At 40.1% G+C, this 72,089-nt stretch overlaps 1 pseudogene; it reads left to right on the plus strand.

Moving 5' to 3' along the window:
• The first annotated feature begins 11,554 nt into the window (after positions 1 to 11,554).
• On the plus strand, positions 11,555 to 50,265 carry LOC120881673 (annotated as a pseudogene).
• Positions 50,266 to 72,089: the final 21,824 nt, after the last annotated feature.

The raw sequence follows: 72,089 nt of genomic DNA on the forward strand, positions 1-72,089 counted from the left end.
AGCAAGAGTTACAACTGGACATGGAACAACAGACTGTTTCCAAATAGGAAATGGAGTACGTCAAGGCTGCATATTGTCCCCCTGCTTATTTAACTTCTATGCAGAGTACATCATGAGAAACACTGGGCTGGAAGAAACACAAGCTGGAATCAAGATTGCCAGGAAAAATGTCAATAACCTCAGATATGCAGATGACACCACCCTTATGGCAGAAGGTGAAGAGGAACTAAAGAGCCTCTTGATGAAAGTGAAAGTGGAGAGTGAAAAAGTTGGCTTAAAGCTCAACATTCAGAAAATGAAGATCATGGCATCCAGTCCCATCACTTCATGGGAAATAGATGGGGAAACAGTGGAAACAGTGTCAGACTTTATTTTTTTGGGCTCCAAAATCACTGCAGATGGTGACTGCAGCCATGAAATTAAGACGCTTACTCCTTGGAAGAAAAGTTATGACCAACCTAGACAGCATATTCAAAAGGAGAGATATTACTTTGCCGACTAAGGTCCGTCTAGTCAAGGCTATGGTTTTACCTGTGGTCATGGTTGGATGTGAGAGTTGGACTGTGAAGAAGGCTGAGCACCGAAGAATTGATGCTTTTGAACTGTGGTGTTGGAGAAGACTCTTGAGAGTCCCTTGGATTGTAAGGAGATCCAACCAGTCCATTCTGAAGGAGATCAACCCTGGGATTTCTTTGGAAGGAATGATGCTAAAGCTGAAACTCCAGTACTTTGGCCACCTCATGCGAAGAGTTGACTCATTGGAAAAGACTCTGATGCTGGGAGGGATTGGGGGCAGGAGGAGAAGGGGATGACAGAGGATGAGATGGCTGGATGGCATCACTGACTCGATGGACGTGAGTCTGAGTGAACTCCGGGAGTTGGTGATGGACAGGGAGGCCTGGCGTGCTGCGATTCATGGAGTCGCAAAGAGTCGGACACGACTGAACAACTGAACTGAACTGAACTAACACCTAAAGCAACTAGAAAAGGAAGAAATGAAGAAACCCAGGGTTAGTAGAAGGAAAGAAATCATAAAACTTAAGGCAGAAATAAACGCAAAAGAAACAAAAGAGACACAGATGTACAGAACAGTCTTTTGGACTCTGGGAGAAGGCAAGGGTCAGACGATCTGAGAGAATAGCATTGCAACATGTATATTATCATATGTGAAACAGATCCCCAGTCCAGGTTCCATGCATGAGACAGGGTGCTCAGGCCTGGTGCACTGGGATGACGCAGAGGGATGGGATGGGGAGGGACGTGGGAGCGGGGTTTAGGATGGGGAAGACATGTACACCCATGGCTGATTCATGTCAATGTATGCCTAAAACTATTAGGGGAAGCACACTGATTGAAACCACTCACCCTGGACAGGCACCATAATAACTATTTGCATGAGTTGTTTTATGACAGGGGATCTTGATAAGGAATATGGAACTAATAAGCCACCACCAACCAGAAGAGTTCAGGAAAGGTCCAAAGCAGACACCGCATGTCCGTCCACTTCCCAGAATCCCTCTCGCTAGCATCCATCTTGGCTGAGCGATGCGTGCCCCACCAGGAAAGACTCTGAATTAGAATGATTGGCCAAAGACCACCCGGAAACTGATGCCATCACCATAAATCCCGAGACTGTGAGCCACGTGGCAGAGTAGTTCTCCTGGGTTCCCTTACCCTACTGGTCTCCACCCGGACGCCCTTTCCTAATAAAATCTCTTGCTTTGTCAGCACATGTGTCTCCTCAGACAATTCATTTCCGAGTGTTAGACAAGAGCCCAGTTTCGGGCCCTGGAAGGGGCCCCCCTTCCTGCAACAGTTGGACCATAATGAAGCCTGAGCACCAAAGAATTGATGCTTTCGGAATGTTTTGTTGGAGAAGACTCTTGAGAGTCCCTTGGACAGCAGAGATCCAACCAGTCCATCCTAAAGGAAATCAGTCCTGAATCTTCACTGGAAGGACTGTTGCTGAAGCTGAAATTCTGATACTTTGGCCACCTAATGCAAAGAGCTGACTCACTGGTAAAGACCCCAATGCTGGGAAAGATTGAAGGCAGGAGGAGAAGGGGCAACAGAGGATGAGAAGGGCGGATGGCATCATCAACTCAAGGGGCATGAATTTGAGCCAACTCGTTTTTTTTCCCAATTTGACAGAACCTGTTTATTTCTGTATCTCTTACATATGTTCCTTGGGAATCATTTGATTCCCAAGACGGTTGACTGAAATTGCCCCCTCTTGGTCAGGCAAAATAATAACCACTTAACTGAGTTGTCTCACAACAGTGGGTCCTGATAATGCATGTAGAAAACTAACAAGGAGAATGTGTGAGGAGCCAAAAGGAGGGAGGAGACACCAGTCCACAATTTGTCTTGTAACACTAACCTGGAAGAATTTTAGAGGGGCCAAAAGGAAGAATGAGGATATGCTATGTCTTGCCAACCTCCCAGAAATCCTCACACTAGAATCCAGCAAGATGACTGGCCAGAGACAACCCAGAAAGCTAACATCATTACTGTAAAACCTGAGACTGTGGGCCACATGGCAGAGCAGTTCTGGGTTCCCTTACCCTGCTGCTCTCAGCCTGGGCACCCTTTGCCAGTAGACTTTTGCTTTGTTAGCACTGGTGTTGTTTATACCCGGTGTTAAGACAACAGCCCACTTATGGGGTCTAAAAGGTGTAATTCATTTTGCCCCAAATAAAACTTAACTCTCAAGTTGTACATCGTTTCTTAGTTGACACTGTCTCCCAGGTGATAGACCTCAGTTCAGTTCAGTTCAGTCGCTCAGTCATGTCCTACACTTTGCAACCCCATGGACTGCAGCATGCCAGGCCTCCCTGACCCTCTCCAACTCCCGGAGTTTACTCAAACTCATGTCCATTGAGTCGATGATGCCATCCAACCCTCTCATCCTCTGTTGTCTCCTTCTCCTCCTGCGTTCATAGACTTTGTTAGGCCCCAAATAAAACTTAACTCACAACTCTCACATTCTGCTTTTTTTTTCACTTGACAGTATTGACAGGAATATTGATGAAGACTATCTTCCATTGGGCCAGAGAAGTTAGAGCACAGGCCCTGACAAAATTTCCATAAGATATTCTATGTATATAAAAATTTTTTGTATTATCTTCAAAATCACAGATATTAGTGATACTAAGGTTGTAAAATGAAAGGAAGAATAAAAAATGATTATCAGCAAAAGCAACACCTCTTAAAATGTATTTTGCTATGTCTCAATACTTTACAAACCAAATACAAATGAATTCTAGAAATCAGGGAAGTCTGAGAAGATAAGTATCAGACAAATCTCAAGTGTGTTTCACACTCATTTTGTTGCAAGCATAAGAGCTTAATGTCCAGAGCAGCAAATGCTACATTAATTCATCTCCTTCCTGAAATTTTCCATTCTCCCTTCTTCACATGTCAAAGGCAGCCATAATGTCTGCATATTTCTTAGACTAATTTTATTGGCATTTTCTAACCTTTACCATTGCATCTTTATCTTCCTTTTGGGCCTGTTTCCATTTTATAGAGACATCATGCTATCAAAATCTCGAGGTAGGAAAGATGGGGGCTGGCCAGTTCTCAGGCAATGCTAATAGGATTTCCATACCTTTTGTTAACCCTTTGGAAATGCCAAGCAGTGATTTACAATTCCTCACCCCTGCAGGGCCTTTGTAAAGAAATCACCCAGATGGTGTGAAACACCTGGAACCATGCAGGATACAAGGCTCTGGGCAGTAGGAATGTTTTGCAGGCTCTGGGCCCTTAGGTGAAGATGTGGACCATCCATGAAGAAAGGGATAAAGGGAAAAATAGTGGAGCTTTAACAGGAAGCCTGTATCCTAGACTCACTGAGGGTGAAACTATGCAAAAGAATGGTATCTTGTGTTTATGGCAAGTCATGTTTTATTGGAACTGAATAAATACCACAACATGTAGATGTATGACAGAAACTAGAAATAGGCCTATAGATATACACAGACAAATAAATACATATATTGCACATATTAAATAGAATACATGAATGTGTTGTTTTATCTTGTGTTGTTTTATCTTAGGTTGTTTTCAAAAATCCAAAATATTTTAGAACATATGCATACCAAAAAATGTCTAGTCATTAAGTCATGTGTCAGACTGTTTGGGACCCTACAGACTGTAGCGCACCAGGCCCCTCTGTTCATGGGATTCTCCAGGTAAGAATACTGGAGTGGGTTTCCATTTTCTCCTCCAAGGGATATTCCTGACCTAGGGATCTAACCAGTGTGTCTGGCATCTCCCACATTGGTAGGTGGATTCTTTACTACTAAGCCACCAGAGAAGCCCATTATTTTAGAGCAAGGGGTCAACAAATTTTTTTTTTTCTGTAAAGAGCCAAATAATAAATATTTTAGGCTTTGTGTACTACATATAGCTTTGACTACTCAGCTCTTTTGTCACAGCTCTAAAGCAATCACACACAACATATAAACAAACAGGCATGGTCGTGTTTCCATGAAACTTTATCTGTGGACATCAAAATTTTCATGTCACAAAATATTTTTTTTTCCAACTAAGCAAACATGTAAAAACCACTGTTAACTCATATGCTGTACAAAAATTGATGGCAAGCAGAATTTGGCCCATAGGCCATGGTTTACTGACCTTTGTTTTAGAGGATCAAGAGCCATAGGATGAAATAAAATTTGATGTTATTTGAAAACTGGAACTATTTTAGATTTATGGAACATCTAAGAAAAACTGACCCTTCCTACTGGATATGTCTGCTTTGAAGTGTACAATAATCACTAGGTGGCTCTGCATTCTGTTTCCTCTGTATTTCCAACAGCATTTCACCCATGCTCTGACAGGCATTCAGCACTAGATGGCGGCAACAACTGACAATGTGCTTTTTCTTTTTTAAAAAATCTTCTTGGGCTCAATATGTGAGTGTCTCTTTAATCTGTGTCAGATAAAAAAAAAAAATCTTTCCAAGTTAATACACTAAATATAGAAATCATTTACTTTCTGGGTATAGCAAGAAATATCTAATCAATCTCTGTTTTTATTCCCAGAATGTTAAAAATTAGTTTAATGTCAGCTTACAAAATAAAGTGAAAGTGTAGTCACTCAGTGGAGTCTGACTCTTTGCAACTGTCCATGGAATTCTCTCGGCAAGAGAACTGGAGTGGATTGCCATTCTCTTTTCCAGGGGATCTTTCTGACTCAGGGATTGGACCTGGGTCTCCTACATTGAAGGCAGATCCTTTACCATTTGAGCCACAAGGGAAGGCTCAGCTTACAAAGTGGTTCTCATTTAAATATCCTATCAAAAGGAACACTTTTGAATGATGATTGATTAAAAAAATGCATTTGGTCACATGAACTTAGTTAGGACCTACAGAGAATTAACCTAACACATTTAAGTAGTTCCCAAGTATCTATTTGTAAATATTACTTTGTAAATTACTTTGTATTTACTTTGTAAAATATGTAGACATGAAATAATTTAGCAATTCAAAACAAAAGTTGACTTCACTACTTTTATGTTTATAGTGAAATAAAGCTATTATTTCTGAAATCTCAAGAAATGATGTATTTATGTATCCTCACTGATGCATTAATCCTCAAAATTCTCCAAGCCAGGCTTCAACAGTACATGAACCATGAACTTTCAGATGCTCAAGCTGGATTTAGGAAAGGCAGAGGAACCAAAGATCTAATTGCCAACATCCTCTGGATCATTAAAAAAGCAAGAGAGTTCCAGAAAAATCTCTACTTCTGCTTTACTAACTACACCAAAGCTTTTGACTGTGTGGATCACAACAAACTGGAAAATTCTGAAAGAGATGGGAATACCAGACCCCTTGACCTGCCTCCTGAGAAATCTGTATGGAGGTCAAGAAGCAACAGTTAGAACTGGATATGAAACAACAGACAGGTTCCAAATTGGGAAAGGAGTACGTCAAGGCTGTATATTGTCACCCTGCTTATTTAATGTTTATGCAGAGTATATCATGCAAAATGCCGGGCTGGATGAAGCACAAGCTGGAATCAAGATTGCCAGAAGAAATATCAATAACCTCAGATATGCAGATGACTGATATGCCTCCCTGATAAAGAGTTGGTAAAGAATCTGCCCGCAATGCAGGAGACCTGGGTTTGATCCCTGGGTTGGGCAAATCCCCTGGAGGAGGGAAAGGCTACCCACTCCAGGATTCTGGCCTGCAGAATTCCATGGACTGTATAGTCCCTGGGGTCGCAAAGAGTCTGACAGGACTGAGCAACTTTCATTTTCACTTTTCATGCAGATGACACCACCCTTATGGTAGAAAGTGAAGAACTAAAGAGCCTCTTGATGAAAGTGAAAGAGGAGAGTGAAAAAGTTGGCTTAAAACTTAACATTCAGAAAACTAAGATCATGGCATCTGGTCCCATCACTTCATGGGAAATAAATAGATGAGGAAACAATGAAAACAGTGACAGATTTTATTCTTTTGGGCTCCAAAATCACTGCAGATGGTGACTGCAGCCATGAAATTAAAACACGCTTGCTCCTTGGAAGAAAAGCTATGACCAATCTAGACAGCATATTAAAAAAGCAGAGACGTTACTTTGCCAACAAAGGTCCATCTAGTCAAAGCTATGGTTTTTCCAGTAGTCATGTATGGATGTGAGAATTGGACTATAAAGAAAGTTAAGTGCCGAAGAGTTGATGCCAAAGAGTTTTGAAATGTGGTGTTGGAGAAGACTCTTGAGAATCCCTTGGGCTGCAAGGAGATCCAACAAGTCAAACCTAAAGGAAATCAGTCCTGAATATTCATTGGAAGGACCACTGCTGAAGCTGAAACTCTGATACTCTGGCAACCTGATGCGAAAAAATGACTCATTGGAAAAGACACTGATGCTGGGAAAGATTGAAGGCGGGAGGAGAAGGGGATGACAGAGGATGAGATGGTTGGATGGCTTCACTGACGTGATGGACATGAGTTTGAGTAAGCTCCGGGAGTTGGCGATGGACAGGAAAGTCTGGTGTGCTGCAGTCCATGGGGTCGCAAAGAGTCAGACACAACTGAGCGACTGAACTGAATCAACAATCTACATAAAATACAAGAAACAGGGAAGCATGTTAAACTAAACTACAGGGATTCAATTAGCAAAATCCAGATTGTGTGAAACAGTATAGAAGAACCATTCCATTTGTGGTTTTTTTTTTTTTTTTTGGTTTTTCCAAAAAATAAAGAAAAGAGAAGCATTTTACCAATAAAAAGAATCAAGGGACATAATCTATTGCAACATACAGGCTTTATTTGGAAGATAATTCAAACAAATGGTAACAAAATATGTACAAACTGTGGAAATGTAAACACTAACCAGCTATTAGATGATATTAAGCTGTATTTACTACATAGCGGTGATACTGATATTTCTATTTTTTAAAGTTTCTTTTCCATTTAGAGATACATTCAGAAATATCTACAAATGGAGTAATATGATGACTGGGAACTACTTCAAAATAATCAAAAGGGTATGGTGGAGAATGGTTTGGATGTTTGTTAAGAAAGTGGGTAGGTTTATCAATGAAACAATATTGACGTCTATTATTTTTTTCTCTATCTTATTTTTATGATTTCTAATAATAAAACATTAAGATATTTCTAGATTTGCCAATAAAAGGAATGCTCCTGAATGACATTTTTGAGAAATTTTCTTAAGATTAAGGAAATTCCCTTACCGTCTATGTTTTTATCAAAAAATTGTGCTGAGCTTTGTAAAAAAATCTTCTGCTTCTGTAGAGATGTTATTGTTTTCCTCTTTTAAGCCACTGATGTGATTTTTGTAGATGTCTTTTATGTATTTTCCAAAGTAGAGATTCCTGAAACTCTATTTGAATCCAATGCAAAAAAAAAAACCTCGAACAAAATTATAAAAAATCATTCAGACAAAAGTTTGAAAAAAATGCACATAATTTGACTCCTCGAAAAAGCTCAAAGGAAGCCAACAAAACAAATATTCAAATCTATTATTTCAGAAAATTCTCCTGAAATAAAGGAAGATTTGAGTCTACATTTGAATGCCAACACTGTGTACCTGATGAAAATGATCCAGGATAGTAAATCTCAAGACATATTCTGGTAAAATCATTGGATTTTTAAGAGGAAGAAAGAATTCTATGGCCATCCAGGTAAAAGTGAAAAAGGTACAAGAAACTGAGTTGGTATTAGATCTTTTTCAATAGCACCATTAAATGACAGAAGACACTGAAGTAGGACTGCAAGAAATTTCTTAAGAGGAAAAAAAACAGTTAGAGCCAATGATCTTGTATCCAAGCAAGCTGTCCTCCAAGAGTTTAAAACATTCAGTAAGCAGGCTGCTATCATTTCATGTGCCTTTCCTGAGGAATAACCTAGGGAAAAACCTAAATGTAGCTTTAGTCAACTAGTAATGATCAGGAAAACTTTTGGCAAAAAGACTGCTGATGAACATATGTAACTGTACATTTAAGATAGAATAATGGCTTGAAACAGCATGCCAGAGTTAAGATTTAAATACTCTATGTTCTTAAATTATATATAATACAAATAACAAAAAAAATGAGATAGAAAGGAGGAGAAAGACAGGAAGTAGAATAAGCTTACAGATGACCTCATGCATATGAACTATAAACCACATATGATGTTAGGCTTAAAAATCAAATGAGGTATCCATAACCTTAAGAGAATCATTGGATTCTACAGAATAACATCTGCAAGTAACTAATATATTAAAGGAATCAATTGCAGGCATTCACCAATGTCATTCCTGACATATATACATTTTAAGCAGTAATTTTTAAGTAAAAAAAGAAATCATAGGGAGAAATCTGGAAAATCATGTATTGGTATGGCTTTTCCACTAATTACGTGATTTTAATAAGGAACCAAATCTTCAGCTTTCAAGAAGTGATTCATTAGGTGAACAAAGGGGTGTATTTTTGCTCTTTTGGTCTGATTTGAAGAAAAAAAAACAAGTGTTTTCAACCCATCAGCCCTGTGTTAAAGTCTCATCTCTTCCACTTATTATCTGACTTTGGAAAGGAGCTTAAAATGGCAGAGGCTTATTCTTGGTATGCACAATGGAAAGACGGGCATTATCTGGTAGATGCCCACCTAGGGTCTATTTTCCTCTCTTCTTTATTAACATAACCATGATGTTGTCCAGGCAACATGCTCAGCTAAAGTACTTGCTTCTCTAGTACTTCAGCTAAAGTACTTTCTTTCAAGCCTCCCTTGCCATGAGAGGTACCCTTTCACACAGTTCTAGTCAATCTAATCTTTCATTATTACCTTAGTTTCATATCAAAGAAAAAGGAAAATTATTTTAAAGCAACATCTATTATCTTCTTTCTTGTTCTCTGGGCTTGGTCTGGAGCTTTATGGTTTGCAGACATATTCACTAAGGTTTCCAAGTTGTTTTCAAAAACTGCTGCAGCATCTGCGACATGATGGTCTACCTTGGAGTAATACGGATCTCCAGTTACTGCAGTGGAAATCAAAAGTGGCTTTTCACTCTTTCATGATTAGCCGTATCCAAATAAACCTCAAAAGAAAGGTCACTGAGCTTTCTAACTCATTGCCCAAAGAATCTCTCATCTCCCCTGTCATCAGCATTAAACTTTCCAATAGGTATGGAGATGGCAAGTTCCTTTAGAACACCACTTATTGTCCATACTATCATGTCTGTGCTCTGGAAGGCTAACCTCAAGTCAACATATTATTATCAGCTGGGTCCCTTTGAGCTCTCCTTCTGGTTGGGTTTAGGAAAAGGAAGACAGCAACAGGAGACCAGGATATACATCCTTTCACCCTCCTGTCTCTTGGGCCAGAATCTTGTACTGGCTGCTTTCTTTTCCCAAGGACTTGAGTTTCTACTGGATGACTCTTACTTGCACCTATCAGTTCTCTTGGGGTTCCAGTGGCTGACTTCCCATGTCCCTTCACACCTAGCTGCTATTTCTGATCCACAGTGCTAGCAATGGGATCCTTCAGAAAACCCGATCAGTTTCCCTTAACTCTGCCTTTCACTCAACCTCAATCACCCCTTTCTGAGTGTGGCATTCGCTTCATGCCACAAAACTGATGGATCCACCACTCTACCTGGCATGGTTCTTAGCCCATAAATAGTGCTTAACAGGTTCTTCTTGCTATTTTTGTTTTTATATGGACAAAGTGGTTAATACATCTAAATTTGGTTTTGTCCAATTTCAAGCTGGGTTTTTTTTTTTTTTCATCTCATGGTATTTCTGGCACTAGAGAATCTCGAGTTATTGTCAGCCTTTATAAAACTTCAGCTTAAGGAGTACAATGTGATGATTAGAGGGGTCAATGTATATGGATGTGTTTCTAAAAGTTCAAAGCCTGGAACTGAAAACAGTTTAAAATGGAAAAAAAAGTAGAGACAAATAAATAGCAATGAGTAAAAATGTGGGGCTACAGGAGAGAGAGTCGAGTAAGTGAAGGCTGTTATGGTTTCGAGAGTTCAGATGGCCTGGGTAGTTTGGGCTGTGCCTAAGTGACTTGCACCCACTGTGAGTGGGAGGTACGGGGCAGCTGGGGTGCAGCTGTCTTGCCCCTTGATGGAAGGGCTGAAGGGTGGGGAGGCCAGAGAGGGCATAATAAATGTCAGATAACATAGGCTGCTTGGGCTCTTTCCATTGAGTGTAAATGAATCAAAAACAAGTTCTAAGCCGGCCTTCTCATTATGGGCCCTGGGGCATAAACCAAACTGTAGGCCCAGTTTGGAGTCCAGAAGCTCGGCAGATAAGTGGAGACAGTTTGAACTGGCCTGTGGGCTCTACTTCCATGGAAACCCCTGTCTTCTTCTCAGCCCCCAAATCCACAACTCTGTGGCAGAGACTTTCACGGGCAATTATTTTGTAACAACAACAACAACACGCTATTATTTTGAGAGAGGCACATGCGACTGTCTTTGCCCAAATATTTACTTTAATCAAATGAATGAAATGTGGTGAGACAGCTGCACAGAGTGAAGTGAAAGTGGTAAAATCATGGTATTTTTTTCCCTCCATCAAACATCTTATGAGTCATGTGAGCCCAACTAAATGACAAACACGTTCTCTTGCTTGAGAAGACCATAAGAATCACACATTTTGAACAGGAGCTCAAGCTGTAGAGGAAGATATGCCACAGTGAGGGTGGTGACATTACGGAAATAGAAAGTAGCAGTTACATGAGTGGGCCTGTCGCCCTAGTGAGACGGGATGGCCCTTCTCTTTGTCCTGCCCACTCCCAGATTTTCCTTCACTTTCCGCTGCTCTTATCAAGCTCAGCTCCTCAGTCAGGGCCGAGATGTTCTATTACTGATGTGTTTTCAGAACGGCAGCCTAACTGTCTACATGCTAACACGCTGCCTGAGTGTGTGGCCGATGGAAACCGATCAACACCCCACGCACCTGTGTTTCCAGAGTCTCAGGCGAGGTGGGAGAAGGACGCTATTTCCTCGGGGAGGATAAAGGTGGACGTGTCACCAAGTCCCGCTCTGAGCAAGGTGAAGTCCAGGGAAGAAGCCTTCTAGGGCCATGCCGAGACCCATCTCTGAGGAGCCCCGGGTCAGGAAGTCCTCTCATCCTACGAGCAGTGATATCTGGTGACGAGTTTCTCACCTTAGGCAATTGAGGGAACAGTCGGCCAGACTGTACAGGAAAGCTCGCTATGAGACGCCTGCTGCCAACATAACGCCTGCTGCTGCTGCTAAGTTGCTTCAGTCGTGTCTGACTCTGTGCGACCCCATAAACAGTGCCGTGCTGTCTTAGCAGCAGCAGCAGCAGCAGCAGCAGCAGCAGCAGGCATTATGTTGGCAGCAGGCGTCTCATGGCGAGCTAGCTGTGGTTTTATTTCTCTCTGTTTGGTAACACGACTCGTTCTTACTGCCTTCACTGAATTAGACTGCCAAAGAAATGGCCAGTTTGGAAGAACACACACTGAAAAATCAACATTTCCGACTCATCTTGAGATCACAGCAGCAACAGGGACGTATTTCTGAAGATCCAGAAAGAACAGCGGCAAGTGGAGGAGAGATGTGGTCTTGCCAGACTGTGGCATCACCTCACATGAACACAGAGGTGTGAGGAAGCGAGCAGACGTGAGACGCCACTGCAACATGATGGATCTCTTGGAAATATCAAATGCCCAGCACAGAATGGGCCCCACCACAGCCACCGATCTTTCAGTAACTTCCATTTATTCCTATTTACCTCCTCTGTTCACTTTCCACTTGCGCAAAATAAAAAGACGTCAACTTGGTTTTATTTTGAAATCCTAAAATTAGTCAGTAGATATGCCCCTCAGGAAATGGGTTTGGCTCATCAATGAAGAGCCTTGCTCATGTTTCCTCTTGAAACGGATGTGATTACTCAAAATGCAGTGTTCTAATTGTCATATTTGTGGCAGAGCTGTTAGTAATTATTATATAGTTCACTTAAGCAACATAGTTTCCTTCTTTTTAATATTTTATTTCTGGCAAGCCAAAGTTTTTAGTAGGCTGGATTCTGTGTAGAATTGAGACAGAGAAAAGGGTGTAGAATTGGATTTGCAGTGATAATTCACCTCATGAATTTCATCTACTTCAAAAGCATATCCAATAGCAATAATGCAGGGGATTTCATCACAAAAACCTGGCTACTTACATCTTATCTTTAATATGAGCAAAATGATAGAGGAGCCTTAGCTTAGGACATCCTTTATCATTTTTTTTGCATGAACCTCCCCAACTCTATCCCACCATTCAAGTTTCAGACATTTTTCTAGGTTTGAAATAACTTCTATTGTTCAAGATATGGCAACAACATCATACTTTCCACCATGGAAAGCCTTTCTCCCTGACTTTTCCTATGGGGAAAAACATGGAAGAGAAAAAATAAAATGTTAAAAATTAGCAGAAGTACCTAAAATCTTCCTGTTGCAATTCAAATATTTTCTCACATACTCTTAAGCAAACTCTGTATTTCAGGTTATCTGCAGGAAAGTTGTAAATTTCCTACATAAACAGTCAGAAAAATGTTTAGAATGGTAGTGGTATAAAAATAGATGTACAGATCAATGAAACAGTATAGAAAGCCCAGAAATAAATGCAGGCATTTATAGTCAAGAGCCTCTAAATGAAAGTGAAAGAGGAGAGTGAAAAAGTTGGCTTAAAATTCAACATTCAGAAAACTAAGATCATGGCATCTGGTACCATCACTTCATGGGAAATAGATGGGGAAACAATGGAAACAGTGACAGAATTTATTTTCTTGGGCTCCAAAATCACTGCAGATGGTGACTGCAGCCATGAAATTAAAACACACTTGCTCCTTGGAAGAAAAGCTATGACCAACCTAGATGGCATATTAAAAAGCATAGACATTACTCTGCTAACAGAAGTCTGTGTAGTCAAAGCTATGGTTTTTCCAGTAGTCATGTATGCATGTGAAAGTTGGACCATAAAGAAAGCTGAGTGCTGAAGAATTGATGCTTTTGAACTGTGGTGTTGGAGAAGACTCTTGAGAGTCTCTTGGACTGCAAGGAGATCAAACTAGTCAATCCTAAAGGAAATCAGTCCTGAATATTCATTGGAAGGACTGGTGCTGAAGCTGAAACTCCAATACTTTGGCCATCTGATGCGAAGAACTGACTCATTGGAAAATATCCTGATGCTTGGAAAGACTGAAGACGGGAGGAGAAGGGGATGACAAAGGATGAAATAGTTGGATGGTGTCACTGACTCGATGGACACGAGTTTGGGTAAGCTCCGGGAGTTGGTAATGAACAGGGAAGCCTGGCATGCTGTAGTCCATGGGGTCACAAAGAGTCATACATGACTGAGCGACTGAACTGAACTGACTTATGGTCAATTAAAACTACTGCAAAGGAGGCAAAAATATACAATGGAGAAAAGATAGTCTCTTCCACAAGTTGTGCTGGGAAAATTGGACAGGTACATATAAAAGAATGAAGTTAGAACACTCTAACACCATATACAAAATAAACTCAAGATGTATTAAAGACCTAAATGTGAGACTGGATACTATAAAACTCTTAGAGGAAAGCATAGGTAAACGCTCTTTGACTTAAGTTGCAGCAATGTTTTTTTTGAATCTGTCTTCTTGAGTAACAGAACTCAAAAAAAATAAACAAATGGTACCTAATTAAACTTAAAAGCTTTTGCACAGCAAAGGAAACCATAAACAAAAGAAGACAACCCACAAAGTGGGAGAAAATATTTGCAAATGATGCAGCCAACAAGGGATTAATCTCCAAAATATGCAACGAGTTCATATAGCTCAATATTAAAAACACAAAACAAAGAACAATGCAATCAAAAAACTAGCAGGTCTAAGTAGACATTTCTTCAAAAAAGACATACAAATGGCTAACAGGCACATGAAAAGATGTCCACCATCACTAATTATTAGAGAAATACAAATCAAAACTACAATGAGGTATCCTCGCACAGATCAGAATGGCCAACGTCAAAAAGCCTACAAATGAATGCTGGAGAGGGCACAAGTAAAGGGAACCCTTCTACACTGTGGGGATGTAAACTGGCACAGCCACTATGGAGAACAGTATGGATGTTCATTAAAAAACTAAAAATAGAGCTACCGCATCATCCTGCAATCCCACTCATGGACATATCTCTGGAGAAAACTAATTTGAAAAGATACATGTACCCCAATGTTCGCAGAAGCACTATTTACAAAAACCAAGATGTGGAAGCAACCTAAGATTCCATCAACAGATGAACAGATAAACAAAATGTGGTATATATACCCAATGGGATATTACTGAGCCACAAAGAAGAATGAAATAATTCCATTTGCAGCAACATGGATAGACCTAGAGATTATACTAAGTGAAGTCAAACAAAGAGAAATATATGATATCACTTATATGTGGAATCTAAAAAAAGACATAAATGAATTTATTTACAAAATAGAAATAGATTCACATTGAAAACAAACTTATAATTACCAAAGGAGAAAGGCAGTGAGGGGAGGGATAAATTAGGAGTTTGGGACTGAAATATACACACTACTATATATGGAGTAGATAGCCAACAAAGACCTACTGCATAGCACAGGGAACTATACTTAGTATCTTGTAATACCCTGTAATAGAAAAGAATCTAAACAAGAAAAAATATATATATATAATCTTACTGATTAATAATCTGATCTGTATTGAGTAGCATAAAATGAGAACAATTTTTAGTTTTTGTATATTTACAGTGTTAGGGGTGGACTGAGCTCAGCTTGTTGGATTTCACTTGGAGTCTCTCATGATATTGCACTCCAACAATGGCTGGAGCTGGAACCACCTCAGAGCCTTTCTTGCTCACATGTCTGGTGGATGATGTTGGTTGGGACCTCAGCAGGAACTATCAACAGAAATACCTACACCAGGCCTCTCTATGTGGATCGGGCTTCCATGCACCGTATCAGCTTTGTTCCACAGGCAAGTGTCCTAACAGAGCCAGCCAGAAGCCATATTGTCTTTTCTAAATTAGCCTCAGAAGTTATACACCATCACTATAGCTGGATTCTCTTTATTAGACACTATTAACTAAGGCTAGTCCACATTCAAAAGGGGGTGAGGTGGGAAATGAGACTTCACCTCTTGGTGGGAAGAGTGTCAAATACTTTTCAGTATGTTTTAAAACCAGACACTCATCTTGCCTCTAAGATACTGAAACTTGTGACAAGTTTGGGATGACTACCTTTCTCTTGCTTAAGGATCCTCTATTTCTTACTAGGCTTCTGGCATGCTTCTTCAGAGCCTATATCCTTCCTAACTACATCGCCACACAGCACACAGCATAATGACCTACAGCTTTCTATCTGCTGTCATTGTGCTTCATCCTAAGACAACACTACTGAGTTCTATCTTGACTTTCTTGTGCTTCAGGGGACAATAGGCATAGCACAGGGAACTAGGATTGTTACTAATGGCGGGGCTTTGGTAGGGCTAAAAGGTTCTGGATATGTTGGTTTCTGGAATAAATGCAAATTTCTGGAAGTTTTTCCATTATTCTATTGCTTTTAGTCCATAAGGTGCTACTCTCAACTGACACCTAAAGACAAGAAGACTCATGGAAGACCATGTATGGCTATACTAAGTGAACTAAGTCGATTTTAAATTTGATCTAATTGTCAATCTGTCTGGTTGAAGAGGTTCTGAAAAAAGATCAATGTATTCATAGCATGGTTCCAAGAATCAAAAGGTTTGAGTGCCTATAGTCATGAGAGATCACAGGAGAGTCAACAGAGTTACCTTTCTAACTACTGTCCTTTTATGACCAGGCTTCCAAGAAGTTGCTGTCTGGAACAGTACTCTCTGCTCTTTGAAATTTGAAACCTTGAAAACTTTTTTTTTTAATTTTGGATCTAGTTCCTAGTTCCTAGGGATCGAACCTGGGCCCCCTGCATTGAGTGCAGAATCTTAGCCAGTGGACCAGCAGGGAAGTCCCAAAACTTTGAAAACTTTCAATAATACAAATTTGTCATTAGTAAATGTAAGACCCTAAATATTTCTACAGTTAGAGAAGTAATGAAGAATACAATACCAGGTGATTATCCTATTTGTTAACCTAATTTAATGTGTTATTTGAAACAAGAGTGTTTTAACCAGTAAACTACACATTTTAAATCAGGTTAACAGCCTACATGATTCATTTGGCTTTGTGGGATTTAATTTGCTTTAGTCAACATTAATAAAGAAAATTAAAAACACAGATAAGTGGAAAGACATCTCATGTTCAAAGACTTTAGAATTAATTTTTAAATATCTGTACTACCTGAAGTGATCTAAGATTCAACACAATCTATTAAAATCCCAGTGGAATTCTTAACAGAAGACAATCCTAAAATTCATATTGAATCACAAGAGATGACAAAGAGCTGAAACAGTCTTGAGTAAGAACAAAGCTGGAGACATCACACTCACTGATTTCAAAATACTTTACAAAGCTATATGGTACTAACAAAAAGACAGATACATGGACCAATAGATAATAAAAAGTCCAGAAATAAATCCATGCATCTATGGTCAACTGACCTTCAACAAGGGTGCTATGAACACAAATTGGGGAAAGATAGTCTCTTCAACAAATTGTGTTGGGAAAACTAGATAGTCACATACAGAAAAATGCAGGTAGACCTTTAACACATATCATATGCAAAAATCTATTTAAAATAAATTAAAGAATTAATTAAACATAAGGCTTGAAACCATACTACTACTAGAAGAAAACTCAGGGGAAAAGTTTCTTGACATTAACTGGAATGGGCAATGATTTTTTGGACATGACATCAAAGCACAGGCAACACACACACAAAGTAAACAAGTCAAATTGCACCAAACTAAAAAGCTTCTGCATAACCAAGGAAACAATCGAGTAAAACAGTAACTTCTAGAACAGGAGAAAATATTAGCAGATCATTTATCAAATAAAAGGTTAAGAACCAAAATATAAGAGTAACTCAAACAACTCAGTAACAATAAGTAAGTAAATAATCCCAGGAAAATCAGGGAAAGGCAAATCAAAACCACAATGAGCTATCACCTCACACCTATTAGAATGACAATTATTGAAAAGACAAAAGGTTAAGTGTTGGTCAGGATGTAGAGAACAGGGAAGGAACCCTTTTGCACAGTTGGTGGTAATGAACTTGGTTCAATCATTATAAAACATACTATGGGGGCTCCTCAAAAAATTAAAGGAAAAACTTCCCTCTAATCCAGCAATCCCACTTCTGGGTATATATTTAAAGGAAATGAAATCAGTATCTCAAAGAGATATCGGCAGACCAATGGTGACTGTAGCTCTATTCACAACACCAAGATACAGAAGAAACCTAAATGAAATCTAAATGAATCTAGAGGACATTTTACTAAGTTTAATAAACTAGACAGAGAAAGACACATAACTGCATGATCTCATTTATATGTAAAATAAACATAGTCAAACTTATAGAAACAGAATAAAATGGTGGATGACGGGCTGGAGGGAGGGAGAAATGGAGAGGTAATGGTCAGAGGGTAAAAATTTTCAGTCATGTAAGATGCTCAAGTTATGAAGTTCTATAATTTAATTTATAGATTTAATTAAATAACTTATTAAATTTATAAATTTAATTTATTTATAAATATATAAATTCATAAATTTATTTATTATTAATTAAATTTATAAATTAGATAATTTAATTTATAGCAATGTGACTAAAATTAACAATATGGTATTGACTATGTGGTGGCTCAAACGGTAAAGCATCTGTCTACAATGCGGGAGACCTGGGTTCAATCCCTGGGTTGGGAAGATCCCCTGGAGAAGGAAATGGCAATCCACTCCAGTACTATTGCCTGGAAAATCCCATGGACAGAGGAGCCTGGTAGGCTACAGGCCATGGGGTCTCAAAGAGTCAGACACCACTGAGCGACTTCACTTTCACTTTCTATTGCCTGTGTGAAATTTTCTAAATGGCTAGATCTTCACTGTTCTTACCACAAAGAAAATGGGAACTATGTAAGGTAATTGATATGATAATTAGCTTCACTGTAGTGGTTATTTCGCTGGATATGAACATCAAAATATCAGGTTGTGTATCTTTAATATATACAACTTTATTTGTCAATTATATCACAATAAAACTGGAGACATTAATGCATTCAATATGAAACAAAATTTGAATTCATTTGCCTAGCACAGCTATATATAATTATTAACAGAAGAAAAACTTCCCACTGTGTTAAACTTTGAAATAAATTTCAAAACAAATACTAGTGCTTTATAGTCATTTGTTGGTGAAAATTGCCTTTGAAATAATTTATGAAGTGGGAAAAATGAGATTTTAATAATATGGAATGTAAACCAGTTTCTGGTAACACTTGCACAACATCAGGGAATATTTAGTATGTAAATATGTTTAACAGTATACTTTGTGTTATGTTAGCATTTTTATTAAAGACCCTAGAGCATTTTAAGTAGGCTTATTAAAATTTTCATTTCTCTGCTCTGATTAGGGAAATGTTCACATCTTATATCTGGTATGTCCCTCATAGTTCTAGAATAGTTACAACAAAGAATTATAGAGCAAATAAATCAGATTGCTGACTGTGAAAATAGAATTATTCAATAGGATGACCACAGACCAGGAATTTGAATAAATCCAAAAATATACATATAAAACATATGTTATCATCATTTGTTTTGTTCTTTGACTGTAAAAGATAAATTAAGTCTCCAGGAATGCAAAGCCATTGTACACTGCTTTCTCTCTCAAAGTTAACAGTTAAATGTTCTTTTTTTTTTTTGACTGCATGGCTTGTGGGATCTTAGTTTCCTGACCAGGGATCCAACCTACATCCCCTGCATTGCAGGTGGGGAGTCTTAACCACTGGACTGCCAGGGAAGTCCCAAATGTTCTTCTAGCAATGAAAACAATCAGAAGACCCCCACCCTCAGCCCAAACACTCAGTTCCAATAGAACATGTTACAGCACACCATGTCAGAAACCAAAGTATTCTTACTGGTTGCGTTTTGCTATCACAAATTGATACCGTTATCACCATTTCTTTATCAATCACTTTTCCCTGAATTAACAAGCTAGTCTTTTTATGGCTTCCTCTGTAAACTATGATTAATTCAGTATTTCCCAGGATCTATAAAATCTGAGAAGTGAATGCAACTGGTTATGAAAGAAGTTGGTAATATTCATTCATTTTCTAAATTGGATTATGACAGTAGGTGGCAGCCTTACAAGACTGGTATTATCTTGGAGTATTCTCCAAATTGTACGCTATGAAGCATCAGCCGTACGAAGTCAATTTATAGTTACTCCTTTTCCCACTTTAGGTCCTTAAGCTTACTTCTCAATAGTCCAAGGAAACCAGAGCACAGGCAAAGTTTAGGGAAATGCTGCCCTGCTCTGGCTAAGAAATGATAGAAAGAGGAGGAAAAGAAGGAAGCAATTAATGAATTTCCCAGCTTCTGACTGCAAATTATGGAAAGGAGGTACTTTTTAAAAAATTAACTATAGTGGATTTACAATATTATGTTAATTTCAAGTGTGGAGCTTCAGATTCTTTTCCATTATATGCTATTACAAGACACTGATAGTTCTCTGTGCTATACAGTATGTCTTTGCTGTTTATTTTATACATAGCAGTGTGTATATGTTATTCCCATTCTCTTAATTTCCCCTCGCATTCTCTTTCCCCTTTGGAAACCATAAATTTGTTTTCTGTCTGTGAAACTGTTTCTGTTTTGTAAATAAATTGATTTGTATTATTTATTAAGATTCTACATATAAGTGATATGATATTATATTTGTCTTTATCTGGCTTATATCACTTATAATGATAATCTCTAGGTCCATCCATGTTGTCACTAACAGTGATATTTCATTCATTGTGAATGCTCATTCATTCATCTGTGCCCAACCCTTTGTGACCTCATGGACTTAAGCCCAAACCAGATTCCTCTGTCCATGGAATTTTCCAGGTAAGAATACTGAAGTTGGTTCCCATTTCCTTCTCCAGGGGATCTTCCCAAACCAGGGATTGAACCCGTGTCTCCTGCACATCCTGTGCATTGGCAGGTGGATTCTTTACCACTGTGCCACCTGGGAAGCACCTATATACACATAGAGACACATGTATACCATATCTTTTTAATCCAGTCGTCTGTTGGTGGGCACTCAAGTTGCTTCTATGCCTTGGCTGTTGTGAAGAGTGCTGCTATGAACACTGGGGTGAATATATCTTTTCAAATTAGAGTCTTCATATTTTCTGGATATATGTCCAGGACTGCTAATTCATATTGTAACTCTATTTTTAGTTTTCTAAGGAATCTCTATACTATTTGCTGAAGAATGTTCAAACTACTATATCAATTCAGTTACTCGGTCATGTCCAACTCTTTGCAACCCCATGAACCTCAGCACGCCAGGCCTTCCTGTCCATAACTAACTCCCAGAGTCCACCCAAACCTATGTCCATTGAGTCGTTAATGCCATCCAACCATCTCATCCTCTGTCGTCCCCTTCTCCTCCTGCCCTCAATCTTTCCCAGCATCAGGGTCTTTCCAAATGAGTCAGCTCTTTGCATCAGGTGGCCAAAGTATTGGAGTTTCAGCTTCAACATCAGTCCTTCCAATGAACACCCAGGACTGATCTCCTTTAGGATGGACTGGTTGGATCTCCTTGCAGTCCAAGGGACTCTCAGGAGTCTTCTCCAACACCACAGGTCAAAAGCATCAATTCTTCTGCACTCAGCTTTCTTTATAATCCAACTCTCACATCCATACATGACCACTGGAAAAACCATAGCCTTGACTAGACAGACCTTTGTTGACAAAGTAATGTCTCTGCTTTTCAATATGCTGTCTAGGTTGGTCATAACTTTCCTTCCAAGGATTAAGCATCTTTTAATTTCATAGCTGCAATCACCATCTGCAGTGATTTGGTTCTCATTTAATATGCTAACAAGGAAATGCTCAAAAACCTCAAACCAGACTTCAACAGTATGGAAACCAAGAACTTCCAGATGTACAAGTTGGATTTAGAAAAGGCATAGGAACCAGAGATCAAACTGCCAATATCTGTTGTTGGATCATAGAAAAAGTAAGAGAATTCAAAAAAAAAAAATCTACTTCTGCTTCACTGACTACACAAAAGCCTTTAACTGTGTCAATCATTTCAAACCATGGAAAATTCTTAACGAGATGGGAATACCAGACCGCCTTACCTGCCTCCTAAGAAATCTGTATGCAGGACAAGAAGCAACAGTTAGAACCAGACATGGAACAATGGACTGGTTCAAAACTGGGAAAAGAGTACGTTAAGACTGTATATTGCCACCATGCTTACTTAACTTCTATGCAGAGTATGCTTCTCTTCTGGCTCACCTGGTAAAGAATCCGCCTGCAATGCGGGAGACCTGGGTTCGATCCCAGGGTTGGGAAGATTCCCCTAGAGAAGGGAAGGCTACCCATTCCAGTATTCTGGTCTGGAGAATTCCATGGACTGTATAGATCATGGGGTCACAAAGAGTTGGACACGACTAAGCCACTTTCACTTCATTTCACATGCAGAGTACATCATGTGAAATGCTTAGCTGGATGACACACAAATGGGGATTCAGGACTGCTGGTAGAAATATCAACGACTTCAGATATGTGGATGATACCACTCTAGTGGTAGAAAGCAAAGAGCCTCTTGATGAGGGTGAAAGACGAAAGTGAAAAATCTGGCTTAAAACTCAACATTCAAAAAACTAAGATCATGGCATCTGATCCCATCACTTCATGGCAAATAGATGGGGAAAAAGTAGAAACAGTGACAGATTTTATTTTCTTGGGCCCCCAATCACTGCAGATGGTGACTGCAGCCAGAAAATTAAAAGACACTTGTTCTTTGGAAGAAAAGCTTTGAGAAATGTTGATAGCATATTAAAAAGCAGAGACATGACTTTACCTACAAAGGTCCATATAGTCAAAGCTATGGATTTTCTAGCAGTCATGTATGGATGTGAGAATTGAATCAAAAAGACTGAGAGTCCTTTGGACAGCAAGCAGATGAAACCAGTTCATCCTGAAGGAAATCAACCCTGAATATTCATTGGAAGGACTGATGCTGAAGCTCCAATACTTTGGCCACCTGATGTGAAGAGCCGACTCATTGGGAAAAGACCCTGATGCTGGGAAAGATGGAGGGCACGAACAGAAGGGGGTGATAAAGGATGAGATGGTTGGATGGCATCACAGACTCAATGAACATGAACTTGAGCAAACTCTAGGAGATGGTGAAGGACAGGGGACCTGGCATGCTGCAGTCCATGGGGTTGCAGAGTCAGACATGACCCAGTGACTGAACAGCATAGTATTTTCCATAGAGGCTGAAGAAATTTGCATTCCCACCAATATTATAAAAGGGTTCCTCTGCCAAGAAGGAGATACTTTTGATAAACAAGAATAACATTAATGGCTGAGAAGGAGGCTATTTCTTCTATTCTCCATTGAGAGATGTAGAAAGAGGTCAGTTCTTGGGCCACCCCTCTCCCAACAACCTTGAACAAAACTCTTAAGAACTTGGCCTTACAAAGGCAGCTGAAATTTTCCTTTGATAAGCCAACCCTTACTCCCATATGGCACAGAACTCTGACTGGCTTGATAAGGGTGGGGTGGGGGGTTCTCTGAAGCTCTCAAGCTAGCAGGTATGACAGGAGATGAGTTACAATCAGTAACCTGCCTCTGATGGAAACCAAGCTGATCTTTGATTATTCTGACCAAGTTAAAAGAGACCAGGTCATTAACTGAACCAATTAGAAATTTCAGCCACATGGTTAGCAAGGTTTTCCACACTCATGTTTTCAAGGAACTTTGTCCCAGAGACCACAGAAAGAGAGGGCATTGTATCTGAGATCCTTGGCTCTTTCTCAAGACTGGGAGATCCTTGAAACCCTTCGGTCCATCTACCCTGACACCACCTTAGAGAAGGGAAGGGAAGGCTCTCTGAAAGATTAAATATTTTCTTCAAACTCTGATCACCTACAGTTCTGAATGATTTTCAACATTTTTGAATCATATAAATTTATACCCAATTGCATATGTAGTGATATTTTTTCTCCATTGAGAAACTGGTGGGGAAGGGGGTTTTTGAATGACAAAATAAATATTCACATTTTATTGTGTGCTATTTTACTCTGCCACAAGAGTGGGTTTCCATCTATGGAAAGAGTTCCTATTTGCCTCCCTATCAAGTCAGTAAGAAAGAGAGAGAATATTGTAGGCTTCTTGTGCTTCTGACATACTTTGTGAATCTGAGTTGATGTGCAAATATCTACTCATCTTGAGACAGAAGAAGAGAAGGAGCTCTAAGCTCCACTTTTAAAATAAAAACTAGTTTTTAATCAGAGTACAGTCTACTGAGTATAAGAAGCTGTGCTTGGGGCTGTAAATACAAGTGTTTAGTACAGGTCATCTTCATCAGTGTGGAGTCTGTCCCCTCCTTTTGTTTCCTGTCCAGTCTCTCACACACTAAACCAATCCTCCACCATTGATGTGAGTACTCTGTCTCTGGGTACCACGGCCATCAGTCCGTTAGCTCCACTCTAGTCTCACTTGTGCCTTCCTAGCTTGGACCCCATGAGTAACTGTGTTAAAGACAGAGGCCACATTTTATGCCCTACATCGACACCCTCCAGACAGAGACCACCAGGGACCTTACTGTCAATGAAGTTAAGTTTATTGTTGCAACAAGGGAAGCTAAATCACGGCGAACAGTGGGGCATTCCGATAAGGAGTTGGGGGATCATTCGAGGATTTGGGTTTATGCTAACTGATTTTAGGAAGGCTCCAAGAAAGTATATGTCTGTTCTGGAGTCCATGTTGTCAGAAAGCAGGAGTAACTTGAGGATTGTATGTGTGTCAATCGCTCAGTCCTGTCTGACTCTTTCAGATCTTCTGTCATCATAATTATTGTCTAGGTGGCAGGACGAAAGGAGTGGGGCAAAGGTCGTCATTGGGAAAGAAGCAGCAATTACGGATATTAGCTGAAAGAGGGAGATATTTGGTTACTTGTGTTGTATGACTATGATTACAGAGTGGGTTTGTTCTTGTCCTATTCAATCATGGTCATGGGAAATCCTTATCTGATGATGATACTCTGTGATTTCATCTTCAACAGAAGAACACCATGGTTTAGGTAGAAAGAACTAGACCAACTATTAACACAAGCTATCATCTCTCAGGGCTCTTATTTTCTTTCACATGATGAAACATTTATGCTCTAAATCACTAGTTGGCCTTGCCAGTTACCATGGTTTTGCTGTCAAGAGTTGATCTGAAGAAAATTATGATCATTTGCTTTGACAATTCACTACAAATTAATGTTTTCTAACCCCAAGTACTCCTTCACTGCTCCCTGACAATTAAAAAATGCACTTCTTATTGAATTTCTATTATAATGACCATAGAAGCCACTTCAAATTCTTCATGCACTCCTTGGGGTATAATTTAATCACATCATCTTTTACTCTTGATAAATGAATACATTTACAAACTAGTTGAAAGAATAAAACCATGTAATTAGAAAACCCTCTCTCTAATTACCTCCCTTCCTCATTGCCTGTAAGAGTCTCTGTGTATTTTAGTTCTTCTTCCTCTCTATAAAAGAAGAATTCCCACATTCCTGTCAGATCTACTGGAGCTTCTAATTCTATGCCATCTAAGTGCTCATGCAACACTGTTTAATCAGTGATTTAATCTCTGTCCACTATCTTCTTTTTCTTCTTTTATTTTCGTATACTTGTTATATACTGAAAATTTTTGTCCCGCCAAAATTCTTCTGTTGAAGCCAAACCTCCAATATGACTATTTCGAGATAGGGCCTTTTGTGGAAGTAATTAAAATTAAAATAAAGTCATAAAGGTAAGGCCCTAATCTGATGGGATTTGTGTCCCTGCAAGAGGGAGAGGAGAAACCAGATAGCTTGCTCGCCATCATCTAAGATACAGTGACAAGGCAGGTGTCTGCAAACAAGGAAGAGAGATCTCACCAGAACCCAGCCATTATGGCACACTGATCTTGAACTTCCAACCTCTAAAACTTGAGAAAATAAATTTTGGCTGTTGAAGCCACCTAGTTTCTGATATTTTGTTATGGCAGCCAGAATTAATGCACACTCTACTGCAATTTCCCCTTATAGACATATAGTCTCATCAATCCCCTAACTTGAAATGAGCTAACCTATTCTTCCTTGTTCTCTAGTTTCTTAACAGACTCATGTACTATCCTTTCCTTTATTTATTTTCTTTCAAAAAATGAAGAAAAATCAGAAAATTACAGAGAGAAATAGAACACCTGTGTTTTTACTGTTGGGAATTAATAAGTCCCATGGACAGAGGAGCCTGGTACGCTGCAGTCCACGGGGTGGAAAAGAGTCGGACACGGCTGACTTTCATGCATTGGAGAAGGAAATGGCAACCCACTCCAGTGTTCTTGCCTGGAGAACCCCAAGGATGGGGGAGCCTGGTGGACTGCCATCTATGGGGTCGCACAGAGTCGAACACGACTGAAGTGACTTAGCAGCAACAGCAGCATGCTATGTTATAGATTTCTTAAATCAAAAAGTTTACTAAAAATTATCAAAGTTAATTGACATCTTTTGTCTCAGACACTCCAAGAATTACCCTGGCTGCAGGTCAATATAATGCTGTAAATACCAAAATAATAACAAAAAAGCAACTAAGTTCTTCACTAGAATTTCACTATTTTCTGTTATAATTATTAATACTTTGCTTCTAAATCACTATAGTATGAAATTCTCTTGCTTCCAGATCAGTTATTTAAATCCTAATGACTTTTTGCTTTCACAATGTCTCACAGTGGTACTATCTTTCTAAAGATCAATACCTAAGGCCAAGCCTTGTTATTCCATGCAAAAGCTAATCAATTATTTTTCTTATTAGCCTCCAAGGGCTAATTCAAAATAATCTCAATGGGAATTCACATAACTCAAGCTAGCCATTTTAAACCAAACAACTCAACATGAATACATGCTCAACATCACTAATTATCAGGCAAATGTAAATCAAAACGACAATGAGATGTCACATAACACCTTTTAGGATGACTGTACCTTTAAAAAGATACTAAGTGTTGGCAAGGTTGCAGAGAAACTGGAAGTGTTTTATCATGTTCAGTTCAGTTCAGTCGCTCAGTCGTGTCCGACTCTCTGCGACCCCATGAATCTCAGCATGCCAGGCCTCTCTGTCCGTCACCATCTCCTGGAGTTCACTCAAACTCACGTCCATCAAGTCAGTGATGCCATCCAGCCATCTCATCCTCGGTCATCCCCTTTTCCTCCTGCCCCCAATCCCTCCCAGCATCAGAGTCTTTTCCAATGAGTCAACTCTTTGCATGAGGTGGCCCAAGTATTGGAGTTTCAGCTTTAGCATCATTCCTTCCAAAGAACACCCAGGACTGATCTCCTTTAGAATGGACTGGTTGGATCTCCTTGCAGTCCAAGGGACTCTCAGGAGTCTTCTCCAACACCACAGGTCAAAAGCATCAATTCTTCTGCACTCAGCTTTCTTCACAGTCCAACTCTCACATCCATACATGACCACAGGAAAAACCATAGCCTTGACTAGATGGACCTTTGTTGGTAAAGTACTGTCTCTGCTTTTGAATATGCTATCTAGGTTGGTCATAACTTTTCTTCCAAGGAGGAAGCGTCTTTTAATTTCATGGCTGCAATCACCATCTGCAGTGATTTTGGAGCCCAAAAAAATAAAGCCTGACACTGTTTCCACTGTTTCCCCCATCTATTTCCCATGAAGTGATGGGACCAGATGACATGATCTTCGTTTTCTGAATGTTGAGCTTTAAGCCAACTTTTTCACTCTCCTCTTTCACTTTCATCAAGAGGCCTTTTAGTTCCTCTTCACTTTCTGCCATAAGGGTGGTGTCATTTGCATATCTGAGGTTATTGATATTTCTCTCGGCAATCTTGATTCCAGCTTGTGCTTCTTCCAGCCCAGCGTTTCTAAGCCTTCCTCAGCGATCAATGCAAAGAAATAGAGGAAAACAACAGAACAGGAAAGACTAGAGATCTCTTCAAGAAAACTAGAGATACCAAGGGAACATTTCATGCGAAGATGGGCTCGATAAAGGACAGAATAGGTTTGGACCTAACAGAAGCAGAAGATATTAAGAAGAGGTGGCAAGAACACACAGAAGAATTGTACAAAAAAGATCTTCACGACCAAGATAATCACGATGGTATGATCACTCACCTAGAGCCAGACATCCTGGAATGTGAAGTCAAGTGCGCCTTAGAAAGCATCAATACAAACAAAGCTAGTGGAGGTGATGGAATTCCAGTTGAGCTGTTTCAAATCCTGAAAGATGATGCTGTGAAAGTGCTACACTCAATATGCCAGCAAAGTTGGAAAACTCAGCACTGGCCACAGGACTGGAAAAGGTCCGTTTCCATTCCAATCCCAAAGAAAGGCAATGCCAAAGAATGCTCAAACTACCACACAATTGCACTCATCTCACACACTAATAAAGTAATGCTCAAAATTCTCCAAGCCAGGCTTCAGCAATACGTGAACCATGAACTCCCTGATGTTCAAGCTGCTTTTAGAAAAGGCAGAGGAACCAGAGATCAAATTGCCAACATCCTCTGGATCATGGAAAAAGCAAGAGAGTTCCAGAAAAACATCTATTTCTGCTTTATTGACTATGCCAAAGCCTTTGACTGTGTGGATCACAATAAACTGTGGAAAATTCTGAGAGAGATGGGAATACCAGACCACCTGACGTGCCTCTTGAGAAACCTATATGCAGGTCAGGAAGCAACTATTAGAATTGGACATGGAACAAAAGACCTGGTTCCAAATAGGAGCAGGAGTACATCAAGGCTGTATATTGTCTCCCTGCCTTATTTACCATGTTAGTAAGAATATAAAATGGTACAGCAGCAGAAATAGTAAGAATATTTCCCAAAAAATTAAAAACAGAATTAACGTATGGTCTAATAATCCCGCTTCTCAATATATATCTAAATTAATTGAAATTAGGACTTTGAAGATATATTGAGATTACCATTTTCATTGCAGCACTATTCACAATAGCCAAGAAATGGAAGAAACCTAAGTGTCTGTTGATGGATCAATGAGTGGATAAGGAAAATTTGGTATGTTCACAGAATGGAATATCATTCATCTATAAAAAGGAAGGAAAATCTGTGACATGTGACAAGATGGATGAACCTAGAGGACATTATGCTAAGTAAGTAAGCCAGTCATGGCAAGAAATTACTGCATGATTCAACTTCCATGAGGTATATAAAATAGTCAATCTCATATAAACAGTGAATACAATAGTGGTTTCCAAAGGACAGGAGGTGGGGGGAAAAGTCAGTTGTTATTAAATGGACATAAAGTTCTGTTATACAAAATGAATAAGTTTTAGGAACCTGCCGTACAACATAGCACCTACAGTTAACAACAAGATATTGTGCATTTCAAAATTTAAGAGTAGATTGCATGTCAAGTGTTCTTTTTTTTTTTCAAGTGTTCTTATACAAAAAAACAAGGAACATAAAATCTTGGAAGTACTGAATATGTCTACCACCTAGATTATGGTATTACCAGGGATATTTGAATATGTCTACCCTCATCTAAGTATATGCATTATATATGCTGTTTTTTGTGTATCAACTATACCTGAATAAAGCTGTTTTAAAAAAACAAAACTGTTTCTCTGGAATAGCTAAGGGTTTACATAGTTATAATAAAAAGGAAAGCAATGGCTGCTTAAATAACTAAGCTATACATTCATTAATAAAACTTAGTAAGGTACTTCTAATAAACATGTTCCATAACTACAATTTCTGCTAAGTGGTGATCTCCTTTGATGTTGAAATTCCATTTTGTGTTTCACAGTAAAGTCTCAAGAATATGAGGTATCATGCATGATTGGACCCTCATAACAAAGAATTGTTGTTAATTGTTCTGGCTACATACCAATTCCTTTAGTAATTTTCTCCACTGAACCATAATGAATAAGCATATTCTCTGTGTTCCTTGGCTCCCACCTATCTCCACCCACTCATTTCCTGTACAAAACCAAAATAATACATCTACACACACTTCTAAATATCTTATTGTGGATTCTATCTAGAATTCTATACTAAAATGCTAATACTTTTGCTATTTCTCACAGATATTTTTCAATGAGAAAACTGGCAGTTTCTCTGAAAACCAGACAGAAAATCACCTTTTGTTGTTGAATTATTAGAGTATGACTATAAACACTGTTAAACATACTACACAAACTCATTTGAAACACTATGGGTTTGTATTATTGAAGCTATTTTCAAAGCATTCAAAAACAACAGGGTATGTTCCCAAAAAGAAGACAGACCATAAAAAAGGGAAGCTATTTATGATGAGTTAGGGATTGTGACTCACCTATATATGCTGAAAATAGATAATTCTAGTCATCCAAAGATTTGAGTAGCCTATGAAGGATAACAATGAGGAAGAAGCATTAGGACTACTTGGTATTCAGATTACAGAGTGAAGTGCTAGGAAGGACATTAAGATCATTTTTGCAATATAAATAGCATGTAGGACCAATAGAGAACTTACAATTATCAGTGAACTGGATAAAGTTGATCTCTGGATGCTGAAGCTGAAACTCCAATACTTTGGTCACCTGATGCAAAGAGCTGACTGATTGGGAAAGACCCTGATGCTGGGAAAGATTGAAGGCAGGAGGAAAAGGGGACGACAGAGGATGAGATGGTAGGATGGTATCACTAATTCAATGGACATGAGTCTGAGCAAGCTCTGGAGTTGGTGATGGACAACAAGGAAGCCTAGCGTGCTGCAGTCCATGGGGTTGCAAAGAGTCGGACATGACTGAGTGAACTGAACTGAACTGGATAAAGTTGTAGAATATAAAATTAATATACAGAAATCTGCTGCATTTTTATACACTAACAATAATAATAATCTATGAGAAAGAGGGATTAAGGAAACAATCTCATTGACCACTGCATCAAAAAGAATGAAATACTGAGGAATAACCTATCTAAGAAAGGTAAAAGATCTATACTGATGAAAGAAATTAAAGATGACACAGATGGAAAGTTATATCATGTTCATGGATTGGAAGAATTAGTATTGTTAAAATAACCATACTATGCAAGACAATCAACAGACTCAATTTAATCTCTACCAAATACCAAGAGCAATTTTCACAGAACTAAAACAAAAGAAAATTAAATTTGTATAGAAACATTAAAGACCCCAAATAGCCAAACCATATCGAGAAAGAACAGAGCTGGAGGAATCATACTTCCTGACTTCAAACACTACGACAAAGCTATAGTCAACAAAACAGTATGGTACAGGCACAAAAAGAGATACACATAGCAGTGGAACAGAAAAGAAACCCCAGAAGTAAGTCAGTATAGTTAGGGTCCTTTTAATCTATGACAGAGGAGGCATGAATATACATTCATTCATAAAAGAGATTTATTAAAGGACTTAACACTTCTGAGGAAGCTAAGGACCTAACATTCTCTACTTAAAAATTATTAAATGCCTAAGGGGAACTGCACTAAACAGGTAGTGTTATCATAACCCTAACCATTGTATGGACATAGAATGGAAACTTCACTGTCTTGGTTAGAATAACTTGAAGATGCACATCTATCTTTAAAGGATCCCTTTTACGATTGTCCCCAAATCAGTATGATTGAATATTCTTGAAAATACTGAGGAGTACCAAATCTTTTATATATATACATTTTTTTTCAGTTAATTGGTAAAAGTGGGCATATTTTGACAAGAATTTACTTCAGGGTAAGTGCTGACAAACAGGGTGAGAAAAAAATTGAAGTTCAAAGTTTTAGTTACTATAATGAGGATGGCCATTCTACTGATTATTTCATCATTTATTTTCCTCTGCCAAATGTTTGATGTGTTATTTTGTAGAAAATGATTAAAGACATCATATAAGACAGTGAAAATCCATCTTTCAAGGATTTTAAGGTTAAACTATCCATGTTTAAGACCCTTAGAGGGAAATGCTCTGAAGTTTTTCTTCACCTTTAAGCAAAGAAGAAACCAGTAGGAAAAGTGAAAATAATTTGACTAAATGAAATTTTTATTGCCCCAGTGGGAGGGAAACACAAATGACTCAATGATTTTAAGGTTCATTTAAAGAACATTCATGATTCATTAAAATTTATTTTTTATTATCATAAAACCACTCAAAATCTGTTCTCCAAAGGAGAAAGAAATAACAGGGATGAATTTTTCCAGTGGTCATGTATGGATGTGAGAGTTGGACTGTGAAGAAAGCTGAGCGCCAAAGAATTGATGCTTTTGAATTGTGGTGCCGGAGAAGACTTGAGAGTTCCTTGGACTGCAAGGAGATCCAACCAGTCCATCCTAAAGGAGATCAGTCCTCGGTGTTCATTGGAAGGACTGATGCTAAAGCTGAAACTCCAACACTTTGGCCACCTCATGCAAAGAGCTGACTCATTGGAAAAGACTCTGATGCTGAGAGGGATTGGGGGCAGGGGGAGAAGGGTACGACAGAGGATGCGATGGCTAGATGGCATCACTGACTCAATGGACATGAGTTTGAGTGAACTCCAGCAGTTGGTGATGGACAGGGAGGCCTGGCGTGCTGCGATTCATGGGGTCGCAAAGAGTCGGACACGACTGAGCGACTGAACTGAACGGGGAAAATTATTGTTAAAAGTAAAGCAGGACACAGATTTACCCAGTAAATGGTATTAATAGTTGGGGTTTGAATTTTTGTACAGCTTTTCATTTTACAGCAATTGACACCAGGTCTGCAGCCAGAATTTTGCTCAGACATTGTCCCGTCCATCCCTGCAAAATGAACTAACCTATGCCTTTAGGTCACAGGGTTGGACACAAATGAAGGAAGCCAAGAGGGAGAGAAAACAAGAAATCAGAGGAAACCAGCTGAAAACAAGATACTGACAACCTCCAGCAGACCTTGAGTTTCACTATATGCTAATATTACCACATTAGCATGCTAAATGACACGTCCACTAGTGGCCATGATCTGAAGTTGCAGACCAAATAAGGACAGAGAAAGGGTGGCATGCCATTTCCAGGAAAAGACCCCCACCTTTTCCCAGAAAATTAATGCATATGCCCCTCCCCCCTTATTATTCTTATGCCTTAAAAATCAAGCTTCTTCCAGTATTAAGAAAGAAGTTGATTTGTGAACTAAGTTTGAGCTTCTCCATTCTCTAGCCATTGAATAAACCTTGTACTACATCCATCTCAGCTTCAGTTTCTGTTTTGTTTTTGGATGCACAAACCCAAAGGAAATAGAATGTTACCTGCTAAGACAGAGAGTCTCTGCTGGGTTAGGACCCAGGAAGGGGTCCTCATGACCAATCTGCTAACACAATCAAGTATGTTGCTTAAAGTCAAATTCATTTCTCAGCTTTCAAAATGCTAAGTGAACTGTGAAATAACCTGCAGTCTTTTATAAACAGAACCATTGTAAAATATTTTTAAAGATGAGAATAAAAGTATTCTTTTTTCTTTAATTCAGTTGTCCTGTGCTGAGTTGCTTCAGTCATGTTCAAGTCTTTGCGACCCTATGGACCATAGCCTGCCAGGCTCCTCTCTTCATGGGATTCTCCGGGCAAGAATACTGTGGTGGTTTGCCATGCCCTCCTCCAGGGGATCTTTCCAACCCAGGGATGGGACCCAAATCTCTTACATCTCCTGTACTGTCACGCAGGTTCTTTACCACTAGTGCCACCTGGGAAGCCCCCTAATTCAAGTTAGTAGACTAAAAATATATTATTTTTCATTTGGTTTCATTTTCTTTTGTTCAATGTGTCATGGGACCAGAAGAAACACTGATCCATTAGTACCTAATGATTGTGGCAGCTACAAAGTACCTCACTTACCAGTTTGTCTCAACCTACTTACTTATAACCAGGGAATACAGCATACAGGTGAGATGCTCTGACTTTCAATGTTGCCTGTATGAGACCTTGACAGAACAAAGACCAGCAGCAGAAACTTCTGCTCATGAGTGCTTCAGGTTTGCCTTAAGAATATAATTAAAATGACCAATCCTCACACTCTTGCCAAAATATCTGTATTAACTAAACAAACAGAACAAGCGGTAAGCAGCCTTTGAAAAAGAAAACATTGGAAATTATTCTAGCTCCAGTAAACCAAAATCCATTAAATATATTTCTGTGTAGGCTGGAATTTTTTATAGTTCTATTTTTTCCAGTGTATACAGTACTTTTACTATCAGTCTGAATACTCTCCAAAAGAAAACTTACCAATGTGGCATAGCAACAGGGAGTGTGGACACAAGCAGAAAAGAATTGGTATGTTGTGCTGAGACTGAATCCATGTTTTCCCAATTATCAGACTATCTTTTACATCCTCAAATTCTTTTTATAAGAAAATTTTTTGAGGACTTCACATTGCTCAGGAGCACAGAAAAGCTGGACTTTGGTGGTGTGTTCAGCCAGTGAAATACAGACCAGAAAAGCATGCTTATACTGGTCTGGTCTTTCTTCTTCCTCTTATTCTTCTCATTTGCTCTTCTGAACCATTCTTCTTTCATGCCTACTGCGCCTCACATCTCTAGTCAGGCTCCAGGCTCCTTAGAAATCGTCCTGTTCCTCCTCCAGTATCACTTTTCAATTTAACCAGAGCTCATATTCTTCCCAGCACTTAACCCAAGTTCTTTTTCCTCGTCTCCTTGCCTGAACAGCACAGGGACGAGTGATTGCACTCTGGTTGTTGTTCTGTTTTCAATTTTCCAGTTCAGAGAGTTCGCAATTCTGCTCCAATCCCTGAGACAGGGAGGCTGGCTGGGGCCCTGCTATGCCCACCACAGCCTGAGGACCAGTGGTCTTATACCTCACTTCAGGCTTGCCAAATCAGAATCAACATATCTCCGTTTCTAAAAGATTCCCAAGGCTATCTTCTCTGTACATTAAATATGAGGAGCTCTGGGCAGATTACTGGTTCACCAAATTATTTTTTTTTAAGCTTTATTGATATAATTAACATATAACATTGTGTAAGGTTAAGGCATGATAATATACAGGTGTATATTGCAAAATGGTCACTGTAATAAGGTTAGTGCATCCTTCTCCTTACAAAATACCATTTTGTTGCTGTTATACTGGTGAGAATGTGGAAGCTCTACTCTCAAGCACAGGTGGCTTTGCAGGCCAGTGACGTATGTCATAGCCAGATCTGAGTCCACGAGCATCTGTGGGGCCTTGGTTGTCAGCATGCACTCATGTGGCCGCAGGGCCTAGCAGAAGAGGAGCACACAGCAGGAGAGGCAAGCCATGGGAGCTGAGGTCAGTGCTGTGCAGTGGCTACTAGTAGGCGTGTGTGGCAGTATAGGCCAGTGAAGGAGTCAGGACCAGATCAGGGTCCACAAGCAGTGGGGGCCTGGGCTGTTAGCACTCACTCATGCAACTGTGGGATCTGGGACTATGGGTAGTTAAACAACAGAAACGTGTTTTCTCATCATTCTGGAGGCTGGAAGTCCAGGATCCAGGCGTCAGCAGGTTTGGTTTCTTCTGAGGCCTCTCTCCTTGCCTTGGAGATGGCTGCATTTTTGCTGTGTTCTCACACAGCATACACATCCCTGGTATCTTTCTCTTCTTATAAAAACCAGTTATTTTGTATCGGGGCCTACTCACATCAACTCGTTTAACCTTCATCACCCTCTGCAGAGGCTTGGTTTGGGTTGGGGAACACAATGCAGTCTGTAACAGCTAACAAATGAGTTTTAAATTTATTCATTACAGTAAAGGCCAACACAAAAACTTTTCAAATTCTGTATTATTTTAATATTCTGCTTATTTATCTTAGACTTTAATTCCTATACTCTGTTATGCAATTTGGCACATACACATTCATGACCATTATTTCTCCACTGTATTTTGTAATTTTTACCAAAGAAGTAATGCCACTTGATTCTTTATTGACTGAAATCTCAAGTTGATATTATCATATTTCATTTGTTTATAGTTTGCTGTTACTTCATTTTTCTTAAACTTTTAATTTTGAAATATTTATGTATTAACATTTAGTTGTAAGACATAATATAGAGAAATCCTATATACCTTTTACCAAGTATTCCCCAACCTTTTACCAAGTATTCCCCAACAATAATATCTTGCCAAAGTGTGGTACAGTATCACAGCCAGGATATTGACAATGATAAAGTTAAAATAAGGGACATTTCAGTCACCACACCAGTTTCGTCCCCTCATTCATCCATGGAAACCAGTAATTTGTTCCTTTAATTCTGTCATTTAAAGAATGTTAAATAAATGGGATTATAAAGTATGTAACCAATTCTGATTGGCTTTTTGCACCCAGTATAATTCTCTGGAGACTCAACTAGGTTGCTGCATCAATACTGTCCTCCTGGGACTTCCCTGGTGACTCACTGGTAAAGAATCTGCCTGCCAATGCAGGGGACATGGGTTTGGTCCCTGTTCCAGGAAGATGCCACAGAATAACTGAGCCCCTGGACACAACTACTGAGTCTGCATGCTGCATACTGAAGCCCAAGTGCCTAGAGCTTGTGCTCTGCAAGAAGAGAAGCCGTGGCAATGAGAAGCCTGTGGACCACAAGTAGAGTTGCCCCCGCTCCCCACTAGAGAAAACCCACGCAAAGCAACAAAGACCCAGCACAGACAAAAATAAATACTTTCCTCCTTTTGATTGCAGAGAAATATTTCATGGTATAGATATATTACAGTTTGTTTATTCATTAACCTATCAGAGGACATCTGGTTGTTTCCAGTTTTTGGCTATCATTAATGAAACTACTCCAAACATTCAATTACACATTTCTGTGTGAATGTAAGCCTGGCACAGGTTCGTGACCGTCTGTGCCATTGTGCTTCTCAGAAAGGAGACCAGCTGGCTGCACTTGGTCTGATCGCAGGACACATGCTAGGAAAGCAGAGGATGAGCCAGAGATGAGCAAGTTGCAGCAGGCCCACCAACACTGGGATGGAGGTTTCTCAGGTCCTCTGTTGCTGCCATGGATTAGCTTGCCATGTGCTGAGCCTCGGGTGCTTGGCTGTGTTCTGACATCATATCCTTTGAACTTTTCATCTTCCTTGGTAATTTCACATGGTTTTAAAGATGTGAGTTCCTGCAGATGAACTGAACAGTATGAAATGGGGAGAAAAGCTTCAAACAAGGCCAATGGTTTTCATATGCAGGCATCATGGTAAACGCAGATTGTTTCTTAGACGACTTCACCTCTCGCAGTCCTGCCAGAAGCAGACTGACGTAAGGACAGACTGAAGATCAGAACCCATGAAACTCACCCAAGGTCACACAGCTGGAGAGTTCAGGGTGGAATTGGAATCCAGGTGTGCCTCCAGAGGCTGCTCCAAACCTCCAGTGTGCAGTGACCACATGCGTTCAAATTACAGACTGTCACAGGTTTTGAATATGGGGGAACTCAACTATTTCGGAAGTGAATTCATTCTTTCTGTCAGGAGATGTCTATTTTGCTTACTCTGTGCCAGGCACTGCTCTGTGTTAGGTAAAAGACGACCAGGACACCAAAAGTGTGTCGAACAGGCTTTAATGGCGAAGCGCTCCCGGGCGGGGTTCCCGGACGTGGTTCCCGGACCCTAACGGGGCAGGTCAAGGAAGTCCGTGTGCCCCGACCATTTCAGAAGTTTGTTTATATATGCACGTTGCGAGGGACGGCTGGTGGGGCGGCTTTAGCCGGTGAAGTATGCTGTTATTGGTCCCCGGGATCCGGGAGGCTCCCTCCATTAGGGGGTAGGGACTTCCCCCCGCTGGCTGGGAGAGGAGGGGCGGCTCATCATGGCAACCGGCGAACTGTGCTGTCATTGGTCCCCGGGATCTGGGAGGATCCTTCCGTTAGGGACCTTCTCACCGGTGGGAGGTAGAGGAGGGGCGGCCCATCATGGCCCCCGGTGTCCGACCTTACACTCTGGGCACTGGAGTTACAGCCACAAACAAGACAGAAGTCTCGGAGATCATAGCCTTGTGGATGGATGAAAAAATGAGTCCCCATCGTTCACTTGATATATTTGTTGGCACATGAGTGAACTATTTTCATAAATCAGTGAGTGGTGTGAATACTGCAAATTTAAGCTGCAAGAGTCAGTGCTTTAATCATTAATTATCATCATCACCATGACAAGAACCACATCTTAGGAATGAGAGGCCCCTAGTTGATCACAGGGCCTTGATACCTGCATCTGGTGGTGCCTCAAAAATTCTTTGTGTAATGACAGTCTGTTGTAGACATAAACATTTATGTACATTGCTTTCCTTTTTTTTTTTAAGAAAACATGCAGTTTGTTCTTGTGAATATATAAAATCAGCCTGATTCTTAATAATGGACCAAGTTTTTTGAGTAGTTTTACACCATTCTTGATCACAAATGTGGAATTTCAAGGCAGTGTCATGTATAAACACGTTAGAATAACAGATGGGTTCAAATACTTTTTATTAATTAAAATGCTCCAATTTTATTTTTCAGTGAAAATATTAACAGCGAGTCCTCGTCTGCTGCTTTGGTATTTTTAGTTTTACCATTTATAGAGGTAAGTAGAGACTTTATCATCTAGAATCTCTGTATCTAAAACATTTATTCATCAATAGCTGTCACTCTTCTCTATATTCAGCATGAAATACTCCTACCAGAGGGAAATAATTTTTCCATTGTTTATTTCAGTGGTATATTTTAGATGTTTTGAAAGGTAATTGTACTGTTATTATTGTCTTGAATGAAAAATGACCAAATGAAACACATGATAAATTGCATGTCAGCCAGTGTGAGTGGGGGACACGATGTCAGAACTTGGTTGTCAAGGCAGGCCAGGAGGATGACACATGCTGGAGAAAGCAGGCTGCCTGCACTCTCCTCAGAGGAAGAGTCAGTGGCAGACAGTAAAGTGGACATGAGAACACAGCCTCTGTTTTTAGGGATGTAGACTTTCAGAGCTTGAAGAACCCTGGAGATGGGTATTCCCCTAATTCCACAGAGTACTGATCAAGATGATCAACCCCTAAGGAGTGTGGTTTTCCTTGCCTTCTTATAAACGTGGAGGTTGGAGTGAAGGCAAGACTAGAATCCAGACAGCCCGAAGCTTGTGGGTTGTTCCTTCAGTTGATGAATTCATCCTTTATGCACTGAGCAGAGCTGGGTGTGAGCAGACAGGCAGTCACAGTTCTCATCCTAAAGGAGCATGTTGTCCGGATCAGACGGCCCATTTACTCTGAGGTGAGGCCGACTCAGAGCAAATATCACAGAGCACTCTGAAGTGATGAGGACACAGCATCTAAGGACATGGGGTGGAGGTGGGGGATGTGGGGGTGTCTGGAGAGGAGGAAGCCCTGGAGCACAGGAGAAACTATCTTAACAACCGCACCAGCACCCTCAGTATTGAGTTCAGACTCCTCACTGAAAACCTATTCAGAACCAAACAAACATAAAGACACAATTAATTTACTGAAAACTGGATGAATATTACAATAATAGCCAGGAATCAGTGTGATCAGGAGCATGCAGGAGAAAATGAAACAGAACAAGCCTGCACTCAGAGGATCACAGCTGCAGAGTTTCTTGGAACCCTTGGAGCATGATGCCCAGAAAAATAAAATGTCTTTTCTTAGTGTCGGGGAAATTGAACAAAAAACATTTCTTACTTTCAGGAAATCTTGCATTTGTATCAAAGCACCAACCTAAGATGATAATGTAATGAGGCTCAGATACAAGGGCTTAAAACCCACAAAACGAATCAGAAGCCACTCTTGGCTTCTGCCAGGACTTCCTGACATCTCTAAGGTCGCATCTATGTTGAGTTTATCCCTCCAACACTCTATGCAATTTCAGCAGAAGTCACCAGATGGGCTTGGGTCCTGTTGGGCCATTAGATTTCTCAAAGATAGTGTATTAGCTGTTGATAATCACTTAGCTAACTAGATTCCCCCTCCTCCTTTAAGCTTATAATATATTAAATGTTATTTTAAATGCCACACATTTATTATTTAAAAGTGTATCATTTTTTCCAAACCATCTTATGGGCAAAGGAATTAAGTCTTTTCTAAAATTTAATATAGTTAGAAAATTTATAAAACTGGATCAAGGTGCCTAAATAAACATATTCTTAAAGTACTACTGGGCTTCCCTGGTGGCTCAGAGGTTAAAGCGTCTACCTGGAATGCAGGAGACTTGGGTTCGATCCCGGAGGAAGATCCCCTGGAAAAGGAAATGGCAACCCACTCCAGTACTCTTGCCTGGAGAATCCCTTGGAGGGAGGAGCCTGGTAGGCTACAGCCCATGGGGTCGCAAAGAGTAGGACAGGACTGAGCGACTTCACTTTCACTTTCAAAGTACTATTTACACCTGGCCTCTTAGCAAACCACTGAAATTTTAATTTTCAATGCTACTTAACTAATATAAATTTATCTCTATTTAATAGCATAGGTCCTGCTGTAATCAAAACCAGAGCCCTTTCCTTCCTTATGCTGAAACCATTAGGAGAAAAAGACAATTTCATAGAGAAATCCAGCAGAATGCAGCGATATCAGGAATCACTGAGGCCCCGCCCTCAGATCTTAACCTTCAGATCACAAGCACTGAGGAAGTGGAGTCTGTGAAAGGAACAGGGAAGCTCTGGGGTGCGCATGGAGAAATCCCTCCCCTCTTCCAAGCCCATGTGCTCAAGTCCAGCCCTGTGATAATCTCCTTTATGCCAAATTCTTCCTAAAAACCAGCCTTTTCTTTTTTTTTTTTTCAATCCAGATTGGAGCATCTATTGTTCCTCAGCAGAACCCACAATACAAACTACTTTTGTTTTAAGGCACTGAGATTTTGAGACTGTTTTATTCCTGGAACACAATCTGCTGCTGCTGCTAAGTCGCTTCAGTCGTGTCCGACTCTGTGCAACCCCATGGACTGCAGCCTACCAGGCTCCTCCGTTCATGGGATTTTCCAGGCAAGAGTACTGGAGTGGGTTGCCATGGCCTTCTACTGGAGCACAATCTAGAGTAACCTAATTCAGTCACTTTCCAGGTACAAAAGATGTATTAATGAAACTAGCATTCAAGATAAGGTAGGCTGTATTGGAAGTCTAATTGAGGCCATAGATCTCTTGAGTTGGTTCCTTCCTGGTTTGTTGCTTATTTGTTTCTCTCTCTTAAAGTATAATAGGTGTAATTATTACACATTCATTTGGCCCATCTTTAACAGGACATGTAAAGATTCTGATCTTCCCTCCCAAAGTGACTGCCTTGGATATAGACAGACTGCAAGTCTCTGTGATGACTCCCATACGGTCATTTCTCCAACAGATTGTCAACAGTCTATGAGAACCTTATCACTCAACTCATTCCAGTCATTCATGTCACAAAATTTTCTGATGAAAGTGACAGTGATTGGCAGACTTGTTTGCAGCTGGGAATAGGGGCCAGGACTAGAAGCAACAAGAGTTTAATGATTCTGCTGATATTGGCCTTTGTGAATAGAAAGATGTGACAAAAAAGTCCTTTCTACTTTAAAAGGAAAGGACTCCTGCCCTACTGCTTTCCTATTCAAAATTTTTTCCTCCAACTGAAAGTATACTCATCAGCAGTGGAAAGTTGTTATTTTTAAGAAAACATAACAGCCCTTGTTACAATAGCTTTCCAGAAATACATCATAGCAAGGTGCATGGGTTTGTAGAGAGGACTACCTCAACCCAAAGTTGTTTCATGCTCAGCAGTTTTGTGGATATCTATCAATGTGTGGTCTAAATTGGTTTCTGCTCCTGCATGTCTAAGCATTAGCTTTACACATTATCTTCTCAACAGTTACATTGTCTCTTTTTCACTATCTTATACTCTGTGCCCCACTATCTTATACTCTGTGCAACACAATACAGAAGAGGCTGCCTTCCTTCCAGTATAACATTAGTGATTCCTTATGCTGCATAGTGGGGGTAGTTGCAGAAATTAAGTTGGGAGATTCATGAGGCACAATTTGTTTGGTACTTGTGTTGTTATTTCTGCTTGTAATCCTCAAAAAGCAATAGGCTCAACATGATTAAACCATTATATTTCCTCTTAAACAAGCCCTCCTGGAGGGATGGGGTGGGAGGGAGACTGAAGAGGGAGGAGATATATATATATATATATATATATATATATATTTATCTCGTTCTGCTGATTTGAGTTGTTGTATGGCAGAAACCAACACAACAGTGTAAAGCAACTATCCTACAATTTAAAAAAAAAGCCCTTCTTTTGTATTCTGATATGAGTAGTCAATAATTCTTCCCTCCAAGCAAATGTCAGTTTCCAACCATAGCCAACTATGAATCCTTCTGCTCCTCTGGGTATATAGAAAGGTCCCTTCATAGAAGCTCTAAAATATTTTCCAGGATCATTCCTCCTTCTTTACAGGTCAGTCTCCCATGTCACACTGTGAGACTTAAAAGACTTATGTGCCTCAGTGTCTCCAGATCCCAGGGCAGGGACTGTGAACTAATAAATTATCCAGAAATGGTTGGTAAATGAAGAGTTTCTTAGTTCATCTGCAGCTCCCTGTGTCTCCTCCTAGGCATCTTTGCAAACCATGATGTTAATTATTAAAGTAGACCTCCATTCACAAAACTCTACTGGTTAAAAATGCTCACTGGAACTATATTTTTAACAAGTAAGATGAAGACTCCTTAGTCTAATATTCAAAAGCCTTCTTATTCTGCTTGACTTCCCAAATCTTTGTTCTAGAAAACCCACAACAGGGCTCAGCTGTACTCTTTGCTTTTTCCCCTATATCAGTGTCTCACCTGTGCTTTGCTCATGATATTTCATTTACCTCAAACAGTTACCCGCCTTTTCTTCCTCTTCACACTGCCTTAGTATTCTACAACATAGTTATTATACTCCTGTGATCCTCAGCCAGTCAGCAGGCCATTAGAGCATTCCCATTCCCAGCACATCCTAGACATTGTGTGGAGCAGAGGACTTACAGACATGGAAGATGCCACTGTACCCTGCTGCTGCTGCTAAGTCGCTTCAGTCGTGTCCGACTCTGTGTGACCCCATAGACGGCAGCCCACCAGGCTCCGTGGGGATTCACCAGGCAAGAACACTGGAGTGGGTTGCCATTTCCTTCTCCAATGCATGAAAGTGAAAAGTGAAAGTGAAGTCGCTCAGTCTTGTCCGACCCTCAGCGAGCCCATGGACTATAGCCTACCAGGCTCCTCCGTCCATGGGATTTTCTAGACAAGAGTACTGGAGTGGGTTGCCATTGCCTTCTCCAGCCACTGTACCATAAAGGAGCCTAATTCTCGGGGACAGACAAATGTGCAAACTCAGAATCCAGTGAAATCAGGTACTCTGGGAACTCAAGGGATAATGCACCTAACCCAGGCAAGGGAGAACAGTGTTGGGAAATGCACCTTGCAGAGGCTGTAATTTGAGCTGACGTTCAAAAACTAAGACTTAGCTAGAAAAAAGAATGAGGTAAGCAGAAGGAGGGGGCAGCGGCAAGCTTCGGAGATTCCAACGCAGATGGTATAATTTAAGCAGTGCATGAAACGCACAACTGCCTACCTAGAACCTCCCAAAGAATCATGACTCTATCTGTCATGAATATACTACTTATCGGCCTATCTTATAGTTATTTAAATATTATGAGTTCTTCATTATTAGACCAGAAAATGAGAACTGAGCACAATTCATCTTTTATACCCCTAACATATTCTTTAAAAATGCCTTCCATTTATACAGTAGATGACTGATAGATGTTTATTTATTTATTTATTTATTTATTTATTTTTAATTTTTACTTTACAATTCTGTATTGGTTTTGGCATAGATTGACATGAATCCACCACAGGTGTACATGCGTTCCCAAACATGAGCCCCCCTCCCACCCCCCTCCCCACAACATCTCTCTGGGTCATCCCCGCACGTCAGCCCCAAGCGTGTCATATCCTGCATCAGACATAGACTGGCATTTCGATTCTTACATGATATTATACATGTTTCAATGCCATTCTCCCAAATCATCACACCCTCTCCCTCTCCCTCTGAGTCCAAAAGTCTGCTATACACATCTGTGTCTTTTTTGCTGTCCTGCACACAAATGGACAAATAATTTTTAGATGGAACTGCCCTGAACTGTCACTTTAGGAGAGTCTGAATATTTAGTTCATGACTTTGCATAGGGACTTTGCAATGTGGTAGTTTTAGGGTATCTACCAGAGGAAATCTGGAAAGCTATTTCAATTTCAGGAGAAATAATCAAGGCTCTGATGGTCAGCACGGCATTCTCTGCTGACCTTAGGCTACTACATTTGATGTTGCTGGTGTATGCTAGCAAAGTAGATTCAAACTCCCTATCCGATAATGCAACCCTGGCTCAGGCCACCTGTAGCATTTGTGGGGCTTGTGACAAGAGAACAAATAAAGGCTCATGCATCATATATCTATGTGTTTAGAAGTAAAAAATAACATGCAGAAAAGAGTAAGTGAAAGTGCTCTGTGCTCCTAGCTTGACAAGGTACCTTGCTCACCTAGAAGGGTAGGTTCTGATTCTGAACTTTCAGACTGTGGACTTATAGGTTAGAAGGTAGCCACACAGACAAATTCTATCACTGGGTTAGAGAGGTCCTTTCTCCTTCATTTCTGCCTGCTCTGCATCTTCCCACCCTGAGAGGGACTGTGCATTCATGTGGACACCACCAAACACAGGTTAAAACCTCATTTACACCTCGCTACTGATATCTACCACTTGGTTACCCCTTGGGCCCAGGGCTGTACACAAATGAGGCAGGTCTGCACTCAGTATGATGCACCCAAGAAACCCACACAGCCCTGGAAGGGGACTGAGGGTCATTAGAGAAGGGAATCCCTGAGACATGAGTACCCAGAGTGGGGGCTGGAAGTGGATTGCTAGTGGTCACACCGGGAGCCTGGTCAGAGGCTAGGAAGGGGCCTGTGTTGTCTGGGCCTTAAGGTAGTATTTCTGCTTCCGAACCATCACCCCCTCAATACACACTCTCACTCCAATGAAGATATAGTCACCATCATAAACATTTAATAGCTTGATATACACTGTTAGGGAAATTAATGTTTCCTCCTCTGAGAAAGATATAGTTACTGAAATAAATACAATGAACATGCATAAGGAATCTCAAATCCTTAAAATATACAGTAGAATATTTTGTGAGCAGCTCGGGAATCAAACCATCAAAATAGTGACTGTAATCATGTGTGAAACTAATTTCGTATTAATGGTTCAACCAGGAAATAATGAAACAAAGGCTTTCATGCAAATTGATAAGAAACTATGAGAATTATCTATGAAAAGTTACAACAAAAATGGCTATAGAAAATTCATCTGGACAGCTGACAACCAGAAACAGTCTCAAGAATAGCTATGGTTTCCTGATGCGGGTGAAAGCAACAGAGTCTCCACCTGATAAGGTAAAATTCTTTGACATAAAGCCTAACTCAACCTTCATTACACTGGTTTCAAAATAGTCATAAAGTATAATTTGAGAGACTTTTCACTGAAATTGCCAATAGAGCTGTGAGTTGGTTGTACCCCTCTATTAGTTTATAATGGCAGAAAATTGGTCATCCTTTCCAAGGATAACTATGAAGTTATGATCGAGGTTTCAAAATACAAGTGCATTTGATGCATTCATTTTTAGAATAATATAATTTTGGAAAAACTTATCTGTGGGTGCCAGTGGAGGAACAAGGGGAAAAAACACTCAATTCAGAGATGAGCCTTGAGTCAGAACTTCAGTACTCATCAGGCAAATGACTTAGGGTAAGTCATTTCAATTGAATTACTTGAGAAACAGTGTCTCAACATAAAATAAGAATCATATTCAGTATAATTTTGTGGAGACAAAACTGGGCCACAAGTGGAATGCTCTGTAAACATCAATGTGAGGTAGAAGAGTTATCCAGTAAAATGAATATATTTGTTTCAACTATCTCCCTCTGTTATTTCTGACATATGTCATATATAAAAGCTATATCCTTCAGGGTTTCCCAGGTAGCTCAGTGGTAAAGAATCTGCCTGCCAATGAAGGAGACATGGTTTGATCCCTGATCTGGGAAGATCCCACATGCCACGGAGCAACTAAGCCCATGCGCCACAACTATTCAAGCCCACACACCCTAGAGCCTGTGCTCCACAACAAGAGAAGCCACCACAATGAGAAGCCTGTACAACACAACTAGAGAGTGGCCCTCACTCATCACAACTAGAGAAAGCCTGCCCAGCAAGGAAGACCTAGCACAGCTAAATATATATAAATAAATAAAACTATTTTAAAAAGCTATATCCTTCAATAGCAGGTACATTTCCTTTTCAGCCTCAGTAGCAGCTAATTCCTCAAATTTGAAACATGCAGGGCTCTGATTCAGTCATTAAAATGATTCTGAATCAAGGTACCATCTTGCCATTTGGTGCTTTCATTTTAATAAGCAATTATGATCAATTATGTTATCATCTATTTGATAGTTTGACAACTGAGACTTTCTGTAAGTAAAATAATGATCTCAACTGTGTTTCTGGTCAGTTCTGTAGTACTGTATAAACCTCAGTATCATTTTAATGATTTTTTTTCTGCAGAAAGTTAAAGTATACATGACTAAGATAAAATAACAAAAGTTAGGCAAAAGAGGCAAAAAGCCTCTTCATTGTGCATGTCCTGAGGGGGAAAAGAGCAATTTCATATTGGTAAACATATTCCAGAAGCATAAATAAAGCACTGAATGAAGCAGAGGTTGTTCAAAAGCAGGGAGAAATATAGTCAATACTCAACATCAAGAAAAGCCATAAACAAACCCTATGAGCTGATTATGGAGATAAACTGAGACAAAGATCTGAAGGAGTTAATGAAGAGTCAGAATTCAGAAAGAAACCTGTGATTTTGACATTAAACAACTACATTATTAACTGGTGTGACATTCATGATTACTGTGTGTTTATGAGCCTAGCTCCATGGACATTTGTGGCATAAATAAGGCCGTTCTTTGGAATCTACTGCTTCTCCTTAACAAACTTATATGTGTTTGTACCACTCTTCAAATTCCCTGTGCTCTTATCTATGATTCTGAATTCCGGGGTAGCCTAATGTCTTAAGCTATGACCTATAACTGTCTTTCTCCCATCTCCTTTTTTGAGAACCATGTAACTGTGTATAACAAAGTTTTGAAATACACAAACACATACAGTGACAGAGATCCATACCCTACAGCCCTAGAAACCTCCACTTCACGGACAATCCTGCCCCATATATACCCCGTTAACCTGCCCTCTAATCTGTGTATTCTTCAGTTTGCATCTCTAAAAGAAACTTTAAAAATCAACAGTTATGGCACTATTTCCAAACCTAAAATAAGTTTATGTCACCATATGTCCAACTGGTATTCAAAATTACTACTGTTTCAGATATCATCAGTTTGTACATTTTGTTTAATAAATATCTAAGTGTTACTCATGCTCTTTTAATCTAGGTGTTTCTTCTTCACCCTTTCACTCCACTTTCCAAACCATTTAATAATAAAAGTGCTGAGTACTTATTAAATGCCAAATCCTGTGGAAACCCCTACATGCATGGCTTCTAATTCTTACAAAGGCACTGGAGGTTGAACACTGATGCCCTCATTCTCTCTTGCCAAGCACCAAGCTTCAAACATAGGAGCTTCTGACTACAAATTTGGCATTCTTTCCACTCTACCATGATCCAATTTCACTTTAAAGGCATACAACTGTATCAGTGTTCCCATCGTTACTACTCAATGCCCCTGCCATGCAACTTCCTATGTGTCATGCTTTTCTGCAAAAAAGGGAGGAAGGGCAATCATTTCTTAAGATACAGTAATCCCTGAAATGGTCTTTAATGAGAATTTATACACAGAACAGTACTCACCAACAACCACTATGAATTACAAAATAAGTCAAGGCAAAATCACCTTTTTCATTTTGACAGGAATCTTTCTTACTAGACTGACAGAAGAAGAGAAGAACAAAGAAAGACAGTCTATCAAACTCTTTAAAGAGACTTTATAAAATCCCCCCAAAGTATCTTTGGGGAAGAGATGGAAGATGAGGGTCTCAAATGTAGGTAAAATCACCTACATTCAGAGAATCAAGACTGATTAAGATTTAAAAAATGTTCAAGAGATCAATACTGAATGTAAAGACAGTTCCAAATCCAAAACCCAAGTGAAATATGTTTGCATTTATCCATACCTCCTTTAATTTCTTTCATTAATGTCTTAGAGTTTAAATTGTTTAAATCTTTTACCTCCTTGGTTAAATTGATTACCCGGTATTTTATATTCTTTTGGATGCAATTATAAATGGAATTTTTTTTCTCTTTCAGATACTTCAATATTTGTGTGTAGAAACATATTTACATACCACATTACACTGGTCAGAATGGCCATCATCAAAATGTCCACAAATAATAAATGTTGAGAGGGTGTGGAGAAAAGGGAACCTTCCTACATTGTTGGTGGCAACGTGAATTGGTGCAGCCACGATGGAGAACAGTATGGAGGTTCCTTAAAAATAACTAGAACTAGAGCTACCATATGATCCAGCAATCCCAGTTCTGGGCATACATCCAGAGACTCTACAGGGCAAGAACAGAGACTCAGATGTAGAGAATGAACTTATGGACCCAGGGGGGGAAGGAGAGGGTGGGAAGAATCGAGAGAGTAGCACTGACACATATACACTATCACATGTAAAGAGAGCTAGGGGGAGCTGCTGTACAGCACAGAGAGCTCAGCTCGGGGCTCCGTGATGACCCAGAGGGGTGGGATGAGGAAAGGGTGGGAGGGAGGCTCAAGAGAGAGGGGATATATGTATACAAATAGCTGACTCATGTTGCTGTACAGCAGAAACTAACATAACATTGTAAAGCAATTATACTTCAATTAAAAAATTACTTTTAAATGTTTAAAGAAAGGATATATGCAACCTAATGTTCATAGCAGTAATATTTACAATAGCCAAGACATGGAATCAACTTAAATGTCCATCAACAGAGGAATGGATAAACAAGATATGGTACATATTAATATACACAGTGGAATATTACTCAGCGATTAAAAAGAATGAAATAATGCCATTTGCAGCAACATGGGTGGACCTAGATATTGTCATACCTAGTGCAGTCAAACAGAGTAAGACAAATATAATATGATATCATTTATATTTGGAAATAAAAGTTGATAAGATGAACTTATATACAAAACAGAAATAGATTCAGCAGGCATAGAAAGCAAACAGAGAAAGGGGACGGAGGGATAAATTGGGAATTTGAGATTACTAGATACACACTACTAAATATAAAATAGATAAACAAGAACCTATTGTATAGCACTGAGAACTATATTCAATACTTTGTAATAAACTAAAATGGAAAATAATTCAGTATAACTGAGTCACCTTCCTCCTCCAAAAACCTTATCCCCAGGCTGCAAACTATCCAGAAGAATTATCTGAACATGAACAAGTACAAAGTGATGTAGGGTCAAGTTCAGTGCAGAGGCCCTGCTTTGCCACCCCCAGGACCACGTGAAAATTTCGGTGATGGAGACCACAGATTTTCCTTTCAACACCTCTGATTTGGAGGGTTACCTGCCTCAGGAGGACATTACGACCAAGGCTGGACCATGGGGCATCTGTGCTGTTGTCTCTCCAGCAGGATCTCTGAAGTCCTCCCAGCTGGGTCGAGAAATAGATGATCACAATGCAGTCGAGAAGTTTAATGGGGCACCCACAGTCGAATTCCAACAAGACGTGGGCACAAAAACCACCATTCGTCTGGTAAACTCTCAGTTGGTCACCACAGAAGCGGGCTTCCTCAAAGACAGTTTGTACAATGAAGGAATCCTAAGTGTGTGGGACCCATCTGTTTACCATTCAGATATCCCAAAGTGGTACAGGAATCCCGACTACAGTTACTTCAATAACTTCAAGAGCTATTGTAAGCTGCATCTTAATCAGCCCTTTTACATCCTCAAGCCCCAGATGCCTTGGGAGCTGTGGGACATCATTCAAGAAATCTCCTCAGAGCAGATCCAGCCAAACTCCCCATCCTCTGGGATGCTCAGCATTATCATCCTCTGGGATGCTCAGCATTATCATTATGATGTCACTGTGTGACCTGGTGGTTATTTACGAGTTCCTCCCATCCAAGCGCAAGACTAATGTATGCAACTATTATCAGGTATTTCGACAGTGCCTGCACAATGGGCGCCTACCACCCACTCCTCTTTGAGAAGAACATGGTGAAGCACCTCAACCTCGGTACGAATGAGGACATCTACCTGCTTGGAAAAGCCATGCTGCCTGGCTTCCAGACAATTCGCTGTGGAGCATAAGCTCCCCAGCCAGGCCCCCTTACCCTTCCCCATCGGCATTTTACAGCCGGTCTTCTGGCCACCCCAGGCCTGGGAAGGAAGACTGTGTGCCTGAATAACCACAGCCCACACTCCAGGCAGCAAGAGCCCTGGGGCTTCAGAAACTCAAGGGCAGGGGCCCCAGCCCAGCCTGCCCTGTTGTCATGGGGGTGTGTGAACCCAGAGCCTCCTGTCTCACTCATGTATACCTGTTTAGCATTCCTTCCAGAGAGGGTCCTCCTACCCCCGACCCAGGTAAATACAAGATCCACCTTTCCCACCAGGGCTGCCAAAGCTGGTCTGCTTTCCCCACCAGAATGACATTGTTATTGCGAACCAGGGAAACAGGAAAAAAGGTACAGTCTCTATCCTCACGGAAAAGGTGATGTCACCCCACTCCAGTACTCTTGCCTGGAAAATCCCATGGACAGAGGAGCCTGGTGGGCTGCAGTCCATGGGGTCGCGAAGAGTTGGACATGACTGAGCGACTTCACTTTCACTTTTCACTATCATGCATTGGAGTGTTTTCATGCACTCCAGTGTTCTTGCCTGGAGAATCCCAGATACGGGGGAGCCTGGTGGGCTGCCATCTATAGGGTCGCACAGAGTTGGACACAACTGAAGCGACTTAGCAGCAGCAGCAGCAGCAGCAGAATCACCTTGCAGTACACCTGAAACACTGTTAATCTACTATACTTCAATTAAAAATGAAATGCATTTACAATTTTCTTTGAGTTCTCTATTTTTCTTGGTAAGTCTAGCTAAAAGTTTGTCAAATTTTATCTATATTTTTAAAAACTGTCTCTTAGTTTTCATAAACTTTTCTATTGCAATATTAGTCTCTATTTCATTTATTTCTACTCTGATCCTGATAATTCCCTTCCTGCTGTTAACTGCTATACAGCACAAATTTTGGTCTTTTGTTTTTCCATTTGTCTGATACTTTTGATTACTGAGTTCTTTATTGATTCATTGACTATTCAGAAGTCTGTTATTTAATTTCCCCATATTTGTGAATTTTCCAGTTAGTTTCTTGCAACTGATTGCTAGACTCACAGTACACACAGACTCACACATAATGGAATACTACTCTACCAAATAAAGAATGAAAGTTTGCCATTTGCAGCAATACAGATGGATTGCATTATGGAAAGCATTATGCTAAGTGAAATAACTCAGACAAAGACACATACTATATGATATCATGAACATGTGGCCTATAAAAAAATAAAACAAACTAGTAAATATAAAAAAAGGAAACAGGTTCACAGATACAGAGTACAAACTAGGGCTTACCAGTGGAGAGAGGGAAGGGAGGGAGGTACCATACAGGGGTAAGAGATTAAGAGGTACAAACTATTATGTCTAAAACAGATAAGCTGTAAGGATATACTATACAAGAAAAGGGATTACAGTAATATTTTATAATAATTATAAATGGAGTGTAACCTTCAAAAATTGTGAATCACTATGCTGTATACTTGTAACTTACATAATATTGTGCATCAACTATATATCAATTTTTTAAATCTATTTTTGTACATTTATTTGTTCTTTTGTATAGATGATCTATCCATTATTGAAAGTGGGATACTGAATTCCCTTTCTATTCCTGTATTACTGTCTATTTTTCCCTTCAGTTTAGTTCAGTCGCCTCAGTCCTGTCCGACTCTTTGCAACTCCATGAATCACAGCACACCAGGCCTCCCTTTCCATCACCAACTCCCAGAGTTTACCCAAACTCACGTCCATTGAGTCGGTGATGCCATCCAACCATCTCATCCTCTGTCGTCCCCTTCTCCTCCTGCCCTCAATCTTTCCCAGCATGAGGGTCTTTCCCAATGAGTCAGCTCTTCACATCAGGTGGTCAAAGTATTGGAGTTTCAGCTTCAACATCAGTCCTTCCAATGAACACGCAAGACTGATCTCCTTTAGGATGGACTGGTTGGATCTCCTTGCAGTCTGAGGGACTCTCAAGAGTCTTCTCCAACACCACAGTTCAAAAGCATCCATTCTTCTGTGCTCAGCTTTCTTTATAGATCAACTCTCACATTCATACATGACTACTGGAAAAGCCATAGCCATGACTAGTCGGACCTTTGTTGGCAAAGTAACGTCTCTGCTTTTTAATATGCTGTCTAGGTTGGTCATAACTTTCCTTACAAGGCCTTAAGTGTCTTTTAATTTCATGGCTGCAGTCACCATCTGCAGTGATTTTGGAGCCCCCCAAAATAAAGTCTGACACTGTTTCCACTGTTTCCCCATTTATTTGCCATTCAGTGATGGGACCGGATGCTATGATCTTAGTTTTCTGAATGCTGAGCTTTAAACCAACTTTTTTACTCTTCTCTTTCACTTTCATCAAGAGGTTCTTTAGTTCTTCTTCACTTTCTGCAATAAGGGTGGTGTCATCTGCATATCCGAGGTTATTTTCTCCCGGCAATCTTGATTCCAGCTTGTGCTTCTTCCAGCCCAGCATTCCTCATGATGTACTCTGCATAGAAGTTCAATAAGCAGGGTGACAATATACAGCCTTGACATACTCCTTTTCCTATTTGGAAACAGTCTGTTGCTCCATGTCCAGTTCTAACTGTGCTTCCTGACCTGCATACACATTTCTCAAGAGGCAGGTCAGGTGGTATGGTATTCACATCTCTTTCAGAATTTTCCAGTTTATTGTGATCCACACAGTCAAAGGCTTTGGCATAGTCAATAAAGCAGAAATAGATGTTCTTCTGGAACTCTCTTGCTTTTTTGATGATCTAGCGGATGTTGGCAATCTGATCTCTGGTTCCTCTGCCTTTTCTAAAACCAGCTTGAACATCAGAAATTTCACGGTTCACATATTGCTAAAGCCTGGCTTGGAGAATTTTAAGCATTACTTTACTAGCATGTGAGATGAGTACAACTGTGCAGTAATTTGAGCATTCTTTGGCATTGCCTTTCTTTGGGATTGGAATGAAAACAGACCTTTTCCAGTCCTGTGGACACTGCTAAGTTTTCCAAATTTGCTGGCATATTGAGTGCAGCACTTTCACAGCATCATCTTTTAGGATTTGAAATAGTTCAACTGGAATTTCATCACCTCCACTAGCTTTGTTCATAGTGATGCTTCCTAAGGCCCACTTGACTTCACATTTCAGGATGTCTGGGCTCTAGGTGAGTGATCACACCATTGTGATTATCTGGGTTGTAAAGATCTTTTTTGTACAGTTCTTCTATGTATTCTTGCCACCTCTTCTTAATATCTTCTGCATCTGTTAGGTCCCTACCATTTCTGTCCTTTATCGAGCCCATCTTTACATGAACTCTTCCCTTGGTATCTCTAGTTTTCTTGAAGAGATCTCTAGTCTTTTCCATTCTGTTGTTTTCCTCTATTTATTTACGTTGGTCACTGAGGAAGGCTTTCTTATCTCTCCTTGCTATCCTTTGGAACTCTGCATTCAAATGGGTATCTCTTTCCTTTTCCCCTTTGCTTTTCTCTTCCCTTCTTCTCACAGCTATTTGTAAGGCCTCAGACAGCCATTTTGCTTTTTTGCATTTCTTTTTCTTGGCGATTGTCTTGATTCCTGTCTCAAGTACAATGTCACGAACCTCCGTCCATAGTTCATCAGGCACTCTGTCTATCAGATCTAGTCCCTTAAATCTATTTCTCACTTCCTCTGTATAATCATAAAGGATTTGATTTAGGTCATACCTAAATGGTCTAGTGGTTTTCTCCACTTTCTTCAATTTCAGTCTGAATTTGGCAATAAGGAGTCATGATCTGAGCCACAGTCAGCTCCCGGTCTTGTTTTTGCTGACTGTATAGAGCTTCTCCATCTTTGGCTGCAAAGAATATAATCAATCTGATTTCAGTGTCAATCATCTGGTGATGTTCATGTGTAGAGTCTTCTATTGTGTTGTTGGAAGAGGGTGTTTGCTATGACCAGTGCGTTCTCTTGCCAGAACTGTATTAGCCTTTGCTCTGCTTCATTCTGTACTCCAAATGCCAAATTTGCCCATTACTCCAGGTGTTTCTTGACTTCTTACTTTTGCATTCCAGTCCCCTATAATGAAAAGGACATCTTTTTCCCTTAGGATCTGTTAATATTTGCTTAATATACTTGCTTCTATATTTGTGTTAGTTGCTCAGTTGTGCTCAACTCTTTGCAATCCCATGGATTGTAGCCCACCAGACTCCTCTGTCCATGGGATTTTCCAGGCAAGAATACTGGAGTGGGTTGCCATTCCCTTTTCCAGGGGACTTTCCCAACCCAGGGATCGAACCCAGGTCTCCCACACAGCAGGTGGATTCTTTACCATCTGAGCCACCTGTTTGGTGCGTAGCATAAATATTTTCAAATTTTATATCCTCTTGACAAACTGATCTCTTTATCATAATAATGATACTCTTTGTTGTTACAGTCTGAGGCTTAAAGTCTATATTATTTGATATAAGTATAGCTATTTCTACATTCTTTTGATTTTCACTTGCATGAAATATTTTTTTTCCATTCCTTCATTTTCATTCTTTGTTGGTTTCTGTGCATTAGATTAGTCTTGCCAGCATGGTCTCATGTAAAAGATGAACTCGATCAATCAGCTCAGCCTGAGAACCCAGATGTCTCTCAAACCTTTGTGACTATACAAGTCACCTTCTTGGTTGTGGTGGTTTCTTGTAGCTGATGTTGTGCCAAGGCTTGTCAGCGTCTCAAACGAGGGGATCAGAGGTGGCACCTAGATACAGGCTGATGAGAAGCAAGACTCTCAAACAGCAGCTGGGAAAGTATGAAGGTCAGCCCCTTCCAGGGAGACACTGGGAGATGGGCTTTTTTGCCTGTTCCTTCTGTTCTCTGCCTAGGTTTATAGACATGGGTGGGGGCGTCTCCTTCACCCATTAAGAACTTATTTGCTACCATCCTGTGGGACTCTTAAATGGAAGCCAGCTTGGCGCTCAGAGCCAAGTGATACAGCGACTCACCCTTTGGGCAGTAGATACAAAAGGCAGGGTACAAACTTTGGTGATTTGAAGTGGCCTGGAGCGAGAAGGCAGGGGATGTGTCCTGGGCTTCTCTGGTCTCCATGAAAGATGATGGCTAGCTCCTAGATGAATGCTAAATAAGAAGTCTAACACTCAGGCAGCAGCCTTTATTTCTTTCAGGCAAAGACTGGGAGATAGGCATTTTTTGTCTGCTCCCTCTGCACTGTGCCCCGAAGACAGAAACATGGTGAGTGTTCTCTCGGCCATTAAGAACTGCTTTATTGTTGGCTATAGCCTTGGGAGTCTCACGGACACAAGCTCATTCACTTGCAGAACTGGGTGTTTTGAGGGCCCAGCCTTTGGGCAGCAGTCTAAAAAGGTGAAGGGCTAGATGTGGGGTCCAAACTCTTTGCTTCTCAGGTAGAAGCTGGGAGTTAGGGGTTCCCTCTGATTGTATGGCATATGCAGGAGGTGGGGTTTACGGTCAGAGTTTATGTCAGCCTTTCTTATCCATTTCAGTGTGGGTATTTCCTCAGTGGCCTATGTGTACATCTGGCTCATGTGTGTACATCTGGCTCATGTGTGGGAGGAGGGGGTAAAACTGATGAAAGACCTCAGGGGCAGCCCAGGAGAGATTAACATTATGCACTCAAAATTTTTATAATGAGTATTAAAAAGCATGATTGACTGAATTAGGTTCCACTAGATGATACAGAAATCTCAGTTTACTGAGGCACTAATTCCACTCAGTTCCTTAAATTATAGATACTGTATGTGTGTATGTTATTTGCTCGGTCATGTCCAACTCTTAGTGACCCCATGGACTACAGCCCACCAAGCTCCTCTGTCCATGGGATTTCCCAGGCAAGAATACTGGAGTGGTTTGCCATTTCCTCCTCCAGGAGATCTTCCTGACCCAGGGATCGAACCCGAGCCTCCCGTCTTGTGGGCAGAGTCTTTACCATCTGAGCCACCAGGGAAGCCCCATAGATACTGTATTTGAAAGTAAATAAACCATTCCTGAGGTGTGAACCTGACATGACCAGACCTACAAAGTGATGACAAATATCACACAGTTTTAATAAAGACAGAAAAGATTCAAACATCATTCTGAGAGGATGAAGAGACATATGCTTTATTCTATGATGTTTGCAGAGAACTTAGAGAAGGTAGTTCTTCTCTTAGGAATATCTAGGGAAGTGCTCTCTAAAATTCCCTTTCATTTATTTTTCAGAGGATCTTAGCTAAAGATAGCAAACAAAAGAAGAAAATTACAGCCTTTGGAATTGCTTGACTAAATAGCTCTTTCTAAAGACTGGTGGTTTCTTTTGGATACAGTTAAGTGCCCAGGCTATAATTTCCCATTTACTTTCCTTTTTCACTGTGTATACAGGGTATTTACTTCAATTGGATGCAATTTGCACTCTGTCAGAGGAAGTCTTTTTGCAGTTTCAAATTAACCACATTTCTTCTTCTAAAACAGGTTATAAAAACTGTCCCTGTCACTCTCCTTTTGACATCAGCCATTTCCTCATACAAAACTCAGTCATCAAATGATTGAAGGCCTATGTAATTCAGGTCTAATGGATTGTAGAAGGCAAGGGCAGTTTAAACAGCTCTAGTTTAAAATGCCTTTCCTCAAATAGCTCGTGTATGTGAAAGTGCACACACTTCAAATAGAAAAGATCAAATTCCACTGCCATGCTCCTGCAATACATATCCTGAAAGCTTTTTTATTTATAGCTTTTGTTTGGGGAGGTGTTTAATTTGAGGAAGCACACATATATCTCAGGTGAGCTGGAGGTCTGATGTGACCTCTTTGCACACTGGGTAGTTTGAACAACAGTTTAGGCTGCACCTCTTTTTCATGAACAATCTTGGCTTTACCTACTCAACACTGATTTCCCTTAATACAATTTTTAAAACAATTTTACATTATTCCTTAAAGCTTGCACTTTTCCCCAAGAGACATAACTGCATCTTGACTACCATACTGTTTTGGAAGTGGCTTCAGTTTCCAGCACTGTTTATTGTGGCTTTATCTTTCCAAAGGGTCTGATTATCTTATTACAAATATTAATATACACCTTTAGAATAAACCAGTGAAACATTCTCTATCACCATTTTATTTTTTGTCTAAAATGTGGATTAGTAGAAAACCTAGCATATTATACCAGGCCTTCCTATTGTCATGTGAGACATTAGGCTGCTGGTCCTTGTTTATTAGGAAGATGGAGTGCCAGCACCCTGGGGGCCACTGGAACTCTTTGCAAAACTGTTAACAGAGGAAATTGTGTGCACACACTAATCACATCTGCTGGGCCATTCTAACTGTTTAAACGATTATGAGTGCTTTGTCCTCTCTGCTACACTAATCAGTGTTAGAAACCACCAAGTTGCAAATGGCAGGAAAAGTACAGGAAGAGAGAATGTAAGTTTTTATTCTTTAGGGGACAATTAAACCCAACACACTTTAGAGACTTTATTCCCTTTTCTAAAGTATTCAGCACCTGACTAAGTTAATGTCTACCTCTTCAGACATCTCAATTCAAAGAAAATCTTGGCAAAATTTCACTCTCATTTCTATTTGTTATTTCCTGAGTTCAGTTAGAATTTCCTATTTATATGTAAGAAAGTCTCTTTGAATTATGAATTATATATAAGGAAGTCTACTTAAAGGGGATATCGATTACATAAATTTAGGAAAAAATTAGAATGTTTTCTGTGATCAGAATAGATTTTGGTATATTTATTCATTAAGAGAATATGTATTGAGCACTTCTGGCCTATGAAATAACTCTAAGGAGTATATCTTGGTATAAAAATCCACTGTCTCTTGACTTTACACCCCAGAGGGGGAAATAAAGGGCAAGGTTTACCCTTCATCTAGGAATACAAAACTGTATAATAAACACTGATTGAATAAATGAAAGAATATTTTAAATGCCTGGACAGCCATGTAATTTTAAAAGGTATAGGCATGCGTTTTTAGCAGAGAAAACACAAATAAGTTTTTTTTATGAAAGTAGAGACTACAGAGCAGATACTGGTAAAAAGATATGATATAGTCATCATGAGGGATTTTTGCTGGATGACATTTTCTGTTAAATTCACGACCCCTTTATGTGTATCTTTAACTACAGAAAATAAAAAAAATAAAGAAAAACTCCTCAAGGAAGCCAGAGGTGATGAAAATACCTTTGCCTACAGAGGAACAAAAATATGGGTTATATCTGACTTCTTCTCAGAAACCATGCAAACAAGGAAAAGAGTAGAGTGAAATATTTAAAGAGTTTATAGAAAAAAAAAAAAAACCACCTCATCCACCTAGAATGTTGTACCCTGAGAAAACATCCTTCAAAAGTGAAGAAAATAAAGATTTTCTCAAACAAACAAAACCTGAGGGCATCTGTTGGCTGTATACCTGCCTTGCAAGAAATATTAAAGAAGTTCTTTAGAGAGAAGGAAAATAACAGTAACATAGGGCAAAAACTCAGATCTACATAAGAAAGGAAGAACACCAGAGAAGGAATAAGTGAAGGTAAAATTAAAACTTTAAGTTTTCTTATACTTAATTGTGCTAACAAGTAACAATTTGTTCAAAATAACAAGAGCAACAGTGTCTCTGAGTATGTAGGCTTCTACATAAGTAAACTGAACTGACAGCAATGATACTCAGGATGGGAGGGAGGAATTAGGATTTTTGTGTTTTTATAAGGTCCACAAATCACCCATGAAATGGTGTATTATTTGAAAGTGGATATAAATTAATTGTAAACATATACTTCCACTCTAGGAAACCCACTTTAAAAAAGTAAAAGAAGTAAAGTTGATATGCTAACAAAGGGGAGAAATTGGAATCACATAAAATGCTCCATTAAAACCACAAAGGGCAGAAATAGAGTAGAAGGCAAAAATAGGAAACAGTAGCAAGTAACTAGGTGATAAGTGTGCAATTAAATCAAGCTCTTTGAATATCCACATCTAAATGTATCAATTAAAAGACAGATAGCAGAGCAGAAGAAGAAACAAGATTCAACTATATTTTGGCTACAGGAAACCCACTTTAAATATAAAGACACATGTTCAATAAAAGTAAATGGACGGATGCCAGGGTCTGACAGTGGGAGAGATGGGGAGATGTCAGCCAAAGATTTAAAGTTTCAGTTATGAAAGATGCTAGCTTCTGCAGATCTATTGTGGAGCATAATGGCTATAAATAATAGTACTGTACTGTATAAGTGGAATTTCCTAAGAAATTTCAGGTGTTCCCACTACAAAAGAAAAGAGATGATAACCATATGATATGATGTATATGTTAATTAGCTCGACTGTAGTCATGTCTACCTGTTTCTTTTTGATCCGTGTAGTCTCACATTGTTATGTGTGCATCTGAAGTTGCAATCATCTCTTCTAGAATGTACAGACTGGTTCCAGTAGGTAAAGACCTTTTCTTGTTGGACCCTGTGGTGTTGAACCTGGCTCCAGGATCACAGTCGAATGGGACTGGAGCTGGTTCACTTAGCCTACAGTGGGACCCACCGCTGGTGGGCCTGTTACTAGGGACTTCAGCTTATGGGGATCTTGTCTGGCCCCAAGGCAAGCAGATCTCCCTGGAGAAACTTGGTAAGAAGAGCTGGCACTGGGACAGTGTCCTGTTCAGGATCCACAGTGGGGTCCGCAGATGACAGGCCTGTTACCAGGTGTGTGAATAATGTATGTCTCTCGCTGGTGCCCTGAGGGGCTCCCTCCGAGGAACTGAGCATGTCCTTGGGGAGACAGGACCAGCCTGGACTACGGGGGCTGGAACCAAGTCACAAGGCTGCTGCAGGATCCACAGCGGGGATGGAGATGGGCAGGCCTGCCCTCAGTCGCACAGGCACACATGCCTCCTACTAGGGTCCTGGCTGGGCAGGGCTGACCATCGCACTGTTCAGTGAGATGGAGCCAGAACACAAGGCACGTCAGGATCTGCAGGAGACCTAACAGGTACCCCTGCCTCCGGAAGCCTGGAGAGGCTTGTCTCCCATCCAGACACTGCAGTTGAGACAGGCCCAAGTCAAGTCCCAGAGCCACTTCAGGCTCCGCAGCTGTAAAGGGAGGTCAGTGAGCCGACTTCTAGGGGCCCTGCCAGACATGTCTCCCCTCAGGTCCCTGGATGGGCAGGACTGCTCCCAGAACATAACTGGGCAGGGCTGGAACCAAGCCACAGGGCTACCACAGACTCTACTATCAGGCTGAAGTCAGTGCGCCTATCTCTGGCTGCCAAATTATTGCTGCTGTGGGAAAACAAGAGTAAAGCACTTCCTATTTCATCATCTTGTTGATGCCATTCCATATGCCTTAAATATGCATAACTTTATGTTTTTATTTTCTAGTCATATCGTAATAAAGCTAGGCAGAAAAAGAAATCAATGGAGAAAGATATACCATGCAGCTACTAATCAAAACAAAGTGGGAAGAACTATACTAGTTTCAGAAACAGCAGGCTTCAGAACAAAGTTATCAGGGATATAGAGGGGCACTAATAATGATTAAGGGGGGCAATTCTCCCAAAAGACATAACAACCATTGGTGTCTATGTTCTAAGAAGAGCACACTGCATCAAAATACAGAAAGCAAAACTGATAGAACTACAAGGAGAAATAGATGACACTATGGTTCTAATCAGACATTTCTACACCCCTGCACTAGAACTGGCCAAACCAACAGGCAGAAAAGCACTGAGGACATGGTTAACTCAACAAACACCATCAGTCAAATGCACAGCATGGACATCCACAGATTACTACAGATCCGACAACAGAAGAATTCACCTTCTCAAGCTCAAAGGAAATATTCACCAAAATATATCACATTCTCAGGCACAAAACACACCATAACAAAGTTTTAAAAACAGAAACCAATGCCTGCTCTCAAACCACAATGAAATTAAACCAGAATCAATGAAAGAAAGATACAGATTTTTTAGTTTTACAAGATGAAAGAGTGTTGGACATTAACTATAATTAACTCACAAAATGAACGTACACTTAACACCATTGAACTGCACACTTAAATGATTAATTTGGTAAATTGAATGTTATATATATTTTATCATAAGTAAAATATTTATAGTTATGACAGACTTTATTTTTTTGAGCTTCAAAAATCACTGCAGATGGTGACTGCAGCCATGAAATTAAAAGATGCTTACTCCTTGGAAGAAAAGCTATGACCAACCTAGACAGCATATTAAAAACCAGAGACATTACTTTGCCAACAAAGGTCTGTCTAGTCGAAGCTATGGTTTTTCCAGTAGTCATATATGAATGTGAAAGTTGGACTATAAAGAAATCTGAGCACAGAAAAATTGAAGCTTTTGAACTGTGGTGCTGGAGAAGACTCTTGAGAGTCACTTGGACTGCAAAGAGATCCAACCAGTCCATCCTAAAGGAAATCAGTCCAGAATATTCATTGGAAGAATTGATGCTGAAGCTGAAACTCCAATACTTTGGCAACCTGATGCAAAGAACTGACTCATTTCAATAGACCCTGATGCTGGGAAAGACTGAAGGTGAGAGGAGCAGGGGACGACAGAGGATGAGATGGTTGGATGGCATCACTGACTCAATGGACATGAATTTGAGTGAACTCCGAGAGTTGGTGATGGACAAGTAGGCCTGGCGTGCTGCAGTCCATGGGGTCACAAAGAGTCGGACATGACTGAGCAACTGAACTGAACTGATGCTTGGGAGGATATGGAACAAAACAGTAACTCTCATTCATTGCTGTTGGAAGACAGTTTGGCAGTTTCTTACAAAATTAAACATATTCTTACCACAGGATCCAGCAATCACATTCCTTAGTATTTACCCAAAGTTGCTGAAAAATCTTGTTCATACGAAAGACTGCACATACATGGATGTAATAGTTTTATACATAATTACCCAAACTTGGAAAACAATAAAGATGTCCTTCAGCAGGTGAATGGATACTGTGCTGCATCACCAATAATGGAATATGATTCAGTACTGAAAAGCAATGAGCTATCAATCCAGGAAGACAAGGAAGAACCTTAGCTGCCAATCACTAAGTGAAAGAAGTTACTCTGAACAGGGTACATACTGTATGATTCCAACTCTGACATGCTGGAAAAGACACAAAAGTGGAGACAGTAAAATGATCAGTGGTTGCCAGGGTTTAGGAGGGAGAAAATATTGAAAAGGCAGAGCACTGAGAATTTTTAGGTTAGGGCCATGAAACTACTCGGCATGATGCTATAATGGTGGATTCGTAATTCACTTGTGCAAATTTATAGAATGCACAACACAAAGAGCAAACCCTAATGTAAACTATGAACTCTGGATGATGATGTGTCAATGTAAGTTCATCAATCATAACAAATGTGTCCCTCTGCTGGGGCATGTTGACAACGAGGAGGCTCTGCATTTGCAGAAATCTGGGTATACGGGAAAACTCTACCTTCTGCTCAATTTTGCTATGAACCTAAAATTGATTTTAAAGTGTATTTTTAAAGAAAAGGTAAGGTTTTTATTTACATAGTCACAGTTAAGATTAGCAAGAATCTGGACATTTGTCTTTGACATTAAATTGAATATTTTTAAAACTACCAAAAGCTTGACCCATGTATGTCACTAGGTACTAACGTGTTTGCCCAAGGCTTATTCACCTTCTTCCTTTGCCAGGCATCTTAATGTAAGTATGTTCCCCCAAAGAGAAATCTGATCACACGTGGGACGGATTCTCACAGAACCCTTTGCACCAGTTAACATTAATGCAGAGAAGACAATTTGGAAAAGTCACCATGCAAATTAGCTGGATACATCTGGAGAAAATGTGTACGTCTGCATGTGCAAATACAACAGAGGAAGAGGGTGACTGCTGGGAAATGTAGGGAAACGCTGAGGAAGCAGCAAATGGTGGGTGTTTTCCTGCCTGGCTGCTCTTCCCAGTCCAGATAGGCTGTATGACTCTCATCGGCACTGCAGGAAAGCATGTCTTTCATGCACCTGTTCTGGACACTACTGTGACATACAGATGGTTAGAATCCTAAAGGAAAGTTGACAATGGAAAACTGTTAGTTGTTCAGTCATGTCTCACTCTTTGCAACCCCATGGACTGTAACCCAGCAGGCTCCTCTGTTCATGGGAATTTCCAGGCAAAATACTGGAGTGGGTTGCCATTTCCTTCTCCAGGGGTCTCCCCAACCCAGATGTGGGATTGAACCCACATCTCTGTCTCCTACATTCGCAGGCAGGTTCTTTACCACTAGTGCCACCTGGGAAGCCTGGAGCTCTAAATCGGAACACTTAAAAACACTTTACATACAACCAATAAAGGTAGAGAAAACAGTAGGAAAAGGTTCTTTGTGATGTTTAATTTAAATGTACTAACTGTACCCATCTTTATCCCAGAGAAATTTATAGTTACTTTTATTTATTGACTGCTGCTGCTGCTAAGTTGCTTCAGTCGTGTCCGACTCTGTGCGACCTCATAGACGGCAGCCCACCAGGATCACCCATCCCTGGGATTCTCCAGGCAAGAACACTGGAGTGGGTTGCCATTTCCTTCTCCAATGCATGAAAGTGAAAAGTTAAAGTGAAGTCGCTCAGTCATGTCCGACTCTTTGCCACCCCGTGGACTGCAGCCTACCAGGCTCCTCCATCCATGGGATTTTCCAGGCAAGAGTACTGGAGTGGGATGCCATTGCCTTATTTATTGACTAGAGACACTTTAACTCACTACCACCAAAGAAACACATATAATGGTATAGATTTATAATAGTGTGTACATAAATAACATAAAGGAGAAATAACAACTAACAACAGAAGTTCACTCTTTAGAGCTCAGACTCTGCAATTAGGTTGGTTAATTTTAAACTCTGAATTCAATTTACAAACTGGGTGATCTTGAACTACTTATTCCATCACTTAGGCCCTGTTCCCTAAGCATTAATATGGACATAAAAAGAGCATCTACTTCAGAGCATTTCTGTAAGGATCAGATGAATGAACTCATGCGAAGGGCATAGAACAATGCTTGGCAAATAGTGAGCAGCAGTTATTACTGTAATTCTAACAGCTACTCTTACTAATTACTGGAAGGCAAACACAGTCACATGAAATGATAGTAAGTTCCTGAGAATCAACTGCACCATGGCTTCTTTCTCTGTGCCTCTCTTCTGTCCAAAAATCATTGCCACTGTAACCACTCGGTAGTACGTCTCTAATAACAGAAGTGACACAGCAAAAGTAAAACAGCGAAGAGCGAGCAAACAAGAGACAGAAAGTGATAGAAGTCTTTCCCCCTAAACCCTGCTTCATAAATCCTGAGGGATGAGAGCAAAGAAAAGAGAAGACAAAACCTGGAGCCAGCAGTCGGAGGACCTGAACCAAACAGTGTCGGGAGCTTTGCCTCTGCGGCAATGTTCTGACCTCGGCATATTTATATTCCTACTTCACACTCTGATTTGCTTCATGAGGCAGAGCTGCTGTGTCTTATCAATTAAAATAGGTGCCCAAACTCGTAGCTGCATTTCTCATGACTCCTGGTTTCAATGTGATGCATTTTTATTTCATAGTAAATGTCAGTTTTCATCAGCTCAAATGTCCTCAAGACATAATATGACTTGAAGATATGCAAATACCTCCTTACCAGACACTTCTATAATTAAGTAGAGGTCTTGGGTGAGGAGGTACTCCCTAATCACTTCTGAGATAATCGGGAGAAATCACACTTGATTACATGCTGTACATTTGCCTCAGGAAGTTCAGAGCCATAGGGCTTCAGGCAAGCAGGATCCCCAGTTTCTCTTTCCCTGAAAGCTACTTCCTCTCTTTGCTCTCAGCTTCTTCACAGCATCTTTTCCCTCTTTATATTCATGCTTCATAGAAAGTCAGAACGCTGCCTTGCATTATAAATGGACCACCAACCAGACTGAGTGCAAATACAGCACAGTTCTAAAGACAACCAACAGTCAAATCTAAGGAAACAAAAGACAGATGTCAGGTGGCTTTAATGGGGAATTATTGGGAAATGTCACCAAGTACAGGCTTCACTGTTAAAGGGAACTTGTCAACTAGTGGGGAAGTGACAAGGATAGCATCTGGCTTGTACACAAAAGAGGGTTTTAGTGCTACTAACTGAATTGAAGAGAAATCCCTAAAGACCTACAACCAAAAGAACTGGAAGTCATAAATCCATTTTTATATACTGTCATCTGTCAGTACCTTTGGACCAGCTTAAGCTAATCACTCTTATTTTGATTTGTAATTGTTAAAACTTTATGTTACTTTTAATCGAACAGGGTTTGAGTTAAGCCACACCTCTGGACTGACATCAAACACTGAAACTATAAAATCAGGAGAACATTCTGAATGAGTGTGTGTAGTTTGCCTCAATCATTTCTACTGTCCTGACTCGGGTAAAAATGCAGGAAGGAAGGCTGCACTTAGTGAATTTCTGTATCCCTGATTTGTAGGTCTCCATGGGTTTTCTACTTAGATATGTAAACAACAACTAAATTCTCTGCTGTGATTGTGGGGGTCTGGGGAAGGGTGTCAGAGGTCTCTTTGGTGCTGACACCTACTAAAGTAGAAGAGAATCGGGCCCACATTGCAGTGCTTGATGTCTGAGCGACTGAAATGGTGACTGGAGGTTTTACCCTAAGCTTGTGCTTTACAAATGGGGACTGTCTATTTAGCTGGAGCCACAAGGCCACAGAAAGTGCTTTGAGGTCAAGCGGTTTGGCCTTTCTAACTCTGCATTTACCAGGAACTGCACGAAGACTCCATCCTGTTTTCAGGACGTTTGATGTTCAGAGACAATTTAATTAATTGTCACTGTCTTGCAGCTCTTCATAGGGGAAGGGTAGAGCCTCAAAACCCTATGAAAGTATTCGCACTTGAAATGCAAAAATGGGTCACTTAGATCATGGATATGACAAATGGTTCAAATGGAATCTAGGACTGGGCAAGAGATAGTAACAGAGGAATGTAATACCTGATTTACTCAACATTAACAGCCAGAAGAATAATTTTAAGACTAAATCAGAGCTCTGTACTATCCAAAAATCATTCAAACTGCTTATATTTGATAGTTATTTATTATGCAGATCAATGAACAGCATAGTAAGCTGTCCCTCCTCACTCTAATGTTGTTGTTTCAAGATAAAACTTTAGCAAACAAGTGACCGTTAACATTTATTCTCTGTCCTACAGTCACAAACCACAAAGAACACCTTACTCAATTTCCTGGGATCAATATAACTGCCATATCTTCCAGGTTAGATTTTTGGTCGACAGTATGTATCATGGGCTTCCCAGGTGGCTCAGCAGTAAAGAATCCATCTGCAATGCTAGAGACTGCCTGCAATGCAGGAGATGCAGGTTCGATCCCTGGGTAGGAAAGGAAATGGCAGCCCACTCCAATATCCTTGCCTGGAAAATCTCATGGACTGAGGAGCCTGGTGGGCCACAGTCCACGGGGACACAAGAGCTGCACACAGCTTAGCATCTAAACCACCTGTCTATTTCATCACTTCTGTCTATTTCATGCCCCAGCATCTGTGCTGGAGGATTTAGAGGCTCATGCTAGGAAGGAGTGTTCAACTTAATTAGAATTCACCTGTCCTTGGGGCTGATATGTTAGCAGGGAGAAGAGGCTGGTGCACTTGTGTTAGAGGACAGTGTAGACGAGTTGTGTTGGTGCTAAAGGACCCTAGACATGGCCACGCAAGACATGAGCACAATAAGAGGTGGAATGAGTTACAGGTCCTTGTACTGGTTTGCACTGCACTGCTGGCCTGCAGGGTACACAATACAAAGTGGGATCTGTTGCTAATAAACAAAACACATCTTGAAATCTGTAAATTAATTAAAAGGCAACTGTAGCAAACCAGTAGAACAAAAAGGAAAAAGCAGGAGACTCACCTGTGTAAAATTGTACCTTAAACCTGTATACTCTGCATCTTATGTCTCAATATGCTACAATGATAAAGGAAAAGAAAGAGTGGTTTTTTAAAGCAGCAGCATGGCAGGATCAATCCAGTTGGAATCATAAAACAAGGCCAAATCACAGGATCATGGGCTCAAAACGCCCCAAGTTACATCGCAAGCATCATGGTTTAATTTTCTTTGACTTTACTTCATTTTGTTTCTGGAATTGGCATTTAAAATTTCTAAACAAAGAAAACAACATTTCAAACACACTGCTTCTGTCTGATCTAATGTCTCCATTCCCCAACCAAAGTGCCTGTGTAACACATTTTTTTCTTCAGCAATTGATCAATTGAAGATTAAGGAATTTGGCAACAGACACCCAAGGTGACAGGACAATAATGTACCTGAAGTGTCACAGAACACAGATAGGATTCCCTAGGGCTGTGAGTGAAATGCATTCTTCTTTGGCTAATGAGTTCTGAAAAAGCACCACAGGTCCTAGAGACATACTCTATTAGTAAAATGGCTCCAAGAAATGAAATCACACAAATATTGGAAGTTTGTCCTAATCTGAAGCAAAATTTCTACAGTCTTACTGTCTACACAGTTAATATTATCAGGCTTTTAAAAGTACATGTTACTAGCCTATTATCTTCTATTGGTTTGCTATGCCACACAAGACAGGCAATTAAGGGATGTACAAAGTGGAAACTATATTGGTGCAAGTGAATATTCACACACATAACACAGACTTCATAAACATCATCCATTATCTACCATTCATTTCTTGCAGATTTTGGCAAAGATGTACTCTGCCTTTTCTTTAAACCTAATTTAAATAGTACATTAAAAAAATCAGTCAGAAACAACAAATGTTGGAGAGGGTGTGGAAGAAAGGGAACCCTCTTGCACTGTTGATAAGAATGCAAACTGACATAGCCACTATGGAGAAGAGTATGGAGATTCCTTAAAAAACTAGGAATAAAACTACCATACTACCCAACAATCCTGCTACTGAAAATATACCAAGGAAATGATAATCAAAAAAGACACATGTACCCCAATGTTCTGTGTCTCTGTGTGTGTGTGTGTGTGTGTGTGCATGTGTGCTCAGTCCTGTCTGATTCTCTGTGATCCCATGGACTATAACCCACCAGACTCCTCTGACTATGCCATTCCCCAGGCAAGAATACTGGAGTGGGTTGCCATTCCTCCTCCAGGAGGTCTTGCCGACTCAGGGATCAAACCTGGGTCTCTTGCACCTCCTGCATTAGCATGTGCATTCTTTACCAATGAGACACCTGTTCATTGCAGCACTATTTACAATAGCCAGAACAAGGAAGCAACGTAGATGTCTATCAACAAATGATGTATAAGGAAGTTGTGACACATATGCACATTGGAATACTACTCAGTCATAAAAAGGAATGTATCTGAGTCAGTTCTAATGAGGTAGATGAACCTAGAGCCTACTATACACAGTGAAGCAAGTCAGAAAGAGAAAGACAAATATTGCATATTAACATATATATATACATATATATATATGGAATCTAAAAAGATGGTACTGATGAATTTATCTGCAAGACAGCAATGGAGATGCAGACAGAGAAGAGACTTGTAGACTCAGTGGGGGAAGGAGAGAGTGGGACGAATTGAGAGAATAGCACTGAAACATATGCATTACCATGTATAAAATTAGACAGCTAGTGGAAATTTGCTGTGGGACGCAAGGAGCTCAAATCCAATGCTCTGTAACAACCTAGAGGGGTGGGAGGGAGGTTCAAGACAGAGGGGACATGCATATACCTATGGTTGATTCATGTTGATATATGGCTGAAACCAACACCATCAGTTCAGTTCAGTTGCTCAGTCATGTCCAACTCTTTGCAACCCCATGGACTTCAGCACACCAGGCTTCCCTGTCCATCACCAACTCCCAGAGCTCACTCAAACTCATGTCCATTGAGTCAGCGACACTATCCAACCATCTCATCCTCTGTCGTCCCCTTCTCCTGCCTTCAATCTTTCCAGCATCACGGTCTTTTTCAATGTGTCAGTTCTTTGCATCAGGTGGTCAAAGTACTGGAGTTTCAGTTTCAGCAGTGGTCCTTCCAATGAATATTCAGGACTGATTTCCTTTATGATTGACTGGTTGGATCTCCTTGCAGTCCAAGGGACTCCCAAGCATCTTCTCCAACACTACAGTTCAAAAATATCAATTCTTCAGCACTCAGCTTTGTTTATAGTCCAACTCTCACATTCATACATGACTACTGGAACAACCATAGCTTTGACTAGACGGACCTTTGTTGACAAAGAAATGTCTCTGCATTTTAATATGCTATCTAGGTTCATGGGGTTCATGGGGTTGCAAGAGTCGGACACAACTGAACTGAACATCTAACATTCTAGAAAGTTATATACAGTAGCCCCCTGCCCCCGCAAACCTGGAGTTTCACATTCTGACATTTCACTGACCAATGGTCAGCCATGGTTTAAAAATATTATATGGTAATTCCAGGAATAAACAATTTGTTAAGTTTTAAACTGCATCCTCTTCTGAGTAATGTGATGAAATCCCACACTGCTCCACTCCATCCCACTTGAGATTCTCCAATCATCAACATAGCCATGACTCAATGATCCAGGGTCACCCTGAGGCACGTGAGCCTCCTCATGACGTATTGTCAAGGATACATGGTAGCCCAGTGTTACATTACAATACGTGTATCATTCACCTCAATTTGACTCATCATGCAGGCATTTTATCACCTCATATCATTACAAGAAGGGTTTGTACAGCACAATAAGACATTTTGAAAGAGAAAAACAATATTTACATAACTTTTTGTACAGTATATTGTTGTAACTGTTTTTTCTTAGTTATTGGTGTAAATCTCTTACTGTGCCTAATTTATAAATTAAACTTTATCATAGTCATATACAAGTAAGAGAAAATATAGGGTTCAGTACTACCTGTGCTTTCAGGCATCCACAGCGGTCTTGGAATGCCTCTACCAAGAATAAGAGGAGACTACCGTAGTTATTTGGGGAATTTTCTTGTCATGTTTTTAACTTAAAAGGGATCCTTGATAAAATTAACAGCCAGTTTCTCATCAGAAACCATGGATGCTGTGGGGTGGAGGTGGGGGGGGGGGGTAGGTAGTGAGATGATGTATTTAAAATGCTGCAAGAAAATAAAACTGTCAACCAGTCTTTCTTTGCCTGTTCTACTGCTGCTTCAGTATTCTCTGTCATGTCTTTAGTTTTCAAAAATTTGACTATAATGTGTCTCAATGGGGATCTCTGAGTTTATGCCATTTCGAATTTGTTCAATTTTGCCTTTCATCAAATTAGGATGTTTTCTGCCATTATTTCTTCAAATATTATTTTATTCCCTTGCTGTATCTCCTCTCTGCTGGGACTCCATTTAAGCCTGTGTTGGTATGATTGGTGGTGTCCTACAGGTTTCTTAGGCTCTATTCATCCTTTTTCACTCTTTTTTTCTTTCTGCTCATCAGACTCAATAATTCCAATCAACTTACCTTTAAGTCAGCTAATTCTCACTTTGCTTCATCAAATTTATGGCTGGAACCCACTAGCCAATTTTTTATTTCGGTTACCTCACTTTTCAACTTCAAACTTCTATTTGATTCCTTTTAATGATTTCTATCCTTCTATTGATATTCTCCATTGTCACACCAGTACCACTGTCATTCTGGTCTCATTTACTTCCTTTACCATCATATTCTTTAGTGCTTTAAACCTATTCAACATGTAAAATATATCCTTATTGAAAATTCCAACCTCTGGGCTTTCTCAGAGAGAAAAAATTCTGTTAATATCTTTTCTTACTGTGAATGAGCCACGCTTGCCTGGTTCTCTGAATATATTTTTCTGTTGTTAAAAATCGGACATGTTGAATACTATAATGTGGTAGGTAACTTTTAAAATAAGATTCTCCCTTCTCCCTAAGATTTGTTAGTGCTTTTGGTGATTTATGGGATCTTCCCTGGTGGCTAAGACAGTAAAGCATCTGCCTACAATGCGGGAGACCTGGGTTCGATCCCTGGGATGGGAAGATTCCCTGGAGAAGGAAATGGCAAACCACTCCAGAACTCCTACCTGGAGAAACCCCATGGACAGAGAAGCCTAGTAGGCTACAGTCCATGAGGTCGCAAAGAGTCGGACACGACCAGGCAACTTCACATTTATAGTGGTTTATAGTTTGTCTAGTGACTTTTCTAAATTACTTTTGTAACAACAGTAAGTTTATCCTGTTCACTAAGGTCCCTGCTTCCTTAGCTTAGTGGTCAGGGCCAAGAGAGGCCGAGAGGGAGGGGCCGAGAGGGAGGGGCCGAGAGAGGGGCCGATTACTTTGCTAGTCTTGGCAAGAGTAAGGGATGTTATGAGGGATGAAGAGAGGTATTAGAGCCGGGTCTGAAAGATCCCTGGAGAAAGAAATGGCAACCCACTCCACTATTCTTGCCTGGAAAATCCCGTGGATGGAGGAGCCTGGCAGGCTACAGTCCATGGGGTCACAAAGAGTCGGACACAACTGGGCAACTTCACTTTCACACATTGATAAAGGACTCATTTCTACAAAAATACATAAATATCTGCCTAACAACAGAGCATCAAAAAACATGAGGCAAAGAAAATGACAGAACTGCAAGGAGAAATATATGAATCCACAATTATAATTAGAGACTTCAATACCACTCTATCAAAAATGAACAGGTCCACCAGGAAGACACAAAAATTAATGACGTGCACAACTTCATTAATACACTGGATCAGACTGACATTTATACAATACTTCATCCAGCAACAGCAGATCTCTGGCATACCTTGGAGATATCGTGGATTCAGAATCAAACCACCAAAATAAAATGAATATCTTAAGAAAATGAGTCACATTAATTTTTTGGTTTCCCAGTGCACATAAAAGTTATGTTTACAATATACTGTAATCTATTAATAAGTGTGCAATTATGTCAAAATAATACATACCCTGATTTAAAAATGCTTTATTGATTAAAAAAAATGCTAACCATTATCTTAACCTTCAGTAAGTCATAATCTTTTTGCAACAGTAATATCAAAGATCACAGATTACCATAACATATAACAAAAACATAGGAAATCTTGTGAGAATCCCAGTATGTG

Source organism: Oryx dammah, unplaced genomic scaffold (assembly GCF_014754425.2).
Source record: "Oryx dammah isolate SB20612 unplaced genomic scaffold, SCBI_Odam_1.1 HiC_scaffold_23, whole genome shotgun sequence".
NCBI classification, from domain to species: Eukaryota; Metazoa; Chordata; class Mammalia; order Artiodactyla; family Bovidae; genus Oryx; species Oryx dammah.